This window comes from Pseudorasbora parva, chromosome 19 (assembly GCF_024679245.1).
Source record: "Pseudorasbora parva isolate DD20220531a chromosome 19, ASM2467924v1, whole genome shotgun sequence".
Classification (NCBI taxonomy): Eukaryota; Metazoa; Chordata; class Actinopteri; order Cypriniformes; family Gobionidae; genus Pseudorasbora; species Pseudorasbora parva.
Genome location: NC_090190.1, coordinates 39,391,543 through 39,459,677, shown reverse-complemented (window position 1 = coordinate 39,459,677; position 68,135 = coordinate 39,391,543). Strand labels below are relative to the sequence as shown.

Below are 68,135 nucleotides of genomic sequence, written 5' to 3'. Positions count from 1 at the left end.
ACCTGATATGCATTAAATCCAATAAGCATTCAAGTAAATACAGCTTGGAGTTGGAAATTATGGATAAAATTATGATATGGTCAAAATATTCACTTGCCTAATAATTGTGGACACAGTGTATAAGGTCCCACAGTTAACAGTGCATGTCAGGACATAAACCAAGCCATGAAGTCCAAGTAATCGTCTGTAGACCTCAGAGACAGGATTGTATCAAGGCATAGATCTGGGGAAGGGTACAAAAAAAATTCTGCAGCATTGAAGGTCCCAATGAGCACAGTGGCCTCCATCATCTGTAAATGAAAGAAGTTTGGACCCACCAGGGCTCTTCCTAGAGCTGGCCAGCCGGCACAACTGAGCGATCAGGGGAGAAGGTCAGCCAGGTGACCAAGAACCTGAAGGTCACTCTGACAGAGATCCAGCATTTCTGAGTTTGCCAAAAGGCACCTGAAGGACTCTCAGATAATGAGAAACAAAATTATCTGGTCTTATGAAACAGATTGAACCCTTTGGCTTGAATAGCAAGCGTCATGTCTGGATAAAAAACAGGCAACGCTCATCAGCTAGCCAATACCATCCCAACAGTGAAAGTGGTGGCAGAATCATGCTGTGGGGGTGTTTTTCAGTGGCAGGAACTGGGAGACTACTCACGACTAAGGGAAAGATGAATGTAGTAATGTAAAGAGACATCCTTGATGAAAACCTGCTCCAGAACGCTCTCTGGACCTCAGACTGAGACGAAGGCTCATCTTCCAATAGGACAATGACCCTAAGCATACAGCCAAGATGACAAAGGAGTGGCTACAGGAAAAACTCTGTGAATGCCCTGGAGTGGCCCAGCAAAAGCCCAGACTTGAACCTGATTGAACATCTCTGGAGAGAGCTATAAATGACTACACACCGACGCTGACCATCCAACATGATAGAGCTTGAGATGTCCTGCAAAGAAGAAAGGGAGAAACTGCCCCAAAATAGGTGTGCCAAGCTTGTAGCATCATACTCAAAAAGACTTCAGGCTGTAATTTTCCCAAAGCTGATTCAACAAAGGCTGTGAATACTTATTTACATGTGTTTTTTTGTTGTGTTTTTGCATAAAAAAAGGAATTAAGTTGCATATATTTCCAACAACCTTCTTCCACATTGTCATTATGGGGTATTGTTTGTAGAATTGAGGAAAATAATGAATATAATCCATTTTGGAAAAAGGCTGTAACATAAAATGTGGAAAAAGTTCAGGATGCTCTTTAGGGTGCGTTCACACTTGTAGTTCGGTTCGTTTGGTTCGTTTGGTCCTGACCAAAAAACTAAAACAAACATAATAGTCCTGGTCCGCTTAGCGTTCACACGGGCATTTTTAACAGCGAACCTAAAGTTACTGAACCAAAGGCATAGGGAGACGCTCACAACCTGATTGGTCGGTTTATATACGTAGGAGCTCGCTTACCGAACATTCAAAACAATGCTGTGTGCGGATTACACGCGCGGGGATTTTATGCATGTACATATGGCATTATTTTTTTACCAGAGAACTCATGAAGAGCTCATGAAATGTTCACAACATTCAAAACAATGCTGTGTGCTGGAGTAAACGCCATCATTTTATGCGTGTACATATGGCATTATTTGTACCCGCTGAGAACTCATGAAGAGCTCATAAAATGTTCAAAACATTCAAAACAGCAGCAGGATTTCCTCCGTTGTGCAGAAAAGAGACGGCCGTTCTGTCGTCTGTACCTGCTAATAATGGGCAACACAGGAACTTTGATGAGACCCAGGTATGCCTTTTGTGCGTTTTTTCTAGCATTTTCGAAACATGCTCGTCAGACCAAATATTGATGAGGCTCTTCCTCGTTGCTCCACGTTTGCCCTCTAACGTTAAAGTTACTCATTTTGGATACACCGATCTTTCCGCATCGTCAAATCAGCTGACTATGCGTCTCATCTTGTGACATTACGTCTGGTTTTTGGTCCGTTTACATGTCTTTGGTCCTTGTTGCGTTCATATATCAATCGAACCGCACCAGAGTTCGTTTGGAAGCGGACCGAGACCCATCTTTTTAGCGGTCTCGGTCCGCTTGTTTGGTGCGCACCAGGGTTCGGATGGCAGCGTTCACAAATGTTCAAATGAACCGTACTAACCGAGCAATCGCACCAGGGTTCGTTTTAATCGAACCAAACATGACAAGTGTGAACGCACCTTAAGTCTTAACCTTAATTTCAAAACTACTATAGCATCTGTAAAATAAGTACACTGAATTGCCAGACACAGAGCACATCCACTTTTCCTGAGCAATTACATATCGCCTTTAATCATACATAGAAACACATCTGGTGGAATTTTTCACATTGTTTAGTGATTTCAATGCAGAAGTTAGAATAGCTAAAGCCAGTTGTTTGAATTATGACTATAATTGTCATTGTTTTACAAATGCCTCATATGTTCACAACAAAATTAGTTCAAATCATTCAAATTTAGATTTCTCCCAATTGATAAAATGAATGCACTCACAGTCCGATTTAGAGGTGCATATGAATGGCTGTTTTATGCCTCTCGTAATAATAAACACAATAGATATGGTTTGGAGTAAACTATGGACAATTAATTATATTGATACAGGAAAAGGGAATGTACATCCAGCCTTTCAATTACTATGACGCTGCCAAAGTGTGTTTAGTCACATGATGAAACATCACTACTAATTTCAAAGTAGCAAATGTCCTTTTTGATGAAATCACTCAATGGAAACCAATTCCAGCTTTTGCTTAATCTGAATGTCCTGTGAAGGCATTAGTTGTGACTGAAGCAGGCAGCTCTGGGCAACACTTTTTCTTATGGCTCTTTAGATGAGACATTTGAATGAAACTCCTCCCACATGAAGCACACTGATACGGCTTCTCTCTAGTATGAACCCTCTCGTGTGTTTTCAGGTTTCCTGACTGAGCAAAACACTTTCTACAGTGTGAGCACTTGAACGGTTTCTCTCCAGTATGGACTCGCTCATGTTCAATTAAGGTTTTTGGGTAAACGAAGTGCTTTCCACAGTGTGAACACTCATAAAGTTTCTCTCTGGTGTGAACTTTCTGGTGTGAATTTAAGGCACTGGTTGAAGTATAGCTCCTCCCACAATAAGAGCATACATAAGGTCTCACGCCGGTGTGTATGCGCTCATGCTTTTTCAATAAGTACGGTTCTAAAAAACTCATTTCACAAAAGAAACAAGCGTGAGGTTTCACACCAGCGTGAACTTTAAGGTGTGTTTTTAAATGCGCCGCTAAAACAAATGTTTTATCACACTGTTCACAGCTGAAGGACTTCACTCCAGAGTGAGAGCGCAGGTGGTTGTGGAGAGTGCTTTTGAAACTGAAACTCTTTCCACACTGAGAGCATGCGAACGGCTTTTCTCCTGTGTGAATTCTCATGTGCGCATTTAGTTGATTTTGATATATGAAACTCTTTCCGCACTCAGTGCAGGTGAACAGCTTTTCCCCAGTGTGAAATCTCATGTGCCTAACTAAGTTTTCCCTATGAACGAAAGTCTTTCCACACTGAGTGCATGTGAGCAGATTTTCTACAGTGTGTATTTTCATGTGTCGCTTCAGGTCTGGTTTGTAAGTGAAACTCTTTCCGCACTGAGCGCATGCGAACGGTTTTACTCCAGTGTGAATCATCTGGTGTCTGTTTAGGGATGGTTTACATGTGTAACTTTTTCCACACTCGGAGCAGGCGAAGGATCCTTTGACTTGAGATTCTGCAGCTTGAGGTTGTGTGAAATCCTCTTCAGTCTTTAAAACGACTGCATTTTCATCTCCGTCATTGAAATGAAGAGCCTTGTTTCCATTCACATCCATCAAGTCTGAAATCAACAAATGAAATGGACACAAATGTGAGAAAAAAAAGAGAAATATAGCTGAACTAAAAGTATTTTACATGTCAGTTTTCATCTAACAAGGGATAGTTTACCCAAGAATGAAAATTTAAGCAATCCATAGTATGGGACACACACACACACATACACACACATATGGATACAAACATTCTTTATAAAATCTTTCTTTGCGTTCATCAGTAATTAAGGTTTGGAACAATTTGAGTGTGAGTAAATTACAGAATTTCCTTTTACGGTGAACTGTTTCTTTAAAAGTGCACTGTGTATATTTTTGCACTAAGATTGAGAAATGCAACCGCCCACTGCTCACCCCTCCCTTTCAAAGCACATAGAGAAGCTACGGTAGCCGACACAGGACAAATATGTTGAAATATGACCGTGCAAAATGCTGACTTCACTGTTAGGGGACCCCATACACCACGTATGAGGATAAAAATGTCTCATTCTAAGGTAATAAAACCATAACAGTTCATCATGTAAGGTCTTTATACACCAATGAAAACATAGTTATGTATAATATATTGCATTTCTGTCACTAGATCCTCATAAATATTACACAGCGCACCTTTAAAGTTCCTCAGCAGTCATTAAAAGAATGAAGGAAAACACCAACCTGTTTGTTCCTCTTCATCTTTTATTCTGCAGGGCTCTCCCTCAAACTCCATCTTTACAATAGTATGTCAGTAGTTCCTCCTGCTTGTTGCTTCTTCTCCTGTGGGAAGATGGGAATATTCCACAACATTTTAAACTCTCACGATCATCACTCTAAATTATCCAGTTGTACATATTTTTCAGAAATAGTTGTTTAGAAAAAAATTAGGCGAGTTTTGACTAACTTTAACTGCTAACTGATGAACGCTGATTAACCACAGACAGTAAAAGAAATGGACAGAGCGATCCCATAGATGTTAACGGCGGAAAATGAGGTCAGTTAGAGGCACTACTACTGCGCAGGCTCAGACTGAGCTTGAGGACGTAGATGTGACGTGAGCCTCCTGTCTGACAGCTGTAGGTCTTCTAGTAGTTGTGGAAAGTGAAAGCTGAATCACGTTGTTTAAATATTTTCTCCCGTTGCTTTTGGCTCACTATGGGCTTCTCCCCATTCTTCTCCCTTGACTTTATCAGACTTTATGTCTCCACGTCCCCCCGACTGTCTCATAGACAGTAAAAGATTGCCTGCGAGCGTCTCCTCAGGTCTATACGGTAATTTCTCAACTGTGCGACAGAGTCGCGTTGGTTATGACGCAATCGTTAGCCTGTTTTTACAAAAACAGCTTCTACGGGGCGATAGCATAAGATACAATGTAATGGACTCTTTTATGCATTGTCATGTTTCTTTATAAATAAACAATGGACAAATGGAGTCTTTAAACGCCTCAGATGTAAAGTTATTCACTGTCAAAGTGACTCAAAAATGAATGGGAGTCAATGGGATGCTAACAGCAGGTGATGGCTTGGTTAGCAATGGCCACCCCTATTGGTGGAACGCTTTCCGAGTGCTATACATAGACAGTAAAAGAAATGGACAGAGCTATCCCATTGACTTCTACGGCGTTAAGTGATGTCAGTAAAGGAGCACTCACTTCCTGATGGCTGAGCGAACTGCGCAGGCTCAGACTGAGCTTGAGGACGTAGATGCGACGTGAGCCTCCTGTCTGACAGCTGTAGGTCTTCTAGTAGATGTGGAAAGTGAAATCTGAATCACGTTGTTTAAATATTTTCTCCCGTTGCTTTTGGCTCACTATGGGCTTCTCCCCATTCTTCCCCCTTGACTTTATCAGACTTCATGTCTCCACGTCCCCCCGACTGTCTCATAGACAGTAAAGATTGCTTCTGAGCGTCTCCTCAGGTCTATACGGTAATTTCTCAACTGTGCGACAGAGTCGCGTTGGTTATGACGCAATCGTTAGCCTATTTTTACAAAAACAGCTTCTGCAGGGCGATAGTGTAAGATATAAGGTAACGGAGCCTTTTATGCATTGTCGTGTTTCTTTAGAAATAAACAACGGACAAATGGAGTCTTTAAACGTCTCAGATGTAAAGTTATTCACTGTCAAAGTTACTCAAAAATGAATGGGAGTCAATGGGATGCTAACAGATGCTTTCCGAGTGCTAGATTACCCCCTTGTGATTAACAAGCCTAATTATTTTTCTTCTTGTGATGTTTATTGGTGATTGGCAAACCATCTTATGCTGCATTACCGCCACCTACTGAACTGGTGTGGAGCGTCAATGATTAGAGGACCAAAAAAAACAAAAATACACTTTATATTCCTATATAATTTCCAGTTTCTTTAAAATAATTCATCAGAGCTTTTCTAATATGTTTAATCCTTTGTGGTTAACTCAATACTCTAAAGTCTAAATGTTATTATTTGCCCTCTTCTTCTTTTACTTTTGTTTTCAGAATCAGTTGTTCATTATTATCCGCTCTACAGTGCATAATAACATGCTCTACAGTTTCATCCAATCTGCAGTGTATATCTACATAATCCATTCTTCTTTATTTTATTCAGGGTGAATGGGAGTGGGACACTTTTTTCCAAGTCATCTCAATGGCAAAACATGTCCCAATCACCCTGGATTTACCCTAGATTACCATTTAATGCTGTATGTCCAATTCTAATACTTGTTATTATTACTGAATATTCTCGTGTTTAATCCAGTTTCATCATTCCATTTTTCTACTTCCCTTTGAATACTATACAGATGTCTGCCCATCTCTTCATCCCAAATGGTTTGCCATGGTTTTATTAAAGCTTCCTTAATAATTGTTTCTGCTGATGCTATGTCAATTTCTATTATCCATGACATGTTCAAAGAGCTTTTTGCAAACGCATCTTCCCTTCTACACCAACATGCACTGGAAACCAAATAAATTAAACAGCGGTGCCTTAAATGTGAATACTTTTACTGCTTTATTTCAAGAATATCTTGTCTGCAACGTTAGATTGGCCAGCAAGAACGACGAGCGTAATTGGTTTCTATGTGAATCACTAAATGAACTGACTTGATTCATATTTTTCTTAATAAATAATAAAGTGAACACTCACGGTCTGAAAAACACCGCAGATTAAGAGCAGATTAGTCCACTTCTCATGTTTTGGTTTATGCGCCATCCCCTCGCAGCTTCTCTTCTTCTCCGCGGATGTACGTCATTGCTTACGGTGCACAAGCGTCATCTGCTGGCGATGTCTTTACAAATCGAGCCCATGTTGCACTGTCATTGTATGTTGTCATGAATTTGTAAAAAATATGAATGACTTTTGTTGTTACGCAAATGAAAAAAAAAAAAAAAAAACTGATTGCAGTGAAGAATCTAGAAGGCGTGATTTGACAGCTGCGGCGGTTGTATTTGCACTGATTCTTTTGAAGGTGTGTTTGTAGTTTAAATCCAGGAAGGTATCCATGTGTAGGCCTAAATGTTTTTTTAGAGGCTAAATAATTTCTGCACATGCAGCAGCCTACAGTGAAGCCAGAGGAGGTCCTTCCTACATTCACAAGCTTTCATGAAAACATAAGGTTTTAATATTACTATTTAATTTCACCGCTCTGATCAGGGTAAATCATCTGTAAACTTCATTGTGTGGTCATATAGATCAGGGGTTTTCAAACTGGGGTCCGGGGACCCCCAGGGGTCCTCCAGAAGATTCTAAGGGGTCCTCAGAAAAATTTCAGATAATTAAAAGACAAACCAAAAATGGATAAAGTCTAGCAAACAATCTAACTGTTTAATTTCTAAATGTTTTTCACCTTGTTTGCCATATACATACCTTTCAGAATTGCATGTTTGCTTTGTATCCTGCTAGTGAATTTTTCTCACTATAGTCCCCTTTATTTTGCTTACTGGGTTCGTAGAGCAGAATTCTTAATGCAGTACATAAGCTGCTTACCAGTACATACATTTATTGTGAAAATTGCTTATACAAATAATTTTTAATTGAACACCTTCTTCAGATTTATGCGTCCAACATTAGGTATATCCAGTTTAAATTTGGAAACAATGCTGGATTTAAAGCGCCACTGTGTGATATTTCCCCCCATCTAGCAGTATAAAGGTTTATGACCATCCAGAGAATAATAGTTTCTGTTCCTCTCAATTCTGATTTCGTTTTAACTCCTACGGTGGCTGATTTAGTCCAAGATTAATATGGCAATCCCCCTCTTCACATTCGACATGGTGCTATCGAGTGTTAAAACGCGAAAGGCGAAGCTTGAATTTATGGGTATGTCCCATTTATGGGTATGTAAAGATAGAATTGCAATCATTGGAAATGAATGATACCAAGAATTAACATTAAGTAAGATGTTAAATGATGGCAAACAATGTATTAGGCTTAGTGGATTAAAAAATAACACACTGAGAATAGGCCTACATCAGAAATACAGTGCACTCTCTTCACACTTCATCACAGGAGGTTGCGATATGCAGGAAGTTGGTAGTTCATAACCCACAATGACCAAACAAAGAGACACCACATGCTGAAGCTCACCACGTGCTCCAATGGGGTAGGCCTATTTCTGCAAAACTGGAGGCTTCTGTTTCAGGACCGCAGTGTGTGTGTGTGTGTGTGTGTGTGTGTGTGTGTGTGTGTGTGTGTGTGTGTGTGTGTGTGTGTGTGTGTGTGTGTGTGTGTGTGTGTGTGTGTGTGTGTGACATTCATATGAATAAACATTCATAAGAATGTGCTCAAAGGAAAACACTTCTTCTCCATTCATTATAATGACTTAGGTCTTTTTATTTTGGTTCAGTGTTACACTTACTACAGACAGTAGATGCATAAGTGTGTTGTAAAATATTTTAGAATATTTGTGTTTATACTCAGAACACAAAAATACACTGTAACAAATATATTATATTTCCCCCACAAAAACAACTTACACAGTGTACAACCCAACCAACACAAAGTTGTCTACATACAAAACAACAGAAGAATGTACTGTACACAGTTACAGTAAAACAAGCTCACCTGTTGCTCTTTTATGCTAAAGCTCTGTTTGCCGATTGTAAAACTGTGTGACAGGTTTGCCCATGTGATGAATCAGTGTGCATGTTTGAATGGCAGTGTGTTCCTTGTGAAAACAAGAGATTTTCTGCATGAAAATTGTGCTAAATTCAGAGAATTGAGTGTAGTGTTTTGAAAAAAAGTGTGCTTTAGAACTGCAGTTTGAGTGTAAAGCAGGAACTGTAGCTTAGCATAATTTGGTTCAGGGGTTGGTGTTTAATCAGATGTATTTCATCTGAACTCTCTCTCTCTCTCTCTCTCTCTCTCTCTCTCTCTCTCTCTCTCTCTCTCTCTCTCTCTCTCTCTCTCTCTCTCTCGTTTACATTTAAAATACAATTGTGACTCAGAGCAGGTATTACACACTTTGTAATTAACCTCTGATGCCTTTTGAATCAAACAGCACATTTTAAAACAAATATTGCTGAGATTAAATATATTATGTTCTTAAACTGCACCATTGAGTCATTTGCGGTCATGCTATTTGATGTCTACAGCCTAGCCTACTGCGCGGTCCTGAAAATGAAACTGCAGAAGCACGAACGGGATCTAATGGCGACGTAATATCGGCTGCGTTTTCCTTGTGAGCAAATGAAACGAAAAAAACGAAAATGCACATTATTGTTTTGACTTTCGTTCTTTATACTTCATTGCTCCCTGTTCTTTCCGGTAAGTAGCCTAATCACAATACTCTAAAAATACTAAAAGTTCTAATTTTACTAATTGTCTAGTAAAACCTTTAGGCTACTTGTGAAATTTCATTTCCCTAAATGGATTCTGTTCTGGAGTTTTATCCCTAAATGCAGTCTGTTCATTTCATAGTTTATATTGATTCCTGGCACAAGGGACACAATGACAAAAGTTAACACATTTATTTTCAGAAAACTAACAAATAGTAGTTTTGCATTGAAATGTTTATCTTAACTAATCAATGCCCTGTTCAAATACCCACACTTCTCTGCAGAAGTAGACAAGTGGTCTTGTGTAAATTCACTTGGGGTTGAGTATTTGTTTCCCCACACATTCATTCACACGTCCAGTACAATTGTGTGGTTTTGTTTCATTAATACAGTGTATACTTTTTTCTTGATTTACTCTTAAAGACTGAAAGTTAAATGTGACAACGTGCCTCATTGGTGGGTATACACATGACCAAAGTGACAGCTTAAAATGTGACCTAATATACTTCCAAAAATACCCAATACAAACTAAATTATGTTATCAATAAACTACAATTATTAACATCAAATTTAATAATAGCATTTTTTAATCATTAAAAATAAACACTTTTGAGTTTGACAACAAACACACCTCAAAATACAGCTATACAGCATAGTTGTAATAATAATTAAGCATTTCTGAATATTGACTCTCAGTCTTTATTCAACAACTATATTTGATATATTTTCCCTATGGATTTATTGTCGAATTTGGAGGAAATAAAACTGTTAGGAACCCACTACAACGTACAACGCTTTATGCCTTGGCAACATTATATGGAATGGGTTGTAACTCTTGATCAGTGGTGTGTTAGTAACATCCTGCTTGTCTTGTCTTATTTTCCCTCAGAGAAACACCTTCTCCAGTATGTTTACACCGCTTTCACCAAACCTGGATCCTCCGGTCTAGAGTTCAGTGCAGTGGGTCTATATGATGACAGACGGATCTCTCACTACAGTAATGAAGAACAGACCTGGAAAAGAGACGGTCTGAATGCAGAGATCTGTAGAGACTTTGAAGAACCACATTATTCTAAAGGCCCGTTATTAAATCTGTTATATACTCTGGCAAACTGCACAAGATCCAAATGTGACGGTAAGTCTGTTGAGTTTTATTAAATAAATTTGATTTAATGCAATGGCATTCGTATATTTTGTCCGAAGTGTTGTAATAAGTTCTTAAGCAGCGATTTTTCTTTCTTTTAGGCCTCCATACACTACAGAGGAGATTCGGCTGTGAGGATGCTGTGATGAATGTGAATGTGTTCAATGAGTACAGATATGATGGAGAGGATTTTATTGCCTTTAATTTTAGCACCACTCAGTGGATGGGAATACATCCAAAAGCAAAAGAAACCAAAATGAAGTGGGATGCTGACAGATTTCGTAATCGATATCTCCAGTCAAACCTCAAGATCTGCATGACCTGGATCTCCACATGTAATGATTCAGAGCAGAGTATGTGTTGTTCTTCAGTGTTTCATGTCTTTATTGTGTTCAGATTCAACTGTCTTTTGAGTTGCAGCGATATGGTTCTTGTTGCAGATGCACCAGATGTTCACATGTTTGCATCTGAAGCTTCTCATGACCGAAGCAAACTGAATCTGACCTGTCTGGCCACTGGCTTCTACCCCAAACTCATAGAGATGAAGATCACATTGAACGGCGTTGAACTCAAACCCTTCAGGTCTACTGGAGTCAGACCGAATGACGACGAGACCTTTCAGATGAGGATCAGTGTGGAGATTCACAGAGATGAAAAAAAGGGTTATGAGTGTCACGTTCGACATAGCAGTCAGACACAGACAAATACAACATCATGGGGTACATTTGATCAACAGTAGTGAGTGTGCAAAATATTGTAGCTGTCTAGTTGGTCAATATTTGTAGTCTTTTTTTGTTTATTTTATTTTTACACCAAGGTCTGATGGCCACTTAGTTAAACTGGTTGAGTCAGTGCATGTTACTATGAATTTGTAATATGTATATTTTTATTTCTGTTTTCCTGCAGATGGGACATGCAATCGTTGCAGTGAAGTATCTAGACGGCACGATTGTGCAGTAGCTGCAGTTGGTGCAGTTTCAATTGCAGTTGTTCTGTTAGTCTGGTCAAAAATCTACAAAAGAAAAAGCATAAATAGTAAGTTCAAGCTAAAAACGCGGTCATAAGCCATTCACCCTTATATTGTTCCAAACCTGTGCCGTTCAGACAGTGAACACAAAAATATAATTTTCCGAACAATCTTCACATAGTTCTTTCCATCTGACAATTCCATACATGACAAATGCTTTTAATTAACAGTAAAGTTTTCAGATAATGTATTGTTTCATCTCTAGGGCAGAACTGTAATGGCTCTAATACCAGAAGTGAGAGTCTGCTCAAGGATAGGCTACACAGCTCCTGAATGCAGCTGATTCACCTGATAATCATCCATCAGATTCACTGACCAGGTATATCCATTTCAGTTTGTTTAATGGTTGTTTCTCAAGAGACTGCATGTACAAATTAGCTTTATAGCTAACTAGACATGTGCCGATTTTCGATAATGCGATTTATCACGATAATGAATATGCTCAATATTGTTATTGTGGGCACTTTAAAATATCGTAAATAATAATTTATGAAGAATTTATCATTTTTTTATAATGCACTCAAGAATACTTTGCCCATCAACCGTATAAATGCTCAACACCGCTGTATTCTGCGTCAAAGGGAAGCGCTCCGATATAAACAAGCCCAACGTGCGTTTGCACATGACTGAACCGGTGAAGGAGCCGCGCTGCTGAAGTGCCGCTCAGTGACAGCAGAGGGCGCTGATGAACTGCAGAATGCAGCCGGTTACCCCGGAAACCAGCAAACAAACAAAAACTCGTGTAGTTTTTAAAACAGCCATTCGTTTTTGTAATCTCAATGTTGTTCATCACAGCACCAGTATATTAATACTTAAAGACTTAATAGGCTCTTTTTTTTTCAAACAAACATTTTTATGTTTTAATCTGGACTACAACATGCCCTAATAATTAGAACTGTTCTAATTATTTGTTATTGTTCAGTAAAACTTTGAGACATACGACTTAATTATTACCAAATTGACAATGAAAAATACTTATAAAGAATATATCATTCTAAGTAATGTGAATATCTTAGTTACTGTTTAATAACTTTACAATCAAAATCAAAATAACTTTTTTAATGGACCTAAGATAAAACTAACAATGATCAGTATTTCTTAACATTACCAAAAACATTATACTTTCTGTACCAAATGTAGCTATAGCTCAATCTTAGTTAAAGCATTAAATAATGAGACCTTATTTGTTAGCCTACCTGTTGTTCTTTATAGCCTAATTCTTTAGCACTTTAATCTGTTTGAAAATTGTACTTTTACAGCTCTGAAAAAAATCAAGAGACCACTTAACATTGATTTCTCTTAATTTCTCATTGTTTCTCAATGTTATTTTTTTTTCCAGAGCTGTATATGTTTTTGGTGCACTATTGTATTAAACATTCAGTTATTTTTGTTATTACAAAAATAGTTCTTAAAGCTGTTATGCTATGGCAACACTTTTTTCCCCAATTTATTTCAATATTGTGATAATATCTTATATCGTGATAAAACTTCAGCAATTAATCGCAACATGAAAAATTGATATTGGCACATGCCTATAGCTAACTCTTGCAAAACTACTGTGCTGTGCACGGTCTCTGTTTTTTTTTTCACAATTGTATGTTTAGTTTTGTTTCTGTTTTCCTGCAGATGGACCAAGCAGCCGTTGCAGTGAAGGATTCTGAGCTGGTCTACATACACTACCAGTCAAAAGTTTTAAAACAGTAAGATAATGATTTTTTAAAAAATAAGTCTCTTCTGCTCACCTAGGCTGCATTTATGTGATCCAAAATACAGAAAAAACGATTTTACTCGTTTCTATTTTAATATATTTTTTAAATGCTATTTATTTCTGCGATTCAAAGCTGAATTTTCAGCATCATTAGAATCACTCAAGAAAAATGTATTATTATTAACTTATTATTATTATTATCAATGTTGAAACTGTTTTTTTCAGGATTATTTAAAGCTACACTGTGTAACTTTTTTAGTTTATTCTTAGCTAAAAACACTTAGTTCTTTCAAAAATATATGTGCTCATTAATGTATATTTACTTCTTTCAGGTAATAAAGTATTCTCGTAAGTTAATAATATGCCATTGAAAATACATACGGGTGAGGGGTTCGAATGCCGGTCCCCATGTTGCCCCTCCATCTTGAAAGTACATTAGCCAAAGAGGGACATACCCGTAAATTCAAGCTTCGCCTTTCGCGTTTTAACACTCGATAGCACCGTGTCGAATGTGAAGAGGGGGATTGCCATGTTAATCTTGGACTAAATCAGCCACCGTAGGAGTTAAAACGAAATCAGAATTGAGAGGAACAGAAACTATTATTCTCTGGATGGTCATTTACCTTTACACCGCTAGATGGGGGAAAATATCACACAGTGGAGCTTTAATGAACTGAAAGTTCAAAAGAACAGCATTTGAGATAAATATAAACTTTAGCAACATTATAAATGTCTATACTGTCACTTGATCAATTTAATGCATCCCTGCTAAATAAATGTATTCCTTTCTTTAAGTTCTTTCCCAAAGAAAATGATAAAATAAAATTCTTACTGACCCAAAACATTTACATGGTAGTACAATGTTAAAAGCTTTCTATTTCAGATAAATGCTGTTCTTTTGAACTTTCTATTCATCAAAGAATCCTACAAAACATTTTTTACAGAACTGTTTCAACATTGATAATAATCATAAATGTTTCTTAAGCAGTAAATCATCATATTACAGGGCTCCAGACAAAAATTTAAATTAAGGAGCCAATTGGCAATTAAGTGAAAAAGTTAGACTTCAAAGTATTTTGTGCTGCAAAATTTTAAATTTTTCACGTGCAATTATATGGACAGTGTTGAATTTCATTTTGCATTTTTTTCTCATGAAGACAAACACCAACTTAAAGGGTTAGTTCACCCAAAAATAAAATTGATGTCAATAATGACTCCCCCTAATGTCGCTCCACACCCGTAAGTCCTCCGTTCATCTTCACACACAGTTTAAGATATTTTAGGTTTAGTCAGAGAGTGTATCTAAGTGTATGCACACTATACTGTCCATGTCCAGAAAGGGAATAAAAACATCATCACAGTAGTCCATATGAGACATCAGTGGGTTAATTAGAGTCTCTTGAAGCATCGAAAATACATTGGTCCAAAAATAACAAAAACTACGACTTTATTCAGCATTGTCTTCTCTTCCGGATTTGTTTTTTAAACCTCAAATAAAGATTTGAACGGTTATGAATCAGCGGATTGATTCAATGAAAATAGCCCGTCGGGCAGGGCCGTGACATGTTTTGTTTGGCGAGCTGAAAGATACCATACAGCCCCGTAAAATATATTGAGAATAAGAATCCATATCAGTGTCAATTAAAAACGAGAATTGTTACTGATTAGTTGGCGTCCACACAGCTGACATGTTTATCTGTTGTGGTTTATTGACATCGTATGCACGAAATAGACATTGCCTTCCTGCACTTTTACAGTACTTGGCTGTTCATTCTTTGACACGCCTCTTTCGATCTCTCTCATGCTGGCACAGCCGTCAGAGCTGTTGCTCGATAGAGATGAGGGCTTTGAAAAAGCCTGATATTGTCATGACGTCCGTTTCTGAATTCTGACATGTATTTTGGCGCTCAGACTCTGAGGTTTTTTCCAGAGTAACTTTGCTGCATGTAATCTGATTTTATCACGTCAACGCACAACAAAAGATGTGATAGGCTACTCATCACAGAATGGGCGCTAATGGTGATCTCAGCAGAAATATCACTTGCAAATTAATATTTTTGGTCGCAAATGCGACCGTTTCAGTCGCATGGAGCCCTTTAATATTAGATTTCTGAAGGATCGTGCGACACTGAACACTGGAGTAATGATGCTCAAAATTTAGCTTTGCGTCAGGAATAAATGACATTTTAAAATATATTCAAATAGAAAACAGTTTTTTTATATTTTAATAATATTTCACAATATTACAACTTTTTTTGTATGTCTAATATCATAAATGCAGCCTTGGTGAGCAGAAGAGACTTCTTTAAAAACATTGAAAAACTTTTGACCGTTAGTGTATCTCATCATACCAGATTTGTCCAGTTGAATTACACTTTTTCATTAGATTTTTTTATTATATGGGCTGATTGCTACAATATTTGCAACTTAGCCTAATTGTTGTGTAAATGGCCACATTACAGAGATGCGTGGATGAGCTCAAACGTCACCTGAATCTGCTGCTCATCCATCCGCGACATGCCTGCAATTTCTATTACTTGACTTGCCCAACTCAATCCACGCATCACTACAGTCTATGCAGTAGTGTTGTCAAAAATATTGATATTTTGATACATTTCAATACTGAAATATATGAAACGATACCAATAGTAATTTCCCAAAGTATCGATACACCGATACCATCTGAGCTTTGTCACTTTTACTCTCTCTCCCTTCTCTCGTGTCACACACCACACCACACGTGACCGCAGTGGCGTCTCATCTCAATCGCTCCGGTTAAATAGCGTTGGTGAATAGAAAGATGGCGTGTGCCAGACCTGAACTCTGTTGGTTTCTGAATGTGAAGAGATTGAGAGTCTTTTGAACTACCTCGATACATTTTTGTACGTGTAAAATATACCTCATTGTCATGTTACAAGATTATTATATTTATCTTTATCTAAAACACAAAAACAGTGTGCTTTTCCCCTGTGATACTGAATAGCGATATTTTTCAAAGTATAGTATAGAAGTTAGAAATTCCATGACAACACTACTATACACTACTAATAGGATCATGTTGACATTATGCGTTTACATTTCAAGATAACAGACTTGGCAGCTCTTTAGCACAAAAGCAAAATGTTGCACTTTTTTTTTTGTCACTCTGTGTGTCATATTGTATACTACAGGGCTGCAAGATATCCAGCAGGTCTTGACCGCATTGCAGTTCCATATCTCTTTGTCAGATGATTTCAGTTGTTATAAAGGTCCTTACAGCTGACAACAGCAAAAGACCGAAAAGCCACAGCGACACTCGATCAGTGGCTCAGGCCTCCGTTACCAGCTCTAAAATTACGCTTTGAAATTAGCAACGGACGCTTGGATTTAGATGCATAAGAAATTAGTCCTGAACACAAGAGTGTTTTAAGGACAAAACCTGAGAAATGTTTTGAAATAAATCATCTGAGAAATGTTTTGAGGTGTGGTAACCGTAGTATTGTGGAATAATTAACTCTGAGCCATTGAATTATTCAAAAATAATGCACGCCTGCCTGTGTGTATCTCTTGCCATTGGAGAAAGCATGATGGCTAACTTAAATCACAGCCTATCGTGTAATGGCAGTAAATTCAGTATTCACCGTTCAAAGTTAAAGTGTATGTTTACAGTGAGTTTCTTGTGGATTCGTGCGCTGGTCTTGTAAATAAATGTTATATAGTTGCTGTTATATTGCTCGTAAAGGTACAGTAGGACTGCCTTGACTGTTCTTTACTGCAAAAAAGAGCATTAGGTTGCAGGCTTGGCATCTAGCGGCTTTGGTAAAACTTTTTATTATTAGGTTTAATGAGCTTTAATTATATTTAGCTTTACTTACATTTGTTTAGTTGCTTACAAATAGTCAGTAAACACTGTGGGGTTTGTGGCACATTTTAAGCACCTAATGAAGAGTTGGTGCAACCCTACCATGGCATGTACTGTACTACACTGGTCTGGGACTGGTGCTGGATTATCCCATTGCACATCTTCATTTCTGGATACTTCAGGACCAGGGTTAAGCACTGGTTTATGCTGCTATATTTACTTTAAGCTGTACTTTAAGATTGCTGTTTTTGCTTATGTTATATAGTATTATTTTTATTATATTTTTTTTCTTAAATTGTTGCAATATGTTTTAATAAAATGTATTTTTATGCAAATAAAGCTGTCTGATTTTTGTGGTAACTCATGTAGATGGTGTGTGTTAGTATAATACTCATAATACTGATAAACTCACATAAATGAATATTAATATTGTCATATAATGCGTGTTGGGCATAGTTTAGCAGATAAATCATATCGCTTTTTGGTGGATAAACTGTTGGAGACCTATGATGTACTGTGTTCAAGAGACTTTTCTACCTAAGCAAGATTTGGAAAGACTGAACTCTACATAAAGACTTCTTGGGGCAGGTGAATCAACCACTGACTTGAGTACCGAAATAGTTCGTGGCAGAATATCTGGTGGTGTTGCTGTACAATGGCATAAACAGTTTGATCAGTTAGTAAATGTGGTCAGATTGGATGTTGTCTGGGCTAATTGAGTTCAGCTGTGGTGGGAAAAAGTTCATCATTCTGAACGTTGAGTCAAAATGAATATGAATATCTCAATAGGTTGGCTTGTGTTATGTCCTTTATTCAGGATAATGCTTCCACATTGTTTTATTGTGGGTGACATGCTGTTTCTGATAGTAGCTCTTTATTTAGTAATCATTTATTACAGTTTTGCTCTGATAATGGTTTGATTCTCTCCAGTAAAGTGCTTTTACCTGTTAAAATCTTCCCTTACATCAGTGAGGCATAGCACACAACTTCATGGGCAGGAAGTATCACATTGCTATGCCAACACGTTCAGCCTCGTTGCGCTCTCACGCCAGTTTTATGAATGAAAATTATTCATAACTTGAAAATGCCTATGAAATGTTTTGTCTTGACAGTGATGTACTGCTCTAAACATTTAAAAAGCACTAAAGCGTTGTAATCCTGTTTACCACAACTATCTGTTTGAGGTAATAGAGCTTAAAAAACAAAAACAAGCTTGAAGTATACTGTAAAAACATTTTTTTTTAAAGTTACCTGGTTGCCTTAAAATTTTGAGTTCATTGAAATTAAAATTTTGAGTTAATACAATGAACATTTGCTGAGATTCGGCAACCTTTATTAAAAAATTTATAAAAGTTTTGTAAGCATATTGGGTAATTGTGTGTGTTTTATTTCTGATGATGCAGTGAAATATGTTAAATAGTGCTATTTTCATGATTTATCAAATTGTTTATGTGGTTCAGATACAATAATATTTTGAGTTTCTATTTATTAAACCAAATTGCTTCATTGTATCAACTCAAATTTTTTATTTCAATAAACTCAAAAATTTAAGGCAACCAGGTTACTTACTTTTTTTAAGTTAAACCAACAATATTTTTTTACAGTTACCAGTTAAACACCACATCTACACTTGCATGTATATCTGGCGGTGGTGCCGTTTTTAATATATTTTTTAATATAATAAAAAATAGGCGGTTGTTAACGGCGACACAAAGAATTGTGGGTTATTCAGCGAGGAATTTCCTGTTAAAGAAGGAGCGCATTCGAAGGACGCATTTGGAGAGTCACTTTTTTGAAATGAGACGGCCTTATGACGCCTTCGAATGCGACCTGCGGAGGACCGCAGCCTTCCGAAATGAGACTCAGCTAATGATTTTGCCATTGATAATTGTGGGTAATTTACCTACTCTATCATCTGTGAACAATGATATGAGTGTGGGGAAAATAGACTGGTCTAACTTGACTATACTACTGTGTTCAGTCTGACACATTGCTGAGTAATATGAATTTACCAATAAATTTAGATGCATGCTTTGATATTAACTGTAAGAACCCGCAACATGTGTTGAGTTGTGTTCCCGTATGATAATTTTGTTGAGTCACTTCTTGCCACAAACAGGCCTTTGTACAAGACCAAGAGTTTCAAAGCTAAACCAGGCTGGAATGAATACGTCGAAGAGCTTTATGTTGAGGCTAGAAGGGCTTTTAAAGCTTGCACTGTAAAAAATTATATGTTCAATAAGTTATGACAACATATGTTTTTACATTGTTTTAACTCATCAAAATAAGGTAAGAAATGTTAAACTTGTTTTTATTAGTTATACAAGATGTAACTCATTTTTTAAAGTCAGTTTAACATATAGTTGAAATAACTTAAACGACTGTACTGCAAAAGTTCAAAATTTGCCTTTTTTTACAGTATACTTCTTTTATATATACTATTTTTTTTCTGGGAGACAGTCACCTTTTTATTAGTGTCAATGTTGCCCACTACACTGTAAAAAAATATTTAGAAAAAAAGTTACCTGGTTGCCTTAAAATTATTCATTCATTGAGTTCATTGAAATTAAAATTTTGAGTTAATACAATGAACTTTTTTTGAGATTTGATAAACTTTATTAAAATATTATTAAAAGATTTTGTAAGCATATTGGGTAATTATGTGTGTTTTATTTCTGATGACACAGTGAAACATGCCAAATAGTGCTATTTTCATGATTTATCACATTTTTTATGTGGTTCAGACACAATAATATTTTGAGTTTCTATTTATTAAACCAATTTCCTTCATTGTATCAACTCAAGTTTTTAGTTTCAATAAACTCAAAATTTTAAGGCAACCAGGTTACTCACTTTTTAAAGTTAAACCAACAAAAACCAACATTTTTTTTACAGTGTACAAAGGAGTTACTTTTAACACATTTGAACAGCTCGTAATAATGTTTTTGCCACAACTGAGATATTAGCTCTGAATCAGTCGCACCGTCGATATTCGCTGGCACTGATGTTTTACAATTAATCATTCTTTTGATTTCTTTCCAGAACTCATTTGGATTATTATTTTTTCTTGCGAGTGAGTCAGATCTCATTGTGTTTTCAGTCCTCTTAATGAACCGCATGGCATATTTAAATCTTGCGTTAGCCTGATTCTTAAATTCCAAAAGGGGACCATATTTATGCCTGACTTAACCCACACTGTAAAACAATATTTAGAAAAAAAGTTACCTGGTTGCCTTAGAGTTCATTGAAATTAAACTTTTGAGTTAATACAATGAACATTTTTTGAGATTCGGCAACCTTTATTAAAATATTATTAAAATATTTTGTAAGCATATTGGGTAATAATAGTGTGTGTTTTATTTCTGATGACGCAGTGAAACATGCCAAATTGTGCTGTTTTCATGATTTATAAATTTTTTTATGTGGTTCAGATACAATAATATTTTGAGTTTCTATTTATTAAACTTATTATTATTATTATTATTAAACAAATTTCCTTCATTGTATCAACTCAAATTTTTAATTTCAATACAATCAAAATTTTAAGGCAACCAGGTTACTTACTTCTTTTAAGTTAAACCAACAAAAAACCAAAAAAATATTTTTACGGTGTGACCTCTGACAACCAGTTTGGCTCTAATCAGAAGCACTGATATGTGTGTTTTTGCTTTCAAAGTGATTTTGGATTTGTAGAACAGGCACAATTCCTCAATTTTGATGTGTTTTATTGATGCTTCGAAAGCTTTTGATCGTGTAAATCATGAATAATAATTTTATAAATTATACAATTGAGGGGTTACCAAATGTCTGGTCAGACGTTGGAGCAGTGCGCGTCAGATGTTTGTCAGTGCTGGTGTGCCCAGTGCTGCCCAATATCATGTACAGAAGTGTAGACTGATGTCTATAGACTGACTGATTCAGCAAATAGTATAATCTTAGCACTGACGAACCCAACACTATGTTCAGTCAGATTCTTCTCCAGTATGTGGAACCACTGGCGTTTTAGCTTGTATGCAAATGTGTGGTGTGTGTGTGTGTGTGTGTGTGTGTGTGTGTGTGTGTGTGTGTGTGTGTGTGTGTGTGCGTGTGTGTGTGTTGTTGTGTTTGTATTGGTATTACTGTATTGGTTTTTATGTGTTTTTGGACCGTGTGTGTCTATGCCCTACATCAAAAACCCATCTACTTGAACTCTATTACTGTATGTTTTGTCTGATGAAATCTGGGGAATGGGCTTGTCAAAAATAAAACAAAATGTGTTTGTTTGTTTGTTTTTAATCCAAAGTTTTTGCACTTTCTGATACCTCTACAGCCTGTAGGGGTCGACATTAACATTAGATGTTGAGCTAAATCATTTTTAAAGGAACATGCGGGTCAAATCAGCAAAAGCGGGATTTACCAAAAGATGAGGTAAACCCATTTATTGCTCATTAATAATGACCACTCTCACTTCAGTGAACATTTAGAAAATTCACCTGCAAATGAAACAAACACGAGGTAACGTAGTAGGTTGTTTCAAAAAACGATATTAAGCATATCGGTTTTTCTAGCAGGGACAATATCTTATTTGATAATAATTGTTGTTTACAGTTTTTGGTGTTTAGGCCTATTTTTGCTATACGTTTCTTAAAATAATTATCCAGTGTTGACAATGTGTTCCACTTAAAATAAATAGAACGAAATGTAATAATAAATAACAGTAAGGTCTCATCACAAGCACACACAAAAGGTGAGCGTATATATAACGCTTTTGCACCTATACACCTGACTATTTTGGGGGAAGAATCCCTTTGCGCTGGTGACGTGAAGAGTTTCTCTTGACCAATCAGCGTTCAGTGTGGAGGACAGCAGGAGCTTCTACTAGCCTACCTGAGCAGGTACATGATCACCTGTGTGAGGAGCTCAGAAGCTCGAGTGTGTGTGTGAGTGTGTGAGGACAGTCGGGCGCCACAGTAGGTCTCAGAGCAAAACACAGATTATGGAGGCCAGAAGTGTTTTATTTCTCTGTGTCGCCTGCCTCAGTCTCGGTACAGGAGCGCGTGGCGGTAAAGAGGACATTTTCGCGCGAGTGTTGGATCTGCTGTCTCCAGGTGAAGAGTTCCTCACAGAAGATGCGCTTCTGTCGGTGTTTGAGCGGCTGGAGGACCGCGTGCACTGCTCCGGTGTGTCCTGTGGAAAGGTAAGACAGATGAGCAACTTTTGGGACATCGATGTCCAGCTGAGAGAATCGGGTAAATGGCGTTTAAAGGGATGTTTTACATACGCTACCAGTCAAAAGTTTGAGAAAATTAAGATTTTTAAAATGTTTTTAAAGAAGTCACTTCTGCTCATCAAGACTGCATTTATTTGATAAAAAAATACAGAAATAAAATTTAAAATTGCGAAATATTATTACAATTTAAAATAATAGTTTTCTATTTTAATATACTCTAAACTGCATTTTATTCCTGTGATCAAAGCTGAATTTATCATCATTACTCCAGTCTTCAGTGTCACATGATCCTTCACTAATCATTCTCATATGAGAATTTGAGCTCAAGAAACATTTATTATTATTATCAATGTTGGAAACAGTTGTTTAAATGTTTCTCAGGATTATTTAATGAATGGGAAGTTCAAAAGAACAGCATTTATCAGAAATATAAAGCTTTTGCAACATTATAAAAGGTCTATACTGTCACTTGATCAATTTAATGAATCCCTGGTGAATATCCTAAATGAAGAAAAAAAAGGAAAAGTAAACGACATCAACAAATAAACTTACCAAAAGTGCTGAAGTGCTGAAAACATCTGAATGGTAGTACAACGTTACAAAAGCTTTCTAATACAGATAAATACTGTTCTTTTGAAATTTCTATTCATCAAATAATCCTAAAAAATTTTTTCCACAAATGTTTTCAACATTGATAATAATCATAAATGGTTCTTGAGCATGAAAACATATCAGGATAATTTATAAAGGATCATGTGACTGGAGTAATGATGATAAATTCGGTTTTGATCCCAGGAATAAATTAATTTTTAAAAAATATATTGAAATAGATATTTTACATTTTAATAATATTTTACAATATTACATATTTTTATTTTTAATAACATAAATGCTGCCCTGGTGAACTGAAGAGACTTCTTTAAAAGCATAAAAAAAATCTTACCTTTCTCAAACTTTTGACCGGTAGTGTACATAATGATACAACTACTGTATGTTTTACACGATTTAACATATATTGGTTTGGACAAAAGTTTTCCAAATATTAATATTACTTTCAAAATAATATTACTATATTTAAAAGAAAATGTGAAATTATTTTCCACAGAATTTTAGACTTTAATTTTCTTGCTTTTTTACGGTCTCCAGACAGTTACACCAACTAGATATCCTTTTTTTTTTAGGAAAGAACAAACTTTGACGCTGTATGTATGACATAATGATTGATATTATCTGTGTTGTAGATCACAAGGAAACTCATGCATTATGTCGAGAACTGGTCATATTTTACCCTAAAATGCAAATATATTTTGGTCACACTTTAGATTAGGGTCCAATTCTCACTATTAACTATGACTTTTGCCTCAATAAACCCTGAATACTGCTGCTTATTAATAGTTAGTAAGGTTGTAATGTTTAGGGATGTAGAATATGGTCATGCATAATAAGACATTAATATGTGCTTCATTAATACCCATAACAGCCAGAAATCAATCTCTCTCTCTCTCTCTCTCTCTCTCTCTCTCTCTCTCTCTCTCTCTCTCTCTCTCTCTCTCTCTCTACTCCTCTCTCTCTCTCTCTCTCTCTCTCTCTCTCTCTCTCTCTCTCTCTCTCTCTCTCTCTCTCTCTCTCTCTCTAGTGTCTGTCTGTTGAACATCTGCAGCAGCTGTTGAGTAACTACAGCAGCCCTCAGGAGCTCCAGATGGAGGATTTCTTCACGCTGGCTCCTGGTTTCTGTCTGTTCCTGAGCGCTCCTCTGGAGACCTGCAGGGCCGTACGGGACGGTCGGTGGGCCGCAGAGACACACCACTTCATCCAAACCCTCTCAGACCTCAACGGCACCAGCCGTACTTCTCATGAGCGGATCCCAGAATATAAGGGTTTGGAGAAGCTGCTCGATGAGATGGAGCAACACTATCAGCCCGACACAAATGAGGTCAGTAACTGTTGTAATCATTCAGTATCATAGTCTTTAACATGGTCTTGACACACACCTGTCATTTGTCTGTCCACATTTTTAGTCCTGTCTCTCTCTGAATGACGTCCTGGCCGAGAGCGGTGATCATCACGTGGAGCTGGACGCCGTGTTGGGAAGCGTCCTGTATCACGTCCTGCGTGGAGACTGTATCAGAGCTCATGTCCTTCCTCAGCAGCAATATTTCCTGGATTACATTTTCCGTCATTTTGGCTCTGATAACCTCACACTTCATGGTATGACTGACTGATAATCCTGATGATGTTACACTAACCTAAAAATGTGGGAACATTTGGTTTTATTGAAGTAAAACAAATATTAAGCAGAATAAATAGTATGACATCAGTGATACCAGACCAGTGATATTTTAGTGTCATTAATATACTATTATATACTTATTATTATTTTTATTAATGTTATTTTTTTTATTTAGAAATTTTAATTTCAGTTGTAGTACTTTAAGTTAAATCAGTGATATATTAGTATCTTTGAGATACTATTATTTTTATTATTATTGTTTTTGAAGTGGATGTTTATTTTCCTTTTTCATTTCAGTTGGGTTTATATATACATCTATATATTTAAATATGCCGATATACATTTTACATACTTTTTATGTCAGTTTTAGTTATTTAGTGCAAGTTAAACTAAATGAAAATTAAAAAAATTTGTCTTGGTAACTAGCTGAAATAAAAATGTATTTATATAAAAACATGACAATAATATTTCCTTGGGTGAAAAAATATATCAAACAGCTACATTAGACATCTCGTTCAGAATAGATTTTAAAGTACAGATGTTTATCAACGGACCGCAGTACATTTCAGATATGCGGATGTAATATAAACCTCTCAGATCATCAGAATCAAGTCAGAAATACTAAGGGTTCACTCAAAGTAAAGAGAGTCTGCTATTATGCCAGCCGCAGCTGAACAAGCTTCCTGAAGAGACCAGATGTGCTCCAACAGTAGCCACTTTCATATCCAGACTCAAAACATTTACTGAATGAACACTGTGCCACTGTCTGACTGATTGCACTGTACCTTAATGTATTCTCTCTCTCAACAAAGACAATACAAAAATTACATTTTGGGTGAAGTGATCCATGACGGTTGAACTCTGTGGTCAGTAATGTGGAAAGAATTATTCAGGTTTCTGGATTAAGTCATCCATTGTGAACCTGAGGGTAACCCGTAGGTCGATGACCAAATTAAACATGAGCCTTATATAGGCGTGCACCAAAATAACCACAAAGAACAACAACCATAGGGAAGTCCCAGAGAAAATATGCAAGAAAATAAACGTATTCTTTTAATTATTTTTATAATTATATAACTGAATGAGCACTGCAGCCTGACCGATAATGCATTTTATTTTTGCATCCTCCGTTTTTTTTCTACTGTTTTAATATATATGACTCTGGACCACAAAACCACACATTATGGGTCAATAAAAAAAGCTTCCATTGATGTATGGTTTGTTAGGATTGAACAATATTTGACAGAGATACAACCTTTTGAAAATCTGGAATCTGAGGGTGCAAAAAAAAAGTCTAAATATTGAGAAAAATTGCATTTAAAGTTGTCCAAATGAAGTCCTTAGCAATGTATTTTAATAATAATGCATTTTTATATATATATTTACAGTAAGATATTTACAAAATATCTTCATGGAACATTACATTACGATTTTTGGCATAAACGAAAAATCTCTAATTTGACCCAATTTTTGGCTATTGCCACAAATATACCTTTGCGACTTATGATTGCTTTTGTTGTCCAGGGTCACATTATAATTTTTAATCTCACCTTCTATTGTTTTTTATTTTTATTTTGGATATTTTAATTCCTTCTATGTACACAGTTTTAATTACCACTTTTGTGTATGAAATGTGCAATATAAATAGCCTTGCATCTATTTTTAATGCTGCCACTGTTACACAGATTTTGAGGTGCTCCTAAATATGCTAAATCTGGGTGAAGGAGAAGACGATCACGATGAAGATCATAATGATGCCCACCTTGATGCCCACCTTGATGCTGAGCCCCATCAGGAGGATCCCCATAATACCAGCAGCTGGGATACGGTAAGACACAGCAGTGTTTGTGTGAGGCATCATGGGAAATCTTTGCATGTTGTAGGACTCAGGTCATTTAGATTTTGATGATTCAGCTGAGCAAGACATTATGAGGCCCGTAACATGACATATTAACATGAATAATTGATGTTTAGCTCTCTTGATGGATGTTATGACAGACAATCTGAGACCTTGCAATCTGTCCATAATGATAACCAGAGTGAGATTAAGCCATTAAATGGATTTGAATAGTTTGAGTAAACAGAACAATTTTTTTTATCTCACGCCATCGCCATGCAACCTAAATAGTCATTTGAAATCCATTCAACTAATAAATCTAGTACTAGGACTAGTACTCACTAGAAGAATATAAAGGGCACCATGTGTCAAAATTCTGTTGATTTATGGTTTTGATAAAAATACCACACACCTTTTTCCCACCGGACTGGACACATGTTTTAGACTCCTGTTTTGGACTCCTGTTTTTGACTCCTGTTTTGGACACATGTTTTTGACTCCTGTTTTGGACACATGTTTTGGACTCCTGTTTTTCACCTGATTTGGACTCCTGTTTTGGACACATGTTTTTGACTCCTGTTTTGGACACATGTTTTTGACTCCTGTTTTGGACACATGTTTTGAATTCCTGTTTTGGACACATGTTTTTGACTCCTGTTTTGGACACATGTTTTGGATTCCTGTTTTGGACACATGTTTTGGATTCCTGTTTGGACTCCTGTTTTGGACACATGTTTTTGACTCCTGTTTTGGACACATGTTTTGACTCCTGTTTTGGACACATGTTTTTGACTCCTGTTTTGGACACATGTTTTTGACTCCTGTTTTTTGACTCCTGTTTTGGACACATGTTTTTGACTCCTGTTTTGGACACATGTTTTTGACTCCTGTTTTGGACACATGTTTTGGACTCCTGTTTTTCACCTGATTTGGACTCCTGTTTTGGACACATGTTTTTGACTCCTGTTTTGGACACATGTTTTTGACTCCTGTTTTGGACACATGTTTTGAATTCCTGTTTTGGACACATGTTTTTGACTCCTGTTTTGGACACATGTTTTGGATTCCTGTTTTGGACACATGTTTTGGATTCCTGTTTGGACTCCTGTTTTGGACACATGTTTTTGACTCCTGTTTTGGACACATGTTTTGACTCCTGTTTTGGACACATGTTTTTGACTCCTGTTTTGGACACATGTTTTTGACTCCTGTTTTTTGACTCCTGTTTTGGACACATGTTTTTGACTCCTGTTTTGGACACATGTTTTTGACTCCTGTTTTGGACACATGTTTTTGACTCCTGTTTTTTGACTCCTGTTTTGGACACATGTTTTTGACTCCTGTTTTGGACACATGTTTTTGACTCCTGTTTTGGACACATGTTTTGGACTCCTGTTTTGCACCTGATTTGGACTCCTGTTTTGGACACATGTTTTTGACTCCTGTTTTGGACTCCTGTTTTGGACACGTTTTGGACACATGTTTTTGACTCCTGTTTTGGACACATGTTTTGGACACATGTTTTGGATTCCTGTTTTGGACACATGTTTTGGATTCCTGTTTTGGACTCCTGTTTTGGACACATGTTTTTGACTCCTGTTTTGGACACATGTTTTGACTCCTGTTTTGGACACATGTTTTTGACTCCTGTTTTGGACACATGTTTTTGACACATGTTTTTGACTCCTGTTTTGGACACATGTTTTTGACTCCTGTTTTTGACACATGTTTTTGACTCCTGTTTTTGACACATGTTTTGGATTCCTCTTTTGGACACATGTTTTTGACTCCTGTTTTGGACACATGTTTTTGACTCCTGTTTTTGACTCCTGTTTTGGACACATGTTTTTGACTCCTGTTTTTGACTCCTGTTTTGGACACATGTTTTGGATTCCTGTTTTGGACTCCTGTTTTGGACACATGTTTTTGACTGCTGTTTTGGACACATGTTTTGACTCCTGTTTTGGACACATGTTTTTGACTCCTGTTTTGGACACATGTTTTTGACTCCTGTTTTGGACACATGTTTTTGACTCCTGTTTTCGACTCCTGTTTTGGACACATGTTTTTGACTCCTGTTTTGGACACATGTTTTTGACTCCTGTTTTGGACACATGTTTTTGACTCCTGTTTTTGACACATGTTTTTGACTCCTGTTTTTGACACATGTTTTGGATTCCTGTTTTGGACACATGTTTTTGACTCCTGTTTTGGACACATGTTTTTGACTCCTGTTTTGGACACATGTTTTTGACTCCTGTTTTGGACACATGTTCTTGACTCCTGTTTTTGACTCCTGTTTTGGACACATGTTTTTGACTCCCGTTTTTGACTCCCGTTTTGGACACATGTTTTTGACTCCTGTTTTGGACACATGTTTTTGACTCCTGTTTTTGACTCCTGTTTTGGACACATGTTTTGTACACCTGATTTGGACTCCTGTTTTGGAGTTGAGTCCGGTTGGAGGGAGGTGTGTGTTGTATTTACTGTGTGGCCATAAATTAATCAAATGTTGACACATGGTGCCCTTTACATCTCTGTCTCAATAATGCTAACATGCTTATCAGAGCAATGACAGTAATTGAAACCAAATAATATATTTTAATAATATATGCATACAAAATTGTGCATGTCTCAAATTGTTTCTGGTTGTTTTGCCTGCAGACGTGTTTCAGCGCTGAAGACCTGTTGAGGATCTACCAGCTGAACTCGTCTTCATCGCTGACCAGAGATCAGTTCACGCAGCTCAGTCCCGCTCTGATTCAGCAGATCCTCAGCGGAGGCTGTTCTGAGATCAGTTTCACACACGTGACCCCTGACTCTCTGAGCACCGCTGAGAGTGAGTGACCCCTGTTTACACCATCAGATCAGCACTCAACTATTAGCTGCATAGCATAGACAGGCTTTTGACTATTAATATTAAGTCCAGAAATATACTCTAAACAATATTTTAGCAAACCTTAGTGCTTAAGTTTCCTTCAAATGTATGAGCCATTCAGCTGAATGTTTCATTATTCGGCTTAGCTGCTATTATGTCAGTTTAACTGTATTTAACGATAGCAATTTGACCAGTTAGATTTTCTTTAAATAGTTTCTCAGCCATTACATAGTTGAATACTATGAGCTATTGTTACGAATTATGTAAAATAAAAACATGTGAAGCAAATTTGATGGCAGTCAAATGGATGGCATTTGCGCAAGGCTATAATTATTGTTTCGATGACAGCCATATATTAATCTGTCTGGACTATATTTATATTGGTCACACAACTATGTACATTTTAATTTAGCAAAGATCGATCTTGAAAAATGACATTGTAGACATTTATAATGTTACAAAAGATAAAAAGAAACCTGAAATAAAAAACAGTAGTGTCCAATGGCAACAACTTAATTGTGAAAAACATGTTAAAAATACTATAAGTTTGTCCAAAAGTGTAGATTTTTTTATTATATGTAACTGATGCATGTGTAGCCGATCACTAACAGTACATTCAGTTATCAGAAACATGACACATCATACACAATGATACATAACCGGTTGCGTTTCTGGTTTTACTGCAGTTCTGTGTTGGCATCTTATTGTTGGCATCAGTCTGACCTCAAAAGAACAGAAAGAACCAGAAACATTCCCGAATGCAGTGACTTATTATTTTAGTTCCTGGAAAAGAACAAAACTGCCATTGTTTTCTGGTCACAAACCGGATTCCATCTGAAAGTTTAGAAAAACCAGTAAGGCACACCAGTAAATAACACAGACAAAAGTGTAATCACTCACACAATGCGACCTTTGTGCCCAGGATATGGATATGCCACCCTCGCCAACATCATCATCTGTCTGATGGCCATGTTTGGGATCGTGCTGCTGCTGTTCTCCAGGTGCACGCAGGTGTTCCAGATGTGCATCCAGTTCTGCATCAGCCTCGCTGTGGGATCCCTCACAGGCGACGCTCTTCTGCATTTGCTTCCCTCGGTAGGCAGTTTCAACGATGTCTGACTAAGATGGAGTTTGTTCATTGTTCTCACTGCTTTGTCACTGTAGGTTTTAGGTCTTCATGCACATAAAGATGGACACAGTCATGAGGAGGAGAACCTCGACTACATTTACAAACTCCTGGTGGTCATTGGCGGCATCTATGTCTTCTATCTGATGGAATCCATATTCTCCCTCATCACTCGACACGGTCATAATCATGATGGAGTGAGTGAATGAGTTTGCAGCCTATATAGAAGCTTAAAGGGTTATATATATATATATATATATATATATATATATATATATATATATATATATATATATATATATATTATATATATATTTAGGGGTTCCAGTCATGGGATCAATTCTGAATGAAAACAACAAAAAATGTTTTACCTGATAAACATGAAAGTATTATGCAATAATTTAAGATATTTCTCCTTATATAGTAACATTTTTGCCATAAAGGGTTCTTTAAGGTCTAGAACCCTATGATTCTAGAACCCCAGTGCACAATAATCAAATTCTTAAAGGTCCCGTTCTCCGCGTGTTTTCAAAGCTTTGATTATGTTTACAGTGTGCAATATAACATGAGTTCATGTTTTGCGTGTAAAAAAACACAGTATTTTTCACACAATTTACTTATCTGTACAGCGCTGTTTCCTCTGTCCTAAAAACGGCCTAATGATTTCCTTGTTCTATGAAGTCCCTCCTTCAGAAACACGTAACGAGTTCTGATTGGACCAGCGCTTCCCGTGTTGTGATTGGACAGCAGCTTAGTGCACTTTGCCCAGAAAGGTCCCGCCTCTTACCATAACGGGGAGATGCGAGCGCTGAATGCGCGCTCTTCTCCACGTGGGAGAGCAACGAGGCGGAGGGTTAGTCAACAAACGGTTCTAGTGACGTCATTACAGCAGGAAGTGCAGCGGTGTAGTCCAAACCGGCCGTTCACTGTAGGCTTTGAAAGGGAACTTCTGTTAAATAAAATATCTTGCTTGGCATTGAACTTTGAGCTTTACAATTTTACAGGTATTATTTATGCTCCAACATCAACATTACACACTAACTACAGTTTGAAAGATGGAATCGCGAAGAACAGGACCTTTAATGAGTATTTGTGTCTTATTTTCACTTAAAACACGTGTGGGATGTACCGATATGATTTTTTGGGGCCGATACCGAGTTTAACAAACAATTATTGGCCAATGCCGATATTTGTCACGTGCCATCTTATTTGAAATTTTGTCATTAAAATAGGGTGTTTTGAATTTTTTTTAAAACAGCAAATAAATAAAAAACACAGCTACATTAACTTATAGTCTACTAGCTAGTTTATTGCTGCATTAGCAAATCATTTATAATGAGCAAAGACTGGATCATTGTACCATTCAGCAGGCCAACATATCCACACACACACAACAGAAAATATGACATTAAACCTACTTAAACAAGCAGTCCCTTTTCCCAACACATTTCAGACCGGAAAGGCATTTATTTAAAATAAAAAAGAAGACAATATTTTGAAAAGTGGAAATAAACGTGTGTTTAGTGTGTTTATCGGTTAGGGGTAGGTTTAGCAAGGGCTTTATTGTCCCAATAAGGAGGCATTCATAATTAATCATTTTAATAACCCTTGCATTTTTTATTGCTGCATACTGTTTAATGTACAACCAAATTGAAAAATACAAAATCTGTACAAGGGATAGTAAATAAATAATGAATAAAAGAGGGCCCAAGACTGAGCCTTGCGGAACACCAGGGGTAACAATAGACGATAAAACATTGGCAGCCAATCAGAATCCATCTTAATGCTTTAAAAAGCTCAAGCATTTAAAGTGATAGAAGCCAAAACTGAGGCTTGTTGAAATAAACAGAAGGATATCATCCACTGATGTGGATGTTATTATAGTTATCATTATATTTATCTTTTATTTGTATTGACTGTAAAATGTTAGTAAGGTGGCCGCCACATGAACAGACTTGCCTTAAAGGGTCTCTGTTGTCTTGTTGCAGAAGTCTGACCCTCATCCATGTGATCACGGGAAAGTTCTGCAGATGTTCCAGAACAGGAGACGCAACAACAACTCCACCTCGCAGGACGAGCTGGTGAGACATGGGCCAAATAAACAAGACGTTATTATGGTACAATTCACTGCACAGACGCTACAGAACTAGTTTTCCCTGAGGAGGTCAGGTGAAGTCATATTTCACAAACCCAGACGGTAAACATGAGGTCGCTTTAGGATTTACAGGTTTTATTACAATCTGAATCAGGAATGTTGGCGTTCATTGGTGGGGTTTTTGATCGTTTGATTAATGAATGGAATGGATACCTAGACAAAAAATAGTGTCGGCCTGGATCTGGCCCACATCTGGTTCATGTGGATTCAACACCAGATGAGGGCCGGATCCAGGGCAGACACTATTTTTTGTCTGGGTGTTTAACTCATTTTATAGATTAACTTTAGTCCTAAATTTTCCTAAATTGATATGGTCCTTAATGTAAAAAAACTGCATACAATATCTGTAAATATGACAGCAAATTTTCAGCGCAAATAGAAAACAAAATCCTGTCTGGACAGTCAGGAACAATCCTTGATTGTGGTTTATAATTTTTTCCATAACATCTGATAATAAATCAAATAGTTTATCAGTTACCGTTAGTGAATACTGTGAGGTTTCATTGATTTTAGGTGGACGAGCAAAACATGGAGAAGTCTTTCCAGGAGCTGTTCAGCAGCACACGAGGTCAGTCAATGCCATCAGCGCACAGTGTGTGAAACACGTCACACACCACGGTTAGAGTTAATCACAGGTTTGTGTCCTAACATGACACACATTTAAAGGAGTAAATTGACCTTCACCATCACATCCTATGAGTTCATTTGTAATAAAAATATATTTTAAAAAGTACCCGCTGCCCTAAACACTTTTCATGAAGATTTCTTTGAAAAGTTTAGATTTAGTAAGATTTTTAAAATGTTTTTTAAAATGTTTTAATGTCTCTTCGGATCTCGAGGGGGATTTATTTGATCAAAATTATGAAATAGTACAATTTAAAAGTACTTGTTTCTATTTGAATATATTTTAAAATGTAATTTATTCCTATTCCTATTTATAATGTTACAAAATATTCCATTTCAAATAAATGCTGTTTTTAAAACTTTCTATTCATCAAAGAATTCTGGAAAAATGTAATGGTTTACACTAAAATATGAAGCAGCACAACTGTTTTAAATATTGATAATAATCATAAATGTATCTTGAGCATCAAATCCTCATATGAGAATGATTTCTGAAGGATCATGTGACACTGAAGACTGGAGGAATCATGATAAATTCAGCTTTGATCACTGAAATAAAGTACATTTAAATATATATTCACATAGAAAACAGATATTTTAAACTGTAAACATATGTCACAGTATTACTGTTTTTACCATATCTTTTATCAATATTTTTTTTTTTAATAAACAGAGCCTTGGTGAGCAGAAGAGACTCTTTGAAAAACATTCATTTGAGCAGTATTGAACATGTTTCTCACGTCCCTCAGAGAAGCGTCTGCTGCCGTATATGATCACCATCGGCGACGGCATCCATAACTTCACGGACGGTTTGGCCATGGGCGCCGCGTTCTCCGTGTCATGGCGCTCCGGACTGGCGACATCGCTAGCCGTCCTGTGCCACGAGCTTCCACATGAGTTAGGTGAGACGTCTCAGCTAATCTAGATACAGAAAGTGCATTGACAACAACTAGAAAATGAAAGTTTTTCAAGACAGATGTGTGAAAGTTACAGACACTTTCAACATACTCTCAAAATAACTCTAGTACACAATGTGCAGTAACATTACTGGTCAAGTAATCAAGACAACAAAGAAAACTAATGACACTTTCACTTCCTGATGTGGTTGAAGGAACGTCCCACACAAACACACTAGACATAATTGACACACTTGTCCTGTAACCGCAGTCAAACATGTTTTTCTGTTTTCCTGCACACACATTTACTTTCAGGAACATAAAATGAGATTTCTCATCAATTATGATCATGTTCATAGAGTTGTTATGCAACAACAACAACACATTTCAACCTGGTTTAATGTTAAGTCAGCATATATACAGTTTGTGTGAATCCATATCACATCAAAATCATAAGATAACAAATAAAGTATCATACTTTACAAAAAAATAAAGCCTGTATTTATTAATATGCATCTAAAATGTATTTATACTTATTTAATATGTATAAAATAACATAATATATATATATATATATATATTCATAATTTTGTCATATATATATATACACACACACACACTCTCTTTCGCGCTCAGTTTATTTTATATATTGTTTTAAAAATACATATTTCAAAAATCCTAAGGGTTCTGTAACAGATAACATTTTCACTATGGAAAATATAATTTTATCTTCATGTTTTGTGCCATGTATGTTGTTCTCTATGATGATGGTTGTCTGCAGGTGATTTTGCGATCCTGCTTCACTGCGGTCTGTCGGTGAAGCGCGCTCTGCTGCTGAACGTGGGCAGCGCTCTCACCTCCTTCATCGGTCTGTACATCGCTCTGTCCATCTCCACACAGACAGTCGCAGAAGAGTGGATCTCTGCCGTCGCCGCCGGCCTCTTCCTGTACATCGCCCTCGTAGACATGGTGCGTTTGTCACGTTCTCAAGTCAACCCTTCTCAATAACCATCATATTTCATGTACAATGAAAATTACGATATATGGACTCATGCTAAAAAATGGTAATATCAGAGTCAATGTTTTTGCATTATAGTTTCCCTCTCATGTAAAACATAAACATCTAAATTATGTGTCATGATATCGTCATAAAAACCAGGCTTCATTTCTCTGTTTATTCTCGTCTAGCTTCCCTCCATGCTTCATGTGGAGAGTAAGCGGCCGTGGCTGATTTTCCTCCTCCAGAATCTGGGTCTGATGACCGGATGGGGGATCTTATTACTCCTGTCATTATATGAAGAGAATATAGGAATCTAAAATATGATGGCGCTTTGTGCTTGTGCATTATCATATTCCCTTCCTCCAGCATGTTTGTCCCATCGTCACTTAAAAAAGTGAAAATTTGTGCAATTTATAGTGCTACCTATTTAATATGGGATATTTTTCATTTTAAAACATTGTTTAAAAAAAAAAAAAAACACCACTCACATTTTCTTCAGGAATTTAACTACAATTTAACATTTGAAACAAATCATCTTTGAGTCACTTTATTTAGAGTAGTTACATGACATGGCCATCAGCACTTTAGATGTGTTATTTGACTTCTGTGCTTCAGTTGAAATCTTTAAAGCTACACTGTGTGATATTTTCCCCCATCTAGTGGTGTAAAGGTATATGACCATCCAGTGAATAATTGTTTCTGTTCCTCTCAATTTCGATTTCGTTTCAACTCCTACGGTGGCCGATTTAGTCATGGCTTCCAGTTCGACCCCTTCGGTGAGTGTTGCTTTAAGTGATGAGGTTACTTTTGAAAACTTATAATTTGCAGTTATTTAATTTACCAAATGATCTATGATCAAATTAATCTATGTAAAATGAATAATAGTTTTACCATTTCATTGCTAACATCAGCTATCAGGTTCCCAGACGAATGCAAGCTAATCTTAGTAAAGTAACTTTTATCAGTGCTATCATTATTCTGTATATTGTACACATCACTAGCGTAAGGCAAACAAATTATAATGCAATTAAAATATTAATCTCATGTTATCCGTCATAGAACACGGATTTATGTTATAAGGTAAACAATACTTGTTCATCATTGACGCGAGGAAAACTATCCTAGACGTCGTTCTAGTGTTATGCACAGCACACCATGATATAATTAGCCAAGCAACAATAAAACTTCCAATATACACAAATAGGCTGAATTAATATTACCTGTCGAGAAGAAAGCAGGCAATGTCGGCGTCCTTTTTAAAATCGTTGCCATCTTGGAAAGGCCACTCCAATATTTACTTTTGTCTTGTTGATTTGCCCGTTGCGTTGCCGTCTTAATTCTCTTTTCCGCTTCCTTGGCGACTCCATATCCCGCAATGCTACTAGGTCCCCGACCCGGGTCGAATTCGGTAATCAATTCCGGGACGTGGTTGCTTTCACACAGAAGGCGACCCGGCAATGTTCCGGGAATATTGCGGGTCCGATGTGCAGTGTGAAAGGGGCTTAAGAGTGATCCTCCATCATCATATAGCAGCCTCAAGCAATCCTCCTCTTCAGATTCGACACAGTGCCATCGAGTGTGAAACCGCGAAAAGCGAAGCTTGAATTTACGGGTATGTCCCTCTTTGGCTAAAGTACTTTCAAGATGGAGGAGTAACATGGCGACCGCCATCCGAACCCTCAACACGTATGTGTTTTCAATGGTATATTATAAAATTATGAGAATGCTTTATTACTTGAATTAAGTAAATATACATTAATGAGCACATATTTTTGAAAGAACTAAGTGATTTTAGCTAAGAATAAACTAAAAAAGTTACACAGTGTAGCTTTAAGTTCATTTTCATATGTTGGTTTCTATAAAGAGGGGTTAAAATTATGGGTTTTGAACTGATTTAAAATATTGCACTTGATATATGGAAGTGATTTAAGCACGAAACTATGCTAATATATGAAGTATGAATCGTTTACAGTGTAGCGATAAACTCTGAATATATGAACTAATGGTGAAGCTCATGTGTAAGTCTGAGAATATTCTCTCAGTCTCTCGGCTTTTATAAATGTTATGTAAAGCGTCTAATCAGCATCACAGTGTCATGTAAGGATGTCAGTGTGTTATTAGTCATGAGCTGCGGTGAAGCCAGTGATTTTTGTCCCCATGTCAAAGCTCAAATGATGGGGTTTCATTGAGTCTGACCGGTTTGACTCATCACAAGTGTTCATTAGACAACGATCCTAGTAAAAAAATGACAGGTGTTCCTGAAATGTAACACACACTTTAAAAGTGCAATGATGGCAAACCTAAATGTCACTTAAAATAATTAAATGTTTTTTTTAGGAAAGCTAAGCACATAATGAGACATTACTCATAGAAACGCTCTCTGTACCAGGGTCAGAAATGAACTTAGGCGTGACAAAAATACCATCGTCTAACACTGACTTCATAATACTTTCTAATAAAAGAAATAAACTTGACTCTTTAAAATGATTTATGTGCATTTTTTTCTAATTATATACAATTTCTGTACTTAATTTCAGTGAATAAATAACAGATTGAAATGTGTCTATGAATTATTCTAAAGCATTGGAGAGGTAGTGTTGTGAAACAGGTGAGTTTGAATCAGGAGAGCTGCTTGAGATGAACGAGCTGACATGAAGTAACACGTGTGCAGCACATGTAACGGACCCACTTTATATTAGGTGGCCTTTACTAAACTAACATTTTAATTAATCATTTGATACAATGCACTTATTGTGTACATGTTTTTACATTGTACTTACATTTTAAAAATACCTGCATGTACAAATGTAACTACAGAAATTAATTAATTACACAGGCACGTCACTTACACATAACCCTACCCTTAAACTGACCCACACCACCACACCTGACCCTAACTCTACCCTTAAACTGACCCACACCAGCACACCTGACCCTAACCCTACCCTTAAACTGACCCACACCACCACACCTGACCCTAACTCTACCCTTAAACTGACCCACACCAGCACACCTGACCCTAACTCTACCCTTAAACTGACCCACACCACCACACCTGACCCTAACCCTACCCTTAAACTGACCCATATCACCACACCTGTCCCTAACCCTACCCTTAAACTGACCCACACCACCACACCTGACCCTAACCCTACCCTTAAACTGACCCACACCACCACACCTGACCCTAACCCTACCCTTAAACTGACCCACACCACCACACCTGTCCCTAACTCTACCCTTAAACTGACCCACACCACCACACCTGTCCCTAACTCTACCCTTAAACTGACCCACACCACCACACCTGACCCTAACCCTACCCTTAAACTGACCCACACCACCACACCTGACCCTAACCCTACCCTTAAACTGACCCACACCACCACACCTGTCCCTAACTTTACCCTTAAACTGACCCACACCACCACACCTGTCCCTAACTCTACCCTTAAACTGACCCACACCACCACACCTGACCCTAACTCTACCCTTAAACTGACCCACACCACCACACCTGTCCCTAACTCTACCCTTAAACTGACCCACACCACCACACCTGTCCCTAACTCTACCCTTAAACTGACCCACACCACCACACCTGACCCTAACCCTACCCTTAAACTGACCCACACCACCACACCTGACCCTAACCCTACCCTTAAACTGACCCACACCACCACACCTGTCCCTAACTCTACCCTTAAACTGACCCACACCACCACACCTGTCCCTAACCCTACCCTTAAACTGACCCACACCACCACACCTGTCCCTAACTCTACCCTTAAACTGACCCACACCACCACACCTGTCCCTAACCCTACCCTTAAACTGACCCACACCACCACACCTGTCCCTAACTCTACCCTTAAACTGACCCACACCACCACACCTGTTCCTAACCCTACCCTTAAACTGACCCACACCACCACACCTGACCCACCCTAACTCTACCCTTAAACTGACCCACCCCACCACACCTGACCCTAACTCTACCCTTAAACTGACCCACACCACCACACCTGTCCCTAACTCTACCCTTAAACTGACCCACACCAGCACACCTGACCCTAACTCTACCCTTAAACTGACCCACACCAGCACACCTGACCCTAACTCTACCCTTAAACTGACCCACACCAGCACACCTGACCCTAACTCTACCCTTAAACTGACCCACACCACCACACCTGTCCCTAACTCTACCCTTAAACTGACCCACACCACCACACCTGTCCCTAACTCTACCCTTAAACTGACCCACACCACCACACCTGTCCCACCCTAACTCTACCCTTAAACTGACCCACACCATCACACCTGACCCTAACTCTACCCTTAAACTGACCCACACCACCACACCTGTCCCTAACTCTACCCTTAAACTGACCCACACCACCACACCTGTCCCACCCTAACTCTACCCGTATCCCACCTCAATATCAGCAAAAGTGCTTTGGCAATACAATTTGAACACAGTAAGTACATTGCACTATTTTTTTGATATTTTTATTTTTAGAACACACACACACACACACCCACAACACTTTATTTCTTCATTCTCACTTTTCCAGGAAAAATATTTTTCAGAATCGGTCTGCCATATTTCCTGCCAATGCATTTTTGGGGATTTTTTTTTTTTTTTTTAACTCTGTAGAAACATGCTTTTAAAAATAAATAAAAACCCTTCTATATATACATGTGTGTGTGTGTGTGTGTGATATACAGCTCTGGAAAAAATGAAGAGACCACTTCCAGCAGGATAATGCTCCTGACACAAAGCACAAATGGTTCAGGAATGGTTTGAGGAGAACAACGAGTTTGAGGTGTTGACTTGGCCTCCAAATTCCCCAGATCTCAATCCAATCGAGCATCTGTGGGATGTGCTGAACAAACAAGTCCAATCCCTGGAGGCCTCGCCTCACAACTTACAGCACTTAAAGGATCTGCTGCTAAAATCTTGGTGCCAGATACCACAGCACACCCTCAGGGGTCTAGTGGAGTCCATTAGAGTGACCAAACGCCCTGTTTTCCCAGAACATAGACATTTTGGTTAGAGATAGTATTTTCTATCCATACAGAGGGGGCATACAAATGTATTAAAATTAATTGAGTAAACTTTGAGTAAACTTTGAGTATCTCATTGCCGGACCGAGTGTCCTGGTTTTCGGTAATCAAAATATGGTCACCCTAGAGTCCTTGCCTCAACAGGTCAGGGCTGTTTTTGCAGCAAAAGTATTCACAAAGTATTCCAAATTGTTATGCAAGTGACATATCAATAAGATTTTAGTACAAGATTCAGAATTTTAGTCTTTGAAAGTCAAGTCATCTTTATGTATATAGTGCTTTTACAATGACGACTGTTTGAAAGCAGCTTCAGGGTTAAACAGGAAAATATTGCAACAAAATTTGATTCAAAGAAATGTGAGTTTGTTTTCATTCTCATATCTTTTGAGATAACTGGTATCAATCTCAGACAGGTTTGTTCAATAGTTTTCCTGGTCTTGAGTAAATAGAAACCATTTCATGCTTTTCATCTTCAGAGAGATCTTTCTTCCTCCCCATATCACATGAGAACTGTGACTTGCTTAATAATGTGGATCAACCTCTTTAGGTCAGGTTTCCATTTACTCCAGAGCTGGAAAACTATTGAACAAACCTGTCTGAGATTGATAGCAGTCATCTCAAAAGATATGAGCAATAAAACAAACACGCAGTTCTTTGAAAAACTAAAATCTGAATGCTTATTGTACTGAAATCCTACTCGCATAATATTTTTGGAACGTGTGTATATGTACAACTGATTTGTAAAATAAATGAAAGTTAATATTTATATGTAACGGGTGTAATTAAAGTTGGAGAGACTACACAAAAAATAAGGCGGCACGTGTGTCTGTGAGGAATTTATACTATACAAGTAATTATGAATATTAATAAGCTGATTTCTGTTGATTGTCTGGGAATGTTTAGTATAATATTTATGTGGCCAATAATATGTGTATTCCGTGCAGTGTGTGTGTGTTATGTGTGCTGAATGTTGCTCCTGGTACAGTCTGTGGAAGGGAATTTCCTCTACTGAGGACAATAAAGTATAAATCTGAATCTGATCTGTCTCTGTGAATGTAATGAACTGGACAGAAAAGAGCACATCAGCGCTCCCTATAGGACAGACTGAGCCAATACAACTGCCGTGCTCACAGATCTCCTACATTTCATTTGTACAGAGAGTCAGGCCACCCTCCATTGACAAGCGTTAACTTCCTTGAAGGCGGGTTCTCTGTTGAAGTTTAAAACTATTGCCCAGGGCCACTCTGGATCTGCCATAACCAATCGCTAACGTTTGGTCGTTACTCATGACGTGTCATCATAAACTAGGGCACAACATCAAGGTCATCGTCCTCAGCCACTCTCTCTGATCGCTGATTGGACCGGTTAAAATGTGACCGGCGAAAACCAGAGAATATACCGCAATCCCAGACGGAGTACTGAAGGAAAGTTGAGCAGAAGTACGTAGGAGAGCGGAGCCAGGCTACGGCTTCACCAGAAAACTTCTTTATTGTGAATTAAGTCATCAAACACAACACGTGAACATTTAAAAAAATAATGACAAACAGCACAAATAAATAAATTCAGATTGTAGTTTGAGTTTCCCCCAGATGATCATGTGATCAGGGCGTCATGTTACCTCGTTCTAATGATCTCCAGAGTGGCTAAACGAATGATCTCATTGAAATCAAACTGAATGTATTTCCTCCAGTATCTGCGGTCGCGTCCGTACACCTGCGCTGGATAACACGGACTTCCTGCAGGAGGAGAGAAGCACATGCTGCTGTATTACTCTCAAATAAAAACCCTAGGATCCATCTTCTGGGATGTATCTGGATATTAAGAGTCTTCACACTCATGTTTGTCTTTATGATGCAAAAAAAACAAAAACAAATCAGAAATTGCAATGTTTTAACGATTAATTGTGCTCCTTTAGTTTTTGCAAAGTAAGTGACATACTCCATAATGTCAGCTTCCACATTGTTAAAACAACAATTATGATATTATCATAGACGATGTACATCACACACCCCTAGTGGAGAAAAATATCAGCAGAAAAACGCACCGATGCCGTGGAATATTCTGGCCACGGCTCGACCGGAGAACTTCTCGTCGCTGCGACTGGACAGGAAGCCTCTGATGTCCGCACAGATCTGACCTTCCCAGTCCCTCATCTGAGGATAATCACACCAGATTAACACTAGCACCAACACGCGAGGATTCAGAGATATAAACATCTGCTCGAGTCACACCTTGCATTTGTTGAGCTCGTCCTCCTCATCCTCCTCTTCCTGATAGTGTTTGCTCAGGTCCAGGTTTCTCCTCTTGTCAAAGTAATCGCGCAGCAGCTCTTTGAGAGCCTGACTCCTGCTCTCCTCCAGATCATCCATACAGAGACTGCAGTTACGGTACGCAACGCTGCACACACACACACACACACACACACACACACACACACACACACACACACACACACACACACACACACACACACACACGCAGGGATATTAAAGATAATGTCCTTCCTTCAACTCAAATGTCAGTGCATGTAAAAGACCAGAGGCGGCCAGTATTGAAGTACTTTTACTTTCCAAGTAATTTTGTTTGTCAAGTATATGTACTTCTTTGTTATTCTTTGGAAAACTTTTACTTTAGGACATTCCAAAACATAATATTGTACTTTTTACTGCAATACATTTCATACTGAATATCATTTAATACTTACATTAAAAATCTAGTTCTGTATACTTTTATGCAAGTAAAAATAATTCAAAGTTTTATTTCAGTAAGTTTTACAAGTAAAAAAGTACTACATTTTTTATGTAATTAAGTATTAAAGGTAAGAAAACAACAACTTTTATTTATTAGTAGTGAAGTAAAAGTTTTCCAAAGAAAAACACTGATAAAATATATACTTAATTTACTTGAGTATAAAGTAAAAATACTCCACTACTGTCCGTCTCTGTAAAAGACCAATCACATTTCAGTATGCAAATCTTGCAATGACTTTTGAATGCTTAATATTCGATTAGTGGCACTTTAAAACATTGCTATCATTTCAGCTGGATAGATGATTACATTTATGCACGTAGCGGATGCTTTTATCAGAGCCGACCCACACGAAAGAAACATAAGTGATCAGAGGAGGATGGCGAGTGTGTGAGTCTGACCTGCGGAAGGATTTGAAGCAGGTTTTGAGCTGGTACAGCTGCGTCCTCTCCTGCGCCATCACCCTGCCGTGAAGAAACGCTCCGACCGCGTCCAGCTCGTCCGGCGTCAGGTCGCCATACGAGCGGAAGTAGAAGGACAGCGCTGAGAACTCTACATGGACTCCGCTCCGGCCTGTGCCTCCATACGAACCTGAGGAGATCACATCACACGGGACAGAGCACAACAGAACTGAGGACAACAGAATAGAACAAAACAGAATACAACAAAAATAGAATAGCATAACAGTAGAATAGAGCAAAATAAAATGGAACAGAAAAGTGCAACATAATAGAATAAGAACACAACTCAATAGAATAAAACTGAATAAAAAGAACAGAAAAAAACACAACACAACAGAACAGAATAGAGTAAAATAGAATAAAACAGAACAGAAAAGCACACAACATAAGAGAACACAACACAATAAAAGAGAGCAGAATAGAGTCAAATAAAATAGAATAGAAAAGGGCAACATAATAAACCAGAACACAACACCACATAATAAAAGAGAACAGAATAAGAGTTCAAGGTGAGCTCTTTCTGATGTTGGAATCCTTCAAACTCATACTCTTCCTGCCTAATTCTTGAATTATTCATCAATCATGTATTAAAGGGTTAGTTCAAACAAAAATGAAATTGATGTCATTAACTCCTCCCCCTAATGTCGTTCCTCACCTGTAAGACCTCCGTTCATCTTCACACACAGTTTAAGATATTTTAGATTTAGTCCGAGAGCGTATCTAAGTGTATGCACACTATACTGTCCATGTCCAGAAAGGGAATAAAAACATCATCACAGTAGTCCATATGAGACAACAAACGCGGAAGAGAAGACAATGCTGAATAAAGTCGTAGTTTTTGTTATTTTTGGACCAAAATGTATTTCCGATGCTTTAAGAGACTCTAATGAACCCACTGATGTCTCATATGGACTACTGTGATGATGTTTTTATTCCCTTTCTGGACATGGACAGTATAGTGTGCATACACTTAGATACGCTCTCGGACTAAATCTAAAATATCTTAAACTGTGTGTGAAGATGAACAGAGGTCTTACGGGTGTGGAGCGACATTAGGGGGAGGAGTTAATGACATCAATTTCATTTTTGGGTGAACTAACCCTTTAATCTTCTAATCAAATCTTTATTACTGGCATATATTTTGGCCAAAAATGCCCACAGGACAAGAGGAAATCATTTGACTGAGATGCAAAGTGACTAGTCCCATTCTTTTGTGTGTTCAAGGTACTCTGATTTTATCATAGAGGTCAGATCCAATCAGAATCAAGTTGTTTTAAAGAAGATTTTGTCGAGTCACATGCCTCTCCTCTCTCACCTGAGCCCCACTGCAGCTGTCTCAGGCCTCTCTTCACCAGAGGAAGCTGCCAGCCCATAGTGTCCGCCAGCTCCACCACGTCAAACTCCAGAGTGTCACATGACTCCACGCGCTCCCCCGCCATGCGTTTCCGTGCCAGCATCACGGCGACCGGAGGACACCTGACGACATGCACAGTTAACACACACGCCACTGAAGAGCTCTTAGACTTCATGCATCAGACACACCGTGAGGGACGTACAGTTTGGTGAGTTTGCGGAGTTGTTGTGGACCACCATAACACTGCAGCTTGCAGACGGAGAGAGTCGGATGGAGAAGCTCCACCCACTGCTGAGGATGAAGCTCCAGGTAACACAACAGAGTCTCCAGACCTAAACACACACACACACACACACATTTGTTTCACTATATTAGTGAGGACATTACATAGACTTCCATTGATTTTATATCAGGTTAATGATATTTTCTATCCCCTAACCCAAACCCTACCCATCCCAGAAACAATAGATTTAAATAAAAACTGGTTTGGGCTGATTTATAAGCCTTTTTAACTAGTGAGGACCAGTCAAATGTGAGTTGTTTTCTTATTTTACTATATAAGTGAGGACATTTGTGCCTTCACAAGTATTGCCAAACAAGGAAGCTATATAGAACTTAACCAAAGATGGCATATTTAACTAGTGTATTGTTATGCAATTTTTGGCAAGATAAAGATTAAAATATCATACAATAACTTGTGAGGTGGATAAATATTTTAAATCAGTGAGATGACATGCAATTCCTAAATGAAGATCTAAAAACACAGGAGGGGAGTCAATGATTTTTGGGTGGTCTGTCCCTTTAAATATGTTGTCAGATGTACTGTGTTAAAGCACTTCATCTCATGTTTCTCTAATCATCTCACTCTCTTCCGTGATGTCGAGCGTCTCCACGGTCTCCTGCATGGGAATGGCTCTCTCATGCGTGTGACATGCACGCTGTACACACTCGTCGCTCAATTTCAGCCCGCCATCGCTCTCCTCCGGCTCCCCCTCTGTCGTCTGTGTTTTGTTGTCCTCATGTGGAGTGTGTGTCTGTGGTTGCTCTGTGGGAGTCACTGTCTCACTCCGCTGAGAGTGTGAATCAGTGTCCTCACAAACCTCCATCTCCAGTAACTCACTGTCAGACACTTCTGCGGCCTACGGGGAGAGACGTTCAGATCTCAACACAACTCTCTCACTCTCACTCACTCACTCTCTCACTCTCTCACTCTCTCACTCTCTCACTCTCTCTCTCACAAACACACAATTGTAATCACTCAAGTCTCACCTTTGCCAAATCTTGCTGCTTCTGCTGAATCTGTCGGCATTTACACGGAGGAAAAACCTTCTGCACCAGTTTCTTCACTGTATAATAATCCACCGTGTCGGAGTGGATGTGCCTGCGAAGCTCGTGCAAATCTGCTCCCTACATGCAATACACAAATAACAGGAAAAAAATGTTTTCAGTTATTGCAGTGTTGTTATTGGTAAATAAAATGAAAACTATAAAACTATCAAAATACAGTATGTCAATTGAAATAAATCTCAAATAAAATTTGATATACCGGTAAATATTAATGAAAAACTTTAATGAAATTTGAACCTGAATATGTTTATGGGACCAAAATAACTAAAACTGAAATGAAAATAAACAAAACCCTCATAGCAATATATATATATAGATTTCAGGTCCTTAGCAGCTATTGTGCAATTTCTGACGTCTGCTGATAATTTCTAATTTTGATCATTTCAGTCAGTGTCTTACTATATTAGTATGTAACATTAAAATATTGTTGCTAATGGGAAATCTTGTTTGCCAAAAGTACCAACCGCGATACCAAATCGGTACTGAAATGTAAAAATGTGACACTTTAAGCGCTGTTGAGCAGAATCGTAAACACCTTTGACTGGCCACTGTGCTCACGCGTTCATCAAATATGTCTGTGATTGGCTACTACGATCAGCGCTTCACAAACATGTTGTAAAATACATCAATGACGCTTTTCACGGAGCGCTTGCAAAGATACACAGAGCGTTTAAATGCAGCTATCAGCTTACCGGTCCACTGGTTGATGCCTGCTTGTGCTTTCTAAACACTTCCGTGTTCTTTCAAACCGCTGCCGTTCGTTGATCACTGTAGCCAATCACAGGCACATCCGATGAGCGCGTGAGCACAATGGCCAGTAAGAGGTGTTTACGATTAAAGCTCAACAGCGCTCGAAGAGTCGCTTTTTTAACATTTCAGAACCAATTTGGTATCGCGGTCAGTACTTTTGACAACACTAGTGAAATCATAAATGAAAGTACCACACATGTACAGACCTCTGGGTCTAGAAACAGGTGGCAGTGCGCCGGGTGTCCGTCACGTCCCGCTCGGCCAATCTCCTGCACGTAGCTCTCGAAGCTCTTGGGCATGTTGTAGTGGATGATCCCACGCACGTCCGATTTGTCCAACCCCATCCCGAAGGCCACGGTGGCCACCACCACACGCAGCTCCCCGCACATGAAATTATTCTGCACGCGCCGCCTCTCTGACGCAGACATCCCGGCGTGGTACGCTTCCGCCATCCACTTCAGCGGCTTACGGATCTTCTTCCTGGCTGAATTGAGGGGGAGAAATTACATAAATGCCTAAAAATAAAGCAAACAAGCTGGAGTGTTAAACACAGCAGTGATGTATTTTACCCAGAGCTTTCTTCTTCTTCCCCACAGGGTTGTCTTCGTCATCCTCTGGCACTTTTTTGGACGACTCCCTCAACATCACCCCTTGCAGGCAGGTGCGCAACAGTGCAGAGATACGGGACGTCTCCTCTCGCCTGGTGCAGTACACGATCACCGATTCTAGAGCTCCAAAGCGTTCGCCCTTCAGCAGAGACACCAGAGCCTATAGGAGACAACATTTGAGATATTCTGGATTTACTGCATGAAAAATGCATCTCTTTTAAAGATCTCAAAGCAACAAAAATATTGTACCACAATGACCCATTTTTTATTAGGATGTTTAAACTTAAGAATGCATTAAACAAAAGAAGTACCAGTAATACAATGCTTTAAAGGGTTAGTTTACCCAAAAATGAAAATTTTGTCATTAATTCCTCTCCCTCATGTCGTTCGACACCCGTAAGACCCCCGTTCATCTTCAGACACAAATGAAGATATTAGTGTTGAAATCCGATGGCTCAGTCCATCTCTCTACAGTGGCTCTACAATCATTTTATGAAGCGACGACAATAGTTTTTGTGCGCAAAAAAAACTAAACGCCTTACATAGTGATGGGCCAATTTCAAAAACACTACTTCGTAAAGCTTTGGAGCGTTATTAATCAGGCGCAGTAAAAAGTCACGCCTGAAAAATCCTCCCTCAAATCTCACTCTCACTCTCTCATTTTTGTCAATAGGGGAGAGGATTTTTCAGCCGTGACATTTTACTGCGCCGAGTCAAAGTACTCTCAAAAGTGATATTCCGCAATACATTAGTTCTCCTCTTTAACCCACTTAGAAAAGCACCACGTTTTATTTTGTGTCACCATACTTGGTTGTTCAGCTATTTGTGAAACTGTATTTAAATGGGGGAAACGTGGAGAGGTTTGGTCGCTTCTAACTTGATCTCTGTTCGGTACCTAATAAATTAAGTGGGCTTAGTGGGCTAAGCTAAGTGCTATCAGAATGTCACCGCGCATCGGAGACGAGTATCCCTTGAAGCATCGTTCTCGATGGGAGCAACAAGACTAAACGCACCTGATCTTTGTCTCTGTCCATGGACACGGACAGCTGGAGGTTATGAGGGACAGCGGCAGAGCGGACAGCGATTCCGTCCTGGTCGCTGATGTCCAAATGTCGGGCGATGTCCAGCGCTGTGGACAGAGTGGCCGTGGCGGTGAGACCCAACAGACAGCGCACACCCAACCGATCCCTGAGCACCTACGCAACAAACTCACACTTGTTATTTTGCACTGATCGAATGCAGAAAAATCCAATGCATTTGAGAGACTCACCTTGCACAGTCTCAGGTAACATGGTCGGAAGTTGTGCGACCATTCAGACACACAGTGAGCTTCGTCGATACAGGCGAAGGCCACCGGGGGAAGCTGGTCTGCAGGTGGGAGACATCCTGACCCTGAGTGACCGCCACCGACCAGCGCTTCAGGAGACAACAGCAGGACATGCACCTGACCGGCCTTCACCTACACACACAATAACACACATCAACACACTCTCACAGAGTCATAAGACATGAGTCTCACACCTAATCAAGATGCATCAAGATGTAAAAAATGTTGATTCACACATTGAAATGTTTTGATGTGTGTCGCTTTCACTGGTCAGGTTAGGACCAGTGTTGTTATCGTAAACTAAACAGATAAATGTATCGCTTTATCCTTTATTACTGTATTACAAGACATGCTACATTTCACTTGAAAAGTACTTCATATTCTTTGTACCTTCTCAATGGCCGCCTCTCTCTGTTTCCGAGACATGTTGGAGTGGATGCAGGCGGCTTTCAGTTTCGATGGGAGTCCAGAAAGCTAAATGTAAAAATGAAACAAAAACACTTTAAACGGCTGCTCTACTTTCCACAAGATGTTTTAAGCTAAATGCTCTTCACAATTTTCACCTTCACAATATATCTAATGAATGTGTGCGAGAATTTCCTGCATTATAAACACAAAGTTTGCTGGAATAATTAATACCGCAATAATGTGCCTCATTTCAATTGCAAAGTCAGATGTACCTGATCGTCCATCAGAGACACCAGAGGAGACACCACCAGCGTGATGCACTTTGACCTCTGGGCGTACAGGTAGGCAGGAAGTTGGTAGCACAGAGACTTGCCCATTCCAGTCGACAGAACCACCAGTGTGGACAGACCTAAACGAAAACAAAACGAGCACCAGCTTTACTCGGCATTTGTGCACATTTCAGATTCAAATTCATTTAATTTCATTCCACATGTTTGTTAGACAGAGTTGCACGATTCTGGATAAACTGAGATTCATAATTTCTTTTGTTTTAAACAGAGATCACAAATCTCCCCTAATTCTGAGCAGACAAGAGACAATTAATTTAGATTTTTTTTTTAAACATGTCATTTACTAGAGGTTTTGACAAAATGTTAATTGCTGCAGTCTATTTAAAATGTTTAATCTGCAGTTTGAATGAATCGATTTGAGTGAATGATTCAATGACTCACTCATTAATGCTGCACTTGTTTCATTACTGGATTAATTGTTTTTGAACAAATCTCTTGAAAGAATGATTCAATGACACATTAGGTGCGTTCACATGCACACCAGTGAGCTGATAACTCCAAAAAATCAGCTTATTGAAATAATCAGTTTTCCCCGTTTACATGCGAACCAGTAAACGGACAACACAAGTAACCTGCCTTTACATGACTTTATTAATAAACCGGGTTATTTCCTTGTAGTGACGTCAAAAATAATAATGTCCATATATCTGACTTTTTCAAATGTTACGTCAGTTGTGATGTTAATAAAGCGTGTCAGCAGGAGATTTACGGCTCATATTATCCCTTATGCAGTTATGCAGCGTTTTGACTGAACCTCTTCTACTTCTGCTGCATGTGATGAGAACACTTCTTTACAATTTTCTGGGTCTTAAACGAGTCTGCGTTTGTGATATATGTCCTCATTTCATGCAAAACGCTCGCTTGCTCTGTCTGGATGCGTTAAAATCTGCTCTAAATTTGTGTTTTTGTCACCTATCACACATGCGCACTTCAATAAGTCGACAGAAAGCAGGTTAATGCGTTTACATGCAGCGCAAAATCGAGGTAAGAGGCAAAAAACGACCTGTCCCAACCGGTTTATGCTTACGCCGTTTATGACCTTACTCCGATAAAAGAAAACAGGTTACCGCGTTTACATGACCATGTTCATTGTCGGCTTATTGGGCATAATCAGTTTAAGAACGTGCATGTAAACGCACCCAATGTTAAGTCACTCGTTGGCCTCAGGGCCGGTGGTATAGGCGGAATAGGCAAATGCTAGGGGCGCCACTCGTCCATAGGGGCAACAAAAAGAGTGATTTTTCTGGTTTTATTACTGCTACTTTTTATTAATATTAATTCGAAATATTACCAAAAAAACCTTAAACAAATCCCGACTCTTCCCAGACCACCACAATCAATCTCCTCCTGCCCAGCGAGTGCTTTAGTGTGTCTGATATTGAACGCGCGATCCGTTTAACGTTGGGAATTTGTTGTTGCGTCGCCTCTCGCGCATCTAACAGACAGGAATGTGCTTGTTTGCTCGCGCCAGTGAAAGTTGCCTAATTTTTTATGATGGATGGCCAATGAGTCAAAAAGACCGAAGCCCTCTGATACAGGAAAGATAAGGAATAAGGGGATAAAGACAGAGGTAAAGTGATGAAATGAATTAACAGTTTATCTAAATGCATTATCTAAATATGAATGTTTGCTAATTAATTCCAGTCTGTGTGTGTGTGTGTGTGTGTGTGTGTGTGTGTTTATTTTTATTTTAAAAATTATAAAAACACAACCAACATATAAAAACTTTGATACAAGGGGCACCAAGTAAAATCTTGCCTAGGGCAGCAAATTGGTCAGGGCCGGCCCTGGTTGGCACCTAGTGGCATAATGATGTAATTGATTCAATCGTTACTTGAAGCGCAAAGTTATTTTCAAAAGGGCATCTGCCCTATTTTGACCCCTACGGTAGACATCAGTGTTTATTTATGAAGCAGGGTCGTGCGAGGTAGCGAAAAACCAAACCTGTTTATTTACAAGTAAACTCCACATTATAAGGTCCCTTTGAATTTAGGGTCCCACTAAATGAGTATTTAGTGCTATCAAGTGTTTTCTGCTTTATTTTCTCTGGATTTTGTGTTTTATGATTTGTTATAAATTTAGCATTAAAAATATTGTGTCTAATGGAATTAGTTTATAAAACTTTAACAATTTAATGATAATAAATGATAATAAAAAGTATAAATCATTTATAATAAAACAAAAACAAAAAAAGAAATAATAAAACACAGTAATGCCTAAAGCTTCTATTAACTTCCTCCCACCTGACAGGATTCTCATGATGGCCGTCTCCTGGCCAGGCCTGAAGGACTTGTAGCCAAAGTCTCGGAGCGCTTCATACACCTCTGGAGGAACATCTGTGGGGGAAAAAAAAAAATCACATGAGAAGAAAGAGAATAAATTGTGACATTTGCACAGAATAAAGCTCTTACAGCCCTGTAATGTGATGTACCTTGAACTTTCCCATCATCGTTTGGTGTGTAGAGCGGCTCCATAGGTGGAGGAGGGGCAGGCCGCTCATAATCTGGTCTGATGATGTTGAGCAGGACCTCCGCCTCCTTCTCCTTCTCAGAAGAGTCTCCGCCCACAATAGGAGAAACCACTATGGTAAGAACGCAAAACCTTGATTGCTTAGGTGTTTAAATATTTTTGCACATTGCCACATTGCCCTGCCATTGATATGGTGTTCTGGATGGTTGCTAGTAGGTCAGCATGATATTGGAAAAAACTGACATTGCAATTTTTTAGCTTTTCTGGGATATGCACTGCTATGCTTCACTCTGAAACATACAGCACATATATTAACTCTTTCCCCGCCAAACACAGAATTCCTAGCCAGACAAGCCGGACCCACATCAAGATGTCTGGTCTGGAAACTCACCATTGACAGCTCAATCCGAGGGGCGGATAAACGGTTGTCTTTCAAACTCCCTCTGCACGCGATAGGATAGCGCTACAACCAACCAGAGCAACGAAGGTGAAGCAGAGCTAGTTGATACATTAAACATTCGCCGTATCCGGTTGGCTAAACTCTGAACACATCTTCCCTTTTTAAGAATGACTTCAGTGCCTTTCTTTGTTCTTTTCTCAGAGAAAAGCTTAACTCCAAGTCTTCCAGAGTCGCAGTCAGAGCTGATTCGAAAGACCGCCGCCGTTCGCCAGTTTCTGTGTTTACTAGAAGCACGCAAACGCAACTCAGCCGTCGTCATTATGGCCCCGCCCACCGACTCTATACACGATGTGATTGGCCCAGCAAGAGTTAGGGGAATACATCTCAGAAGGGTATTGAGAGTTGCTAGACGACACTCGCGGGCAGATTAGATTTGCTGCCGCTAGGGTGCGTCTAGATTTCTAGGCTACAGAATTCCATTATTTGTGAGAAAATGCTTCACGGCCAAATATAACTTTCCGTGTTTTCACTGTTAGACGCTAGGGGGCACTATTATGCATCTTCTGAATGAGTACAGAATCAAAACTGATCAAAACACAAGGAAGACTCTGTGAAAACTGAGTGATCGTATACAAGTAGATGCATGTGAAAAATTATGTGATCATCAACATTTAACATCATATAAATCAAAACTATCTAATGTTACTGAATGAAATGTGGACCCAGGACGAGCTACAGGAGTGCAAGCTTTAGGGGTGTTGATGGACTCGATTTTCTCCATCTGTGTTTGATAATTGTTCTGAAACTGATCTGAATGCAGTTTTTAACAAAAACTTGATTTTCTCAGCTTTTTTTTCAAAATGTTGCTTTTTTTATGAAACTTACCCATATTCAAGTGTTAATAAAAAAAGGAATGAATGGAGCTAGAATACAATATTTTTATTTTTATTTTTTAAAGAAGAGGGTCAGCTCTTTGCATGCTCAGATATTCATAAAACAAAATATTCTACAGGCTATTCGATTTTGGTGAAAATTATCAAAAACCCTGGCAGTTGGTGACGAATTTTTTTTTCAACGCTGGGAGGGAAAGAGTTAAAAGTAATTTTCAGCCTTCGCATCGTAAGTAAAATTGCGATAAATCATGCTAGGGTTTTGTTTTGTGACAACTGACTATGCTCAGTATGGCACATGTGACCCATGCAGACCCACCAATAGGCTCTGACCGCAGAGTTCCTGTCGCTCGAGCAACTTCCTCCAGCGTGGGCAGCTCAAACTCTTCCTCCTCTGCTGGGTTTTCCTGCTGTTCTGCAGAACTCACAACAGGAGCTGCAACACAAATCCAGGCACAAAATATCATTAACATAATCGCATAATCATGAGAGCAGAGTCATGTGACCTGGGCAAGCCTCTCACCTTTTCCTCGACAGTCTTGTGCCCAGTGACCCGTCCCGCCACACTTGTAACAGGTGTCGCCTTGACGATTGAAGCCGCCGAACCGCCCCCTGCCTCTCCCGAATCCGCCCCCAAAGCGCTCGCCCTTCAGCTGGAACTTCTGCATGTACATCTGCAACCATAAAACATTGACAAAAGCAAATATATGAACTACAGAAAGAAAAACATTTTATAAAGAGAGAGTTTTAGGATTTAATACAACAATATCTTTTTAACTATTTAAATAATAAAAATTACATTGATACTATTACTATTATTGCAATAATAGTAATAATATTGCAATACGAATACTATTATTGCAATAATACTACAGTGCTGTAAAAAAATTTTTTTTTTAAATAAATATTAAATAATAAATATTTCACAAGAATAAAAAGTTCAATTACAATAGCCTACATTTATGGCTGCATTAATTTCGTTCCTTTTATTTATTTCATATTTTTAGCTTTTATTTTTGGCAGAAATCCACTAGAAAAACGTAAAGTTTCTTTGTTGTCACACAAAACAATAATGGCAAATGTATAAAACAATTATCATAATAAATATGATTGGCAAGTTTCCTTCAGATTTACGTATTTCATGTGGGGGTAATAATTATGGATGTAAAATCCATTTAAATACACAAAATCTTTTAGGAATTATTTCAGCAAAAATTTTAATAATCAGACTAGAATAAAACAAAAAATTTAATTGCATGAAAACTCAAGATGCATCAAATCTAACATCAACAATTCCTCAAGGCAAAAGTTTATAGCTATGATGGAGGGAAAAGACTTACTGCTTAAAATGCCCTCTGTTTTATGACATCTTTAGACGTATGGTGTAATAGAAGTGTCATTCTGAATATTAGTATGGTGTTTTTTTGTTCTTCTAAAGAGTTATGGTAGCTATATGCTATGACTGTAAAATGGCAGCTCAAATTTATTAAAACATTTATTTGTGTTTCACTGTAGAAGGCAAATCATGTGGGTTTAGAGAAACTAAAAGATTGAGTAAATTATGAATTTTTTTATTTTTGGTTACTATCCATTTAAAGTCCTCATGAAATCAAGATCATACATAAGATCTTATTTACTTTGTTAGCACATATTACAGGTCTTAGGGTGAACTATTAATCCGTGCAAGTTAATACACAGAAAAAAATTGTTTGCCGTGGTAATCTTTAATTAAAATCTGAAAAGTTACTTCCGGTCTGGAAACAGCGTTCCTCCTCAGCTGATGTCAGTTTGACGGCTTGCGGTTTAAAATGTGTAACCACTCCCCTCTACCGTTCATCTGCTATGAGCGAGAGATAGAGAGGAGGAGCGCTGAGGTCAAACCCTGCCCTCTGTTCAATATTACGTTTCACTTGGAAATACGTCACAGCACTGAAGAACTCACTCGCTACTTCCGGTTTAGTGAGACTTTAAAGATTTAAAATCTTAGATATTAGATGTAAAATAATATCAACTGACCTGTTTCCTCATTGCGGCCCCTCTCAAAGCAAACCCTTTGACATGGGACTTCTTCTTCAAATTGATTTTCACAAAGTTCCCATCTGTGTTTTTGGTAGGCCTGGTTCAAGATGAAAATAATAAATCAATAAAACATACAAATATGTGACAGCTATTGGCATGTTTATGGTACCCACTTGACCCTGGCGGTGTTCCTCATCGTGTACGCAGCGGTTCTGGCCTCCTCTTCATCCACCTCTCCCAGCAGATTCTCCTGAGGAATCGCTTGTTTCTGGGGTTTATTTTTCTCTGAGTTGGCAGCATCCTCCTCCTCCTCCTCCTCCTCATCATTGACTTTTCCTTTCCTTTTCCTTCTTTTTTGGGGCTGACCCTCCCCTTTAGCCTCTCCTTTCGTAGTTCTCCTTCTCTTTTTCACTCCGCCCTCCTGTGCCTCAGATTCATCCACTTCATCATCACCCTCCCTTTGTCTTTTTCGACCTTTTGTTTTTTTGCCACCTTCAGCCTGTGTTTTTTCAATCGAGTCTTGATCTTTTCTAGCCCTGGCTTTGCGTTTCTTCGCTTTTGTAGGACTTTTGGGCTCCTCTGAACACATCTCACCATCTCCAGTGAGAGTCGCAGTGCCTTTTTGATATACCTGTTCACCATGAGGCCCCGGGGAGCCCAATGTTGCATCCAGCACCACATTGTCCCTTACTGAAGACACTACTAGACCTTTCTGTGCTCCGTCCTCTGGCAAGAGAGATTTACTCTTTTCCAGTGAGACCTTTGGAGATGTCTGACCCTGATTTGATACAGTTTTGCTTCTAACAGTAGGTGATAATAAACGTTCCTCGATTTTTGTGAGCTCTGAATTCCCTGCAACTGGTTTCTGAGGTTCCTCCACCTCATCGAAGACCTGGCAGCGTGCAAGCCATCCACTGTCCACGGAGGAAATCCTCTTGGTCATGGACTGCCTCAGAAACTGGAGCCTTTCCACGCTCTTGTGTGCGGAGCCCACAGCTGGAGAAGACCAGGATTTGGAGGGGGTCACGGATGGGAAGGGATCCAAAGGCTCATCCTCAAGCGGCGTGCTGGTCGTCTGTACAGGAAGAGCGCTGGGGTCTGGACATGTGTTGGCTGACTTCGGTGTGTGAGTTTCTAAGTCTTTCGGTGTTGTGCTGGGGTTTGGAGTGTCCTGCAGTGGTTTGGTTGGCGTTCTGCGAGGGGTTGAAGCTTTTTTCAGAGAAAATGAGCGTTCCTGGAATTCAGCATACGTGACAAGAGATTAAAAGGACATATTCTGCTGCCAATTACATTTATTCAGATTGAAAGTACCAATATTTGTTCAAAACAGCCATTAATGTTATCTAGATTAAGCTGCGTTTAGCAATATAACAATGCAGAAATTGCAAAATTATACCCTTATAAATGAGTTAGTCACTGATTAAGTATTAATGCATTTTACAGCTTGAGTTAAACATTCAATCTAAATGATAAAGAAATACAACAATATATAAAATCTTAATCAGTGTATAACGTTGTATAATATATTTACCCATATAATAGGCCATAATAAACAACAACTATACTTTTTTTTAATGAAATCTAAAAACATTAAGTAAAAATGTAGAAAAAAAGTATCTTTCAATGATCTTTTTAATAATAACATTTTAATAAATTATATCTTTTTTTAAATAAAGAGATGTGTTTCCACTGATTAGTATTCATTTTTTATATAAAATATTGTCAAAATCAATCAAAATCATGTTTTTTTATAAATATATTTAACCATATAATAATAAGCTGTAATAAGCAACTACTATACTTTTTTTTACGAAAACATTTGGGGGGAAAAATGTAGTCAAAAATATTTTAAAAGACCTTTTTAATAATTACACATTTAAATAAATTACATTATCCTTTTTTTAAATACAGAGATGTGTTTCCACTGATTAATTTACATTTTATTATTTAATCATTTATTGCATGACAACAGCAGCTGTTTTTAACAAATACTGGTACTATGACTGAAACATAATAAACATCACATTGTCAAAAGACAAAAAAAATATTGAGATATAGTTTTTAAAGTAATTTCACAGCTCATTATACACTATAATCACATTCACCTTTGTTAAAGCTCCAAGATTGTTCTTCAGCTTCATGCCAAAGTACTGAGCTGAAGCTTTCAGCGTCTCTTTATCATCTGATGAGAGCTTCGGCACCGCAGCCGGCAGATTCTTCCGGTTGAGGTGAGACCCCCAGCATCCAGATCCCTGAAAACAGTAAACGCAGACATTTACTGGAACGGTTATGATCCTCAGGAACTATAAATGCAGTTGATTAATGTTCAGAGGAAGTAGATTTGTCTTCTCACGGTTGTGGATGAGTGACTCTCTGGGGGTTTTGATGAGTCTTCCTGCTCTGAGATCTTTTTGTCTTTTGCTTCTTTAAGTGAACGGTATTCTTTATAAAGTTCTGCAGACACAAGAACATACAGAAGAAAAACTCAACAAACTAAGTATGAAAGCTTAACATGAACAAAGTTAACACAATAAAATCATCTTACGTCTCGTCTCCTCTGGAGCTTTATCAATGTCCTCCTTCAAAACAAAAGATATGTTTTTGTACACAAGTAATAAGGATGAAAGTCAGTGATAGAATATATATAACGACATAAGCAAACGACATAAGTAAGACAAAAAACAACATAATATTATAAAAATAAGACATATAGTAAGACATATAACCCAACAAAATAAAACACAAGACAAGAATAGCACAGATACACAACAACAACACTAACGTTACATAAGTTATCCCTTACCTTATTGGGCTTTCTGTTGTTTGTTTGGAAGAAAGATTGTTCCCATTTCTTCAGGAGGATTTTTACATCATTGTATCGATCCATTATTCGGTTTATCCGTGAAAACGAATATAAACACAAACTCATTCAACACTGCTGACTTTATAATTCCTTCATAGAACACATAATGTATTTCAAACTCACTATAAAAGTACCATGTCAGTTATAGAGACATTCGTATGTTGCATAAAAAGAACAATTTTAATCTAAAGTTATATAAAAATACCTTATGCTTGATTCTCACTCACTAAACTGAGACTTTCCACTGAACGCGCCAAATGTCAAACCAGTGTTGAATGACTTCCGCCTCTACCGGTAATGTCATAATAAAAGTCCTCAACAAAATCATAACCACAGACAGTAAAACAATTCTTCTTCTTCTTCTTCTTCTTCTTCTTCTTCTTCTTCTTCTTCTTCTTCTTCTTCTTCTTCTTCTTCTTCTTCTTCTTCTTCTTCTTCTTCTTCTTCTTCTTCTTCTTCTTCTTCTTCTTCTTCTTCTTCTTCAAGTTTGTTGGCGGTTGACAAACAACGAAAGGGTGTATTACAGTAAAACAATTGACCAGAGGTTTTCAAACTTTAAGATGCCAAGGACCAAATATGATAAACCTTTTATGAGGAACCGCTTTCCTAAAATCCATATATATCTTTTTATGTATGAAAAAACATTTAAACTGTTAGATAAATAGTAAGCCTGAGTGTGACATCATAAATACAATATTGTTTCCAAACTTAAGTCGGCTATACTTAATGTTGGATGTATAAACCCAAGGAATGACATTTTCAATTAAAAATGATTTGTATAAGCAACCTTCACAATAAATGTATGTATGCAGCTTACATACTGGGTTAAGAAAACTGTGTTACAAGACAAAGGAGATTATAGTGAGAAAACACTTAATGTTTATTAACAAGTATATATTATTGTAGGAGTAATGTGGTGTTGTCAGATGATAATAGACCATGGTGTTTTTATATATTCCATGGTATTTAAATTCAAGTTTCAACATGTGATCATGTCATCTAGTGCTGTCAAAAAGATTAATCATGATTAATCACATCTAATATATTAGTTTTTGTTTACATAATATATATATATATATATATATATATCTGTCTCTGTCACATACATATACACCAATCAGTCATATCATTATGATATAATAATTTATAAATGTTTATTATATTGTGTTGGTTTCCCCTTTTGCTACCGAAACAGCGCATTGAGGCATGGGCTCCACTAGACCCCTGAACGTGTCCTGTGGTATCTAGCACCAAGATGTTAGCAGCAGATCCTTTAAGTTCTGCAAGTTGGGAGGTGTTGCCTCCATGGATTGGACTTGTTTTCTCAGCACATCCCACAGATGCTCGATTGGATTGAGATCTGAGGAATTTGGAGGCCAAGTCAACACCTCAAACTTGTTGTTGTGCTCCTCAAACCATTCCTGAACCATTTTTGCTTTGTGGCAGGTTCATTATCCTGGACGATCCACAGCCACCAGGGAATACCATTTCCATGAAAGGGTGAACATGGTCTCAGCAATGCTTAGGTAGGTGGAGCGTGTCAAAGTAACATCCACATGGATGGAGGACCCAAGGTTTCCCAGCAGAACATTGCCAAAAGCATCACACTGCCTCCGCCGGCTCGCCTTCTTCCCATAGTGCATCCTGGTGCCGTGTTCCCCACATGCATCACTGACCCTTGGTCGCCCATGACCCTGTGGCCGGTTCTCCACTGTTCCTTCCTTGGAGCACTTTTGATAGATACTGACCACTGCAGACCGGGAACAGCCCACAAGAGCTGCAGTTTTGGAGATGCTCTGACCCAGTCTGCATCACAATTTGGCCCTTGTCAAACTCACTCAAATCCAAATACCCATTTTTCCTGCTTCTAAAACATAAACTTTGAGTACAAAATGTTCACTTGCTGCCTTCCCACCCACTAAAAATATTATGTTAAACACAATTAATCATGATTAATCGATTTTGACAGCACATGTCCAAAATAAACATGAATAATTAATAATTATTAATGAACAATTATGAACAGAGTTTCTTCAGTCTGAATTAAATATACTGTGATTAAATGTCCCTTTTTCCTTCATAACAGGCCACATGGTAGCTTCTGCCCATGGACATCACTCGCACAATCTCATTTGAACCCTGTGGACATAAATACCGGTAAACACAAATCAATATTTCAAGTCATGATCACTGGTGTATATGAAATCAAATATGATGGCCAAAAAAAATGACATACAATGTTTGCAAAATATGAATCATAAAATACCTCAGTGGGAAGTATTAACTGTTTACATACAGCACAGGTCTGGGCTAAAAACCTGTCCAAGAAATACAAACACACATAAATATTACTACAAAATATATGAATAAGATAATGGATGAATGTTCATGTCTTATAATTTGGGTTACTTTTCTAGCCGTAAATTGTTAAAATATTTAATAAAAATATGGGGAATTTAATTTGGACATAATTCAATCTTGAAATTTAATGATGATAATCTTTCATGAATTAATAATTAGATTATATATTCATTGTCTGTGCAGAAGTGTCATACTGTAAGTGTCTATGTCAGCATGTTATTCACCTGTGGTAGTCTTTCACACAATATATCTTGTTTTGTGTGTCAACACTGAAAGGCTGGCCCTCCAGCATCTCATTGCAGGCGACACAGCGGAAACACTTGGGATGGAAGGACTTTCCCAAAGCCTGGAGAACCTACAGGGGTCAGAGGTCATCTTAGTCCATTTTGTTTTAGATTAGATTCATGAAATACACTCAAAATGACTTTCAGACTGACCATATCTGTGATTAAATATCCACAGGACGTGCAAACCTCTGCAAAGTGCTTGACGCTGGAGTACTAGAAAAGAAAGAAGGATTAAAAGCTCTCTTGCTCTCTAAATTGAGAGCAAGAAAAGGTTAATAAACTAGACCAGACCACAGACCAAATAATCCTCCTCACAGAACACCTGTCCTGAAAAGTCATAAAACGGCTTTCCTTTTAGTTTCTGGCCTGTGTCAAAGAGAAAAGAAGACATACATTTGATCCTGAGTTTATTGTATTCTCTATGCAATTAAATATTGCATTCTTCTTAGTAACTTTACACTCTCTTGTAAGTGTTGCGCTCCCCTGATAAACTTTGCGCTCTCTTGTAAGTGTTGCGCTCCCCTGAGAAACTTTACGCTCTCTTGTAAAAGTGTTGCGTTCCCCCGATATAAACTTTGCGCTCTCTTGTAAAAGTGTTGCGCTCCCCCGAGAAACTTTGCGCTCTCTTGTAAAAGTGTTGCGTTCCCCTGAGAAACTTAACGCTCTCTTGTAAAAGTGTTGCGTTCCCCTGAGAAACTTTGCGCTCTCTCGTAAAAGTGTTGCGCTCCCCTGAGAAACTTTACACTCTCTTGTAAAAGTGTTGCGTTCCCCTGAGAAACTTTACGCTCTCTTGTAAGTGTTGCGCTCCCCTGAGAAACTTTACGCTCTCTTGTAAAAGTGTTGCGTTCCCCCGATATAAACTTTGCGCTCTCTTGTAAGTGTTGCGCTCCCCCGAGAAACTTTGCGCTCTCTTGTAAAAGTGTTGCGCTCCCCTGAGAAACTTAACGCTCTCTTGTAAAAGTGTTGCGCTCCCCTGAGAAACTTTACACTCTCTTGTAAAAGTGTTGCGCTCCCCTGAGAAACTTTACACTTTCTTGTAAAAGTATTGCGTTCCCCTGAGAAACTTTACGCTCTCTTGTAAAAGTGTTGCGCTCCTCTGAGAAACTTTACACTCTCTTGTAAAAGTATTGCGTTCCCCTGAGAAACATTACGCTCTCTTGTAAAAGTATTGCGTTCCCCTGAGAAACTTTACGCTCTCTTGTAAAAGTGTTGCGTTCCCCTGAGAAACTTTACACTCTCTTGTAAAAGTGTTGCGTTCCCCTGAGAAACGTTACGCTCTCTTGTAAAAGTATTGCGTTCCCCTGAGAAACTTTACGCTCTCTTGTAAAAGTGTTGCGTTCCCCTGAGAAACTTTACGCTCTCTTGTAAAAGTGTTGCGTTCCCCTGAGAAACTTTACACTCACTTGTAAGTGTTGCGCTCCCCTGAGAAACTTAACGCTCTCTTGTAAAAGTGTTGCGTTCCCCTGAGAAACTTAACGCTCTCTTGTAAAAGTATTGCGTTCCCTTGAGAAACTTTACGCTCTCTTGTAAAAGTGTTGCGTTCCCCTGAGAAACGTTACGCTCTCTTGTAAAAGTATTGCGTTCCCCAGAGAAACTTTACGCTCTCTTGTAAAAGTGTTGCGTTCCCCCGATAAACTTTGCGCTCTCTTGTAAAAGTGTTGCGTTCCCCTGAGAAACGTTACGCTCTCTTGTAAAAGTATTGCGTTCCCCTGAGAAACTTTACACTCTCTTGTAAAAGTGTTGCGTTCCCCTGAGAAACATTATGCTCTCTTGTAAAAGTATTGCGTTCCCCTGAGAAACTTTACGCTCTCTTGTAAAAGTTTTGCGTTCCCCTGAGAAACTTTACGCTCTCTTGTAAAAGTTTTGCGTTCCCCTGAGAAACTTTGCGCTCTCTTGTAAAAGTGTTGCGTTCCCCCGATAAACTTTGCACTCTCTTGTAAGTGTTGCGCTCCCCTGAGAAACTTTACGCTCTCTTGTAAAAGTGTTGCGTTCCCCCGATAAACTTTGCACTCTCTTGTAAAAGTGTTGCGTTCCCCTGAGAAACTTTGCGCTCTCTTGTAAAAGTGTTGCGTTCCCCTGAGAAACTTTGCGCTCTCTTGTAAAAGTATTGCGTTCCCCCGATAAACTTTGCGCTCTCTTGTAAAAGTGTTGCGTTCCCCTGAGAAACTTTGCGCTCTCTTGTAAAAGTGTTGCGTTCCCCTGAGAAACGTTACGCTCTCTTGTAAAAGTATTGCGTTCCCCTGAGAAACTTTACACTCTCTTGTAAAAGTGTTGCGTTCCCCTGAGAAACATTATGCTCTCTTGTAAAAGTATTGCGTTCCCCTGAGAAACTTTACGCTCTCTTGTAAAAGTTTTGCGTTCCCCTGAGAAACTTTGCGCTCTCTTGTAAAAGTGTTGCGTTCCCCCGATAAACTTTGCACTCTCTTGTAAGTGTTGCGCTCCCCTGAGAAACTTTACGCTCTCTTGTAAAAGTGTTGCGTTCCCCCGATAAACTTTGCACTCTCTTGTAAAAGTGTTGCGTTCCCCTGAGAAACTTTGCGCTCTCTTGTAAAAGTGTTGCGTTCCCCTGAGAAACTTTGCGCTCTCTTGTAAAAGTATTGCGTTCCCCTGAGAAACTTTGCGCTCTCTTGTAAAAGTGTTGCGTTCCCCTGTGAAACTTAACGCTCTCTTGTAAAAGTGTTGCGTTCCCCTGAGAAACTTTGCGCTCTCTTGTAAAAGTATTGCGTTCCCCCGATAAACTTTGCGCTCTCTTGTAAAAGTGTTGCGTTCCCCTGAGAAACTTTGCGCTCTCTTGTAAAAGTGTTGCGTTCCCCTGAGAAACTTTACGCTCTCTTGTAAAAGTATTGCGTTCCCCTGAGAAACTTTACGCTCTCTTGTAAAAGTGTTGCGTTCCCCTGATAAACTTTGCGCTCTCTTGTAAGTGTTGCGCTCCCCTGAGAAACTTTACGCTCTCTTGTAAAAGTATTGCGTTCCCCTGAGAAACGTTGCACTCTCTTGTAAAAGTGTTGCGTTCCCCCGATAAACTTTGCGCTCTCTTGTAAAAGTATTGCGTTCCCCTGAGAAACTTTACGCTCTCTTGTAAAAGTGTTGCGTTCCCCTGGGAAACTTTACGCTCTCTTGTAAAAGTGTTGCGTTCCCCTGAGAAACTTTACGCTCTCTTGTAAAAGTATTGCGTTCCCCTGAGAAACTTTGCGCTCTCTTGTAAAAGTGTTGCGTTCCCCTGAGAAACTTTACGCTCTCTTGTAAAAGTGTTGCGTTCCCCCGATAAACTTTGCGCTCTCTTGTAAAAGTGTTGCGTTCCCCTGAGAAACTTTACGCTCTCTTGTAAAAGTATTGCGTTCCCCCGATAAATTTTGCGCTCTTTTGTAAAAGTGTTGCGTTCCCCTGAGAAACTTTACGCTCTCTTGTAAAAGTGTTGGGTTCCCCTGAGAAACTTTGCGCTCTCTTGTAAAAGTGTTGCGTTCCCCTGAGAAACTTTACGCTCTCTTGTAAAAGTATTGCGTTCCCCTGAGAAACTTTACGCTCTCTTGTAAAAGTGTTGCGTTCCCCTGAGAAACTTTACGCTCTCTTGTAAAAGTGTTGCGTTCCCCCGATAAACTTTGCGCTCTCTTGTAAAAGTATTGCGTTCCCCCGATAAACTTTGCGCTCTCTTGTAAAAGTGTTGCGCTCCCCTGAGAAACTTTACGCTCTCTTGTAAAAGTGTTGCGTTCCCCCGATAAACTTTGCGCTCTCTTGTAAAAGTATTGCGTTCCCCCGATAAACTTTGCGCTCTCTTGTAAAAGTGTTGCGTTCCCCTGAGAAACTTTGCGCTCTCTTGTAAAAGTGTTGTGTTCCCCTGAGAAACTTTACGCTCTCCTGTAAAAGTGTTGTGTTCCCCTGAGAAACTTTGCGCTCTCTTGTTAAAGTGTTGCGTTCCCCTGAGAAACTTAACGCTCTCTTGTAAAAGTGTTGCGTTCCCCTGAGAAACTTTACGCTCTCTTGTAAAAGTATTGCGTTCCCCTGAGAAACTTTGCGCTCTCTTGTAAAAGTATTGCGTTCCCCCGATAAACTTTGCGCTCTCTTGTAAAAGTGTTGCGTTCCCCTGAGAAACTTTGCGCTCTCTTGTAAAAGTGTTGTGTTCCCCAGAGAAACTTTGCGCTCTCTTGTAAAAGTGTTGCGTTCCCCTGAGAAACTTTGCGCTCTCTTGTAAAAGTGTTGCGTTCCCCTGAGAAACTTTACGCTCTCTTGTAAAAGTGTTGCGTTCCCCTGAGAAACTTTACGCTCTCTTGTAAAAGTATTGCGTTCCCCTGAGAAACTTTGCGCACTCTTGTAAAAGTGTTGCGTTCCCCTGAGAAACTTTACGCTCTCTTGTAAAAGTGTTGCGTTTCCCTGAAAAACTTTACGCTCTCTTGTAAAAGTGTTGCGTTCCCCAGAGAAACTTTATGCTCTCTTGTAAATGTACTGTGTTCCTCCATTCTCTTTATTTATCATCATCATAGTTCTTTAGGCACTCCGTTTGGGGCTCTGTATAACAATAAGTAAACATACACAATATGAAATAAAAAAGTACAATAAACTGTTGGTTTTACAATAAACAATAAACTGGATTTTTATATAAGCACAGTTATAAACTGTGTTTGTCTGTATACTTGTGTCATCTGCCCTGTGTAATATTTCTGTCACATGAGCAGTGAGTCTCACCGCAGGCACAGCAGGTGAAGCAGCTGTCGTGGTACACTTGTCCCATGGCTTGGCAGGCCCGATCAGCAGCATAAACGCCTCCTGAGCACTTTGCGCACGTACCTGCAGAAAACACACAGAAGATTCTGGCTTTCAACGATAATCAACGCGGGGTGTAAATACCTTACTTGATAAACAAATATATATATTAATAATAATTAACCAATAATAACCTAACCATACTGCACAGTAGAAGAAAACTCACTAAAAAACCTGTGCATTAATTGTACTTTGATAAGAAATATATTTTAACTTTAACATCTCTATAGTTTAACACCCCTGAACTGAAATAAAACCATTTAACTAATCTAACTGCATCAAATTCTGAAGACATCATGGAACATTTTGAACATGCAAACATCTCATGTCCTATAATGAACAAATCTTCAGCTTGATAAACTGAAAACATTAGGCACCAGCCATGCAAACATTTTCGAATCAGATTCATGACATGGACCTTACCAAAGCAAATAGAGTTTGTGTCCATTTTCTGTGCGCGTGCCAGACAGAGACGGGGAAGAGTCAATGATGACCTGCTCCTGCAGACAGACTCTGTCTCCGGCGGTAATTGGAGAACATACTGTGAATTCTCCAGTGTGTGAGGGTGTATTTATATGTGTCATAGCATGTGTGTGTGTGTTTTGGGGAGGAGACACTGTGAAGACCTTTGATGGATATATGATATATATATCACTAACAGCTGTGTATCACACAGTCATGGGCCTGCTGAGATATTACATGGAACTGATAACATCAGTCTAGCTCACATGAGTTACTGCAGTTTTTTTTCCCTGTTGTCATTCATTCTTTCTTTCTATCTAGTCAATCAATAGTTAAATGTACTCCCCACACTCCAAAAAATAACTCATTGGACAAACTCAATTTAATTGAGGGCAGGTTTTCCATCCAATCAATATGTGTAGCCCCAAATAATAAAAATGTAATTCATGCAATGAAATGTATTTGAGTTGGTTCAACTCAAAATTATCAAATACAGTTTGTTATATTTTTGTAATTATAACATGACTTTTTTTGAAGTCATACTTTCATCATCATACACAATGTCTGTAATGAAATTTAAGAAAAGACTGGTGTAACGCCTCACATTAGCAGTGGTCACTGAGTGCCCGAAGCCTAAGCCCAGGCGCCACTCTTCAGCAAAATGGTAACCACAGAATTCAAAAACATTACAGAAACTCCTCTAACTGTCCAATATAACTGAACATTAAACACTAACATTAACTTACAACATCTTTCCCTTCACAGAAAACCATAAATTAACACTTTAATCCCTAAATTTACTCTCATAATTTAGTCCCTTGCAAAGCATGCTGGGAACTACAGATCCACTGCCCAGTTAGTTATGTCAACTCAAATATTTTATGAAGTTTTAACACAAATTAATTAGGTAAACTTCAGTTATTAAATATATTAGGTTGACTGAACACAATTAAATTAAATTGTATCCAAATTAGATTTGTATCCAAATTAGATATGTTTAAGTAAAGTGAACATAATTTAAATGTGTCATGTCTATGAAGGGCCTGAACCAAATATTAATATGTGTAATACCACTTATATTTATGTAACAATAATAAATAAACAATCTATCTATCTATCTATCTATCTATCTATCTATCTATCTATCTATCTATCTATCTATCTATCTATCTATCTATCTATCTATCTATCTATCTATCTATCTATCTATCTATCTATCTATCTATCTATCTATCTAGCCGTCTGTATTATGTGTGTTTGTTTACATGTAAATGTGCTGATTTATTGGAGATCAGACAGCTTTTGGGTGATAGAGTGCTGGTTATTGAATGCTATTTATTCCTAAGTGCATAACATTTTGCAAAAAGGTTTAAAAGATTCTTAATGAATTATTTATACCTTTCAGAAATGTGTCTTGAATAGATTCTAATGTGTGAGAAACTGTCATTTAATGGCTCCTTTCCTGTTTGGACTCAAAATATGTAACCACAGGGCTCATTTATCTAGCCAAAAGGAGTCAAAAGCCCATTAATGGGGCGATTTTCCGTTTGAACGCTTTAATGATCAGTCTGTGATGACACACTAAAGAATGCATTTCGATAATGTGTTTCCTGCAGTCACATATATAGTTTCTTGTATGTAAATGGATGTGTAGTGGAGGGATGAAAAGGGAACAAATGACACGATGAAAGTGTTGTCTCGTGTGATACCTGTTGGATGGGTTATGAAATCTACTTATTGTGTTTGGTGACTTTTCACTCATTAAAGTGCCGTGTGGTCCTCCGGGCTACCATTGACATGACTGGAATGCTGTCCTCTGCGGGCGTGTGTGGACTCATTACTTGAAAAGCACAAAAGTAAGTAGAATTTGCATACATAAACAGACCACATTAATTTCCATGGAGATATTTAGGCTACATAAGACATTTTGCACAATTAATAAGTACTGAAATAGATACCTA

At 38.3% G+C, this 68,135-nt stretch overlaps 4 protein-coding genes and 1 long non-coding RNA gene across 8 annotated transcripts; 2 read left to right on the top strand and 3 right to left on the bottom strand.

Annotated features, from left to right (window-relative positions):
* Positions 1-1,771: 1,771 nt before the first annotated feature.
* Positions 1,772-7,060, bottom strand: LOC137047637 (gastrula zinc finger protein XlCGF57.1-like). 2 transcript variants are annotated; one of them, XM_067425443.1, is made up of 3 exons: positions 6,938-7,060; positions 4,498-4,596; positions 1,772-3,851 (listed from the first exon to the last, which is right to left on the bottom strand). In XM_067425443.1, exons 2-3 carry the CDS (start codon positions 4,547-4,549, stop codon positions 2,761-2,763), a joined length of 1,143 nt encoding a protein of 380 aa, XP_067281544.1. In that variant the 5' UTR covers positions 4,550-4,596; positions 6,938-7,060; the 3' UTR covers positions 1,772-2,760. The 2 variants fall into 2 exon arrangements, with proteins under 2 accessions (XP_067281544.1, XP_067281545.1); XM_067425444.1 differs by having other exon boundaries at positions 4,498-4,593; positions 6,938-7,025.
* A 2,360-nt stretch (positions 7,061-9,420) lies between these two features.
* Positions 9,421-12,011, top strand: LOC137047410 (zinc-alpha-2-glycoprotein-like). Its single transcript, XM_067425040.1, has 6 exons — positions 9,421-9,556; positions 10,457-10,702; positions 10,813-11,064; positions 11,152-11,430; positions 11,618-11,746; positions 11,944-12,011. Exons 1-6 carry the CDS (start codon positions 9,499-9,501, stop codon positions 12,009-12,011), a joined length of 1,032 nt encoding a protein of 343 aa, XP_067281141.1. The 5' UTR covers positions 9,421-9,498.
* A 10,193-nt stretch (positions 12,012-22,204) lies between these two features.
* On the top strand, positions 22,205-35,597 carry LOC137047913 (zinc transporter ZIP4-like). Of its 3 annotated transcripts, XM_067425839.1 has the most exons (12): positions 22,205-22,463; positions 24,133-24,429; positions 24,515-24,704; positions 26,412-26,554; positions 29,228-29,402; positions 30,364-30,536; positions 30,606-30,764; positions 32,556-32,648; positions 33,236-33,290; positions 34,096-34,248; positions 35,024-35,211; positions 35,431-35,597. In XM_067425839.1, the coding sequence occupies exons 1-12, from the start codon at positions 22,263-22,265 to the stop codon at positions 35,557-35,559; spliced, it is 1,956 nt and encodes a 651-aa protein (XP_067281940.1). In that variant the 5' UTR covers positions 22,205-22,262; the 3' UTR covers positions 35,560-35,597. The 3 variants fall into 3 exon arrangements, with proteins under 3 accessions (XP_067281940.1, XP_067281943.1, XP_067281941.1); XM_067425840.1 differs by lacking the exons at positions 22,205-22,463; positions 24,133-24,429; positions 24,515-24,704; positions 26,412-26,554 and adding an exon at positions 28,966-29,033; XM_067425842.1 differs by lacking the exons at positions 22,205-22,463; positions 24,133-24,429; positions 24,515-24,704; positions 29,228-29,402 and having other exon boundaries at positions 26,423-26,554.
* A 6,178-nt stretch (positions 35,598-41,775) lies between these two features.
* recql4 (RecQ helicase-like 4) lies at positions 41,776-58,563 on the bottom strand. The gene is made up of 24 exons (XM_067425137.1): positions 58,247-58,563; positions 57,989-58,022; positions 57,797-57,897; positions 57,549-57,695; positions 55,617-56,677; positions 55,441-55,540; positions 53,948-54,098; positions 53,744-53,860; positions 52,097-52,246; positions 51,909-52,001; positions 49,588-49,724; positions 49,298-49,381; positions 48,851-49,039; positions 48,594-48,776; positions 47,542-47,740; positions 47,179-47,456; positions 46,145-46,282; positions 45,741-46,014; positions 45,078-45,207; positions 44,837-44,997; positions 43,462-43,651; positions 42,544-42,709; positions 42,357-42,465; positions 41,776-42,048 (listed from the first exon to the last, which is right to left on the bottom strand). Exons 1-24 carry the CDS (start codon positions 58,370-58,372, stop codon positions 41,927-41,929), a joined length of 4,440 nt encoding a protein of 1,479 aa, XP_067281238.1. The 5' UTR covers positions 58,373-58,563; the 3' UTR covers positions 41,776-41,926.
* A 1,809-nt stretch (positions 58,564-60,372) lies between these two features.
* Positions 60,373-65,710, bottom strand: LOC137047740 (uncharacterized). The gene is made up of 5 exons (XR_010899236.1): positions 65,635-65,710; positions 61,105-61,320; positions 60,892-61,022; positions 60,573-60,624; positions 60,373-60,445 (listed from the first exon to the last, which is right to left on the bottom strand). It is a non-coding gene; the product is annotated as an uncharacterized lncRNA (long non-coding RNA).
* Positions 65,711-68,135: the final 2,425 nt, after the last annotated feature.

Bases quoted from the DNA above. Each gene is read 5' to 3' on its own strand.
- recql4 (XM_067425137.1), bottom strand. From the start codon at position 58,372: ATGAGTTTGTGTTTATATTCGTTTTCACGGATAAACCGAATAATGGAT. The intron at 54,099-55,440 runs GTCAGTTGATAT...TTATGGTTGCAG, and splicing joins GGGCCGCAATGAGGAAACAG to ATGTACATGCAGAAGTTCCA. The intron at 42,466-42,543 runs GTGTGACTCGAG...GATTATCCTCAG, and splicing joins ACGAGCTCAACAAATGCAAG to ATGAGGGACTGGGAAGGTCA.
- LOC137047913 (XM_067425839.1), top strand. From the start codon at position 22,263: ATGGAGGCCAGAAGTGTTTTATTTCTCTGTGTCGCCTGCCTCAGTCTC. The intron at 33,291-34,095 runs GTCAGTCAATGC...CACGTCCCTCAG, and splicing joins GCTGTTCAGCAGCACACGAG to AGAAGCGTCTGCTGCCGTAT. The intron at 34,249-35,023 runs GTGAGACGTCTC...GGTTGTCTGCAG, and splicing joins CGAGCTTCCACATGAGTTAG to GTGATTTTGCGATCCTGCTT.
- LOC137047637 (XM_067425443.1), bottom strand. From the start codon at position 4,549: ATGGAGTTTGAGGGAGAGCCCTGCAGAATAAAAGATGAAGAGGAACAA. The intron at 3,852-4,497 runs GTTGGTGTTTTC...TGTTGATTTCAG, and splicing joins AGATGAAGAGGAACAAACAG to ACTTGATGGATGTGAATGGA.
- LOC137047410 (XM_067425040.1), top strand. From the start codon at position 9,499: ATGCACATTATTGTTTTGACTTTCGTTCTTTATACTTCATTGCTCCCT. The intron at 9,557-10,456 runs GTAAGTAGCCTA...ATTTTCCCTCAG, and splicing joins ATTGCTCCCTGTTCTTTCCG to AGAAACACCTTCTCCAGTAT. The intron at 10,703-10,812 runs GTAAGTCTGTTG...TCTTTCTTTTAG, and splicing joins CACAAGATCCAAATGTGACG to GCCTCCATACACTACAGAGG.